Consider the following 66517-nt stretch of genomic DNA (forward strand, 5'->3'; position numbering starts at 1 on the left):
TAATTACTGTAACACTAGCAGTTGAGTCAGAATCTTGTTCACAAGATCAACTTCGATCAAGACCCGAGCAAAATGTCCATATGACCGTTGCAAGGTTGCTTTGTCCAAGGTTGGCGTTCCCACTACAGATGCAATTGCAAGAATGATTCTTGAGCTCCAATATTCTTGAGACAGCTCCAAGATTCTCAACCAGACTTGAGCAAGAGAGTTTCTATGACTCTGGATTAAAATCTGGCTTCTAAAGAGAAAGCCTTAGCAATCCTGGATCCAAGTTCCATGATCCAGTCACAAGAACCGTCCCAAGATCATTGCAGTTATGAAATTCTATTTCAAAATAGTCCCTGCCGAGAGGGATATGATCCTACTATTTGGTGCCACAAAACTGAAAGTTTAGTTTTCAAATTTGTTACCTTGAGCGGCTTTTGTCCTTTAGCCAAAAGGACTCTCCCGTGAAGATGCTTTGAGCACCTTGCTAGACCTTCTTGGTACGCATCTTCAGGGATCTTGATGGCAAGAGAGTCCCCCTTCCAACAAGGCCGAGGAAGAGAGGAGAAGCTTGGAACCACCGAAGAAGACACTACAACAAAATTTCTATACAGTAACATACATTCTATAGTGACACTATAGATGTCACTAAAAATTATTTTTACCTACACAATAACTACAATATATGTTGGTATATTATTAAAAAATGTGGGTATAGAGTATAGTAACACACAAAATGTTGTTAAATCTCATTCAAAATCAACACTAAAATTGTGTGTAACTATATGTCAAATAGACATATACCTACATATATTGTATTTATAATGACACTTTTTGTATGTCACTATAACATTTCTTGTAGTAAGAGGTGACCACATTAGCGAAAGATGGTTTCAAAGGAGGCTTGGAAGGCCTTAAAGGTGACGGAGTTCCAAGGCAAGGCCAAGGACATGAGAACATGTCCACCATGCCTAAGCATGGATGTACTAACCTCCTTTAGTCTTGGAGAGTTCTTGGAAAATTCTTGAAGGTAGAGTAAAAGTGAATTTTGTACAAGTAGATATCTTTTTCTGAGCATTGTTTTTGCTTTATATATACAACTTTCTATATATGTAAAATAAAACTATAAAAGGATTTACTAAAACTCTCATTTAATTTTAATATTTTTATAATATAATTAGGAGATAAATTTTTTTCTTAATGAGTTCATCCACTTTATTCTTGATTAAAGACGATAAGTGTCAAACTACTAGTATTAATAACTTTAGTTTAATTTTAATTATAAATCTCCCATGTATATGTATTATGTATTTAATAGCTTTTTCCATTAAGTTAAAGATTTAAAAAAATATCCAATAATTTATTTTAAATGTTAATCATTTATTAAAATTATTTTATTTCAACTAATATTTCATGTTAAAATAAATTTTATAAGAAATAAAAAGGGAAAATAAAAATGGGTTATGTGTATTTGAAGTTGTGATTAATTATGGGTGAATCATGCTAAGTGTATGAGCAACAAATAGGACCCCTTAATGGCCACTACTCATGAGAAATGAAATGAAATAAGATTGAGCAACAAATAAGATTGAGATTTAAGATTCTTGAGAATATGAGAACCACACACAAGGAACTTGATATGTACACTTGAGAAATGAAATGCTTAAGATAAGTTGAATGAACTCATTGTAACAAAATAATTCAATGAAAATCTTGAGGACACTTGATGTGTCATGTGTACTTTTGAGATAATTGTGGATCATTGAGGCTTTGTGAGCATTTTGCATATGATACATGAATCATAAGCATATTAAACTAAGTTTTCACAGCACATGATGTGAATTTTATATGAGAGAGATCACAAAGACCATAGGATTTTAACCTTAAAAATTTAGTTAGTTTAAAATCTTCTAATGGCTCATGTTGATCTCATATGGACAGAATACACTTGCAAGACTTTGATTACCTGATGAGCCACTAATGGATCTCACCCTAGTGGGGAGGGAGTGTTAAACGTCCATGGTGTGGTGTTTCATGGACTATATCATGCTCTTCTAAACTACTCTAGAAAAATAACATTGGATAGCATGGAAGATAATCTTACTAAGTGAATTTATAATTGTTATCTTTTATTTCTTTATATGTTTTGTGTATGTGTTGTCTAACTTTTGTTCATATATCCATCAGGAGAATGAGTAAGAGATGTGGTACTTATGTTTTATGCATGTTATTTTCTTTTATTTGTGTTTGGACTAAATGTCATTTGAAGGTGAAAAATAATTAGATGTTGATATTGGAGGGAAGACTTTGGCTTTAATTTGATGTTATTTCTTGGTAGGTACCTTACTTTGAAAGGACGTGGAATAAAAATTTGGGTTTTTATTTCTGTTATGACTGGATTTATTATATATCATTTTTATTATAGTTATCTTGATTTTTGAAACATTTGTGTTGTTTACCTTTTACGAAATTCTTGAAAAAAATTACGTTGTTTTTCTTTTAATTATGCAATAATTATGAAGATAAAAACTCGAGAATTACTTAAAATCAATTATATATAATTTTTTTTTACAAAAAATCATCTCTGACCTTTAGACTAATTATAAGTATTGATTTGTTATTAAGTATTATACTGTGAGGAAATACCTTATTTACTTTAAAATTATCACCTTAACTAAATTTTTTTTTTTAAGAAATGTTACATTATAAAAAAAAATGTCATTATAAATACAAAATATGTAAGTATAAACCTATTTAACATATAATTATACACAATTTTAATATTAATTTTAAAAAATTTAATAACATGTATTGTGTGTCAGTATAATATATATTTACAACTTTTAACAATATATCAACATATATTTATAATATAAGTAAAATTAATTTGTAATAACAAATATTGTAACATTATAAAGTATGTGTCACTGTATAATATTTTTTTTAATGAATTTAAGCTCTTTTAGTTATATAAAACAACAATAGATATGGTGATTCTTTAATAATTAATATCACATTTTTCACTTACAAAAGCACGATAAAAGATGATGAACACCTCTCCAAAACATACTATCGCATTAATATAAACGTATAACCAATTGCAACATTCAAACCAATCACAAATAATTATAGACTGGAATCTAACATATCTTTAGTTCTCCTTATTCTTTCAACCGCGTAGCACAGCAGCCACTTCATGGGCGATAATTGTGACAACAAGGACGTGCAGGTATAGGTTTATTAAGTAGCCTTCTACTTTGAGCTTTTTCAGATCCTATATATATAGTAACACAATTAAAAGTTTATTTTAAGAAAAATATACTTGTACAACAAATTTTACACTCAAGATAGAAAGAGACAACTTAACAAATAAAGATAGAAAAATGTAACCAAGTATGAAATACAGAAAGATACAAATAAAAAAAATCATGTATAAATTGATATTACATATATTATATTATTATTTTAATTTTTCACCCTAATTAAAAAAGTAGACTTAACATCATGGATACTAAATCAATTAACTTGTAACTGATTTTAGAACATTTTTTTTATTAAATCAAAAACTTTCTAAGTCGTTGTGAGTAGAGTTGTCAAAGTGAATTCAAATCCGTGAGTCAACTGGATCCACTACGGGTTTGAATTGGGTTAAGTCAAAAAAATTGACCCATTTTAATTATAAAGAAAATTTGATTAAACTTACTTACAATCTGATTCACCATGAGGCAATCCGTGGTGAGCCGAGTTAGCTCACGGGTTAACTTATCTAATATACTTTTTATTTTTTATGTTTTCAAATGTTAATTTATGTGATTTTATATCTATACAATTGACTAAATTTTTTATATACTAATTGTGAATTATGATAATTAGTGTCAAATATTGTTTGTCAATATTTTATGTAACAATTTTAATTTTATAAATTGATTAAGTTAGTTGTTGATGATATCTATTTTTTTTTTTACATTTTATTTATCATATTTGCTAACATGGTTATAATTTTAAAATATAAGATTATAATATATTTTTTAATAAATAATATTTTTTTTAATTTAAGTGAGCTAACTCACTTAACCTTCATGGTGAGTCGAATCAAGTTAATTTTTTTAAAACTCACTTAAAGGTAAGCCGTGTGAGGTTGACCCATTTATTATTCAACCTATAATGAGTCGGATTAGGTTGAATTGGATTACTTACTTTGACAGAATTGATTTTAAAAAAAAAATACTTTAAAAATCGTGATGTTCCCCATGCCGTTACTGTTGGAACCTCTTCGAGTACAAGACGAGGTACGAGGGTTGCGCGTTGGATTCATGAGTCATTTGAATCTGACGCGTTATTAATGCATAGATCCATCATATATTATTTATAAAATTCAACTTATACGTAAAATTCCATGCATGGTCAAACTTGAAGTGATCGAATAATAATGTATAAACCCAACTTACAATGCAAACAAAATTCTAATAATTAAGATTTAATAGTAAACACAATTATAAGTTTGATACCATGGCATCAAAAACTAGAGAAAAAAGAGGTTATTAAATGAAAACACAAGATTAATTTTTTATTTAACATATATAATTGTTTTTGGAAAGGCAACGGTTTTCATACAAAAGGCAAATGGATTATACATACATGAAGGGAAAAGAGGGTAAGATTTCACTTACTTGCTAGAAACCCAGAAGCACCATCTAGGTTCAGTGCTGTTGCCCGAGCACATAAGAAACCTAACACACAAAGAAAGAAAACAACCCAAATAAACGAGATTCTATGAGAAGAAGCCATTAGTTTGGTGCATATCACAACAATTTCGTAAGTTGTTTTCTTCACTCATTCCTCTGTTTTCCTCTGTTTCTCTCCAGTTCTGTATGATCTGGGTGCTACCCCATTTGGTGTTTCTTAATTTTGCCGAGAAAAGGTTTGAAATTTGGGCTAATGGGGGGTTCTTGTGATCTGGGTGTTGCTCCTTTTCGTTGGATCTGTGGTCAGTGGTGATTATGGGGATATTTTTGTTTTGGTGATTAAGTTGTGTCTTGATCCACGTGATCGTTTCACCTGAAGCTTGTGAAACAATCAGATCTGTGCTGGATTTGTGATTCTGAAGCTAGGGTAATTGGTTCTGTGAGGTAGAAAGTGAAAAGGAAAAAGAGCGAGGTGACCCAGAAGCGGAAGAAAGTGGAAAAGGAAACAGATCATAGTGAAGGGGTGGATCTCAGGAAATGGAGTAGAAATGGAGAGTGAGAGTTTGGGTGATTTCCGGTAATGGAAAAATGGTAAGTAGTAATAGTGTAATTCTGCATGCAACACATAAACTGTTCGACAAAATGCCCCTGCGTAATTCTACATGAGCTTTGTCATTTGGGATCCGGATCTGTTGCATTATTACTGATCTGGTTGCTAAAAAGTGTTTTCGGGAAGTGTCAAGAGAAATGCGTAATTAGCTACTGAGAAGAGGAGGAAGTGCACGCAAGGTGTTTGACAAAAGATACTAAGGTCGTCAGCCTGCATTCAAATCCACAGGTGTGTCTGGTAAGTTAAGTCTTACCTCCCTTTTCATCTTCATAACAAGGCTTCAAAAAGGAGGAATGGAGGGTGGACAAGGAAAGTTGGGAGGACACCTAAATAAGATTCTGAATAATTCTACGTCGTTTTTCTTCACCAATGTGGTGGATAATCAGGAGATATCAGTACTGTGGAAAATTTTTCAAAAATGGGGAACGGTAGTAGATGTGTTTATCCCAACAAAACGTGATAAGCAGGGACGGAGGTTTGGTTTTGTACGATTTTCTGACGTCCGTGATGTGGTGGGCTTAGAAAAGAGTCTGAACTCTATTGTTATAGGAACACGGAGGCTAAAGGTCAACCTCTCTCGTCACTCACGGAGGAAGACAAACCAAGGTCATGTTGATAAGCGGGAGCAAAGTACAAGGAAACCTGTGCTTGGGAGAGCAAAGCTCATTCATGGAGCATCGTATGCGGATAAATTGAAAGGAACGAAGAGGTTTGACACTAAGGAGTTGAAGGACAATATTGGTGAACAGGGTTTGGGGGGAAAACAGTGGGTGCGTAAAAAGGAACCGTGGGGTCATCTTCATTTCAAGGTTGATGGTCAGGTAATTGAGGAATGTCAGCGATCTTTGGTGGGTAGACGTCATCGCAATATCCAGTTGAAGACGATTCGTCAAGAATTACTACAAGAGGGTTTCCTAGATATCAAGGTGACAACGATGGGTGATGATATGGTACTGGTGGAATCGGATGCGGATGTTCAACTTCAGGATACGGTGTTTATGTATAAAAAGCTTTGGGAAAGGTGGTTTTATGAGGTAGTGGAATGGCATCCAAGGATGGTTTGTGTACGGCGAGAGACATGGGTACGTTGTTATGGCATCCCCCTTCACGCATGGTCGAATGAATTTTTTATTAAAATGGTTTCATCGATGGGGGATTTCATTCAAGTTGATGAAGATACACGGGAAAGAAGGCGTCTTGATTATGCGCGAATCCTAATCAGTACGACGTATAAGGCGCTGATCAATGACGAGACACGAGTGTTGGTGAATGACTTATGCTTTTCGGTGCGTATCGTTGAGGAACATGGGGGACAATTTATGACAAAAGGATGGATTAGTGATGATAGCACCTCAGAGGATGTCTCCAGTAATCAATCACTTGATTTGGAAGATGTGGAAAATTTCTCTTCTGATGAGGATAGAGGGATGGAGGAGGGTCAACTGGAGTCAATGATTAAAGAAAACAGGAGTGGTGAGGCTACATCGAGGATTGGCAACGATGATAGTGGTGGGAATTGTATTGAGAGGGTAGAGCAAACAGTGAAAGAAGTATCAGAATCCTCTATGGAAGCTACTATAAATAAAGATTTAGTAATGGAAAGTTTTAATGCAATTGAAGGGGTGACATTAGATGAGGATGATGAATTGATTAGCAATATGAGTAGGAGGGTGAGTAAAAAGAATGAAGTGCTTAATATAGGGGGTGATGTGATGGGAGATGAGGGAGAGGTGCGAACAGAGGTGGAAATAGAGGTAAATACAGCTACAGTTGAGGTGACTACAACTACCGTTCATCCAGTTGAAGAGGAGAGGTGTATTGAGACAAGGGAAGGGGGGATGTCAATTAACACCCTTCAAGCCAAAACTAATGAGCCAACTGTAAGGAATAATATGAGAAGTGTACTAAAAATAGCAAGAAAGAAAAAGAATAAAAAAAGGGCCTCTCAAGTTTCGTCGTCAATGTCTGGAGATTTTCTGTCTGAAAAGATTGTTGAAGATGGGGTGACATCTAAAGTGGCCTCGTCGAATGAGTCTAAAGGCGTCAACTCAGGGGCAGACCTAGAACGGCGTAATGATGAAGCCATGGCTGATCATATTCTTTCTATCTGTAAGAGTATTGGAATGGAGGTGCGTGGGAATGAAGATGAGGTGCGACAAAAACTTATTTCACTAGAGTTCAGGGATCGTATGGTGGCGATTGCTAAAAGGGGTTCCTCGGTTATGCAATGAAAATTGGTACATTTAATTGTCGTGGTTTAGGGGGTGATGTAAAAAGGCGTCGTATATCTGAGCTAATACGAGCTGAGGAACTTGATTTTATTGCCATACAGGAGTCTAAATTACAGAGGTGTGATCGTGCTGTTTGTGCTCAGCTATGGGGATCTTCAGAGTTTGAGTGGCTTGCTTCTCATTCACAAGGTAGGAGTGGCGGTCTACTTTCTATTTGGAACTCTAATCGAGGTAAATTGGTGTTTACGTTTTCTGGTTCTAGTTTCCATGGAGTTTGCTTGCAATGGGGAGACAATGCAAATAGGTGTGTTGTGGTGAATGTTTATTCTCCTTGTCAGTTGGTGGATAAGAGGCGGTTGTGGGAAGCGATTATCATGTCTAAACGTGGTTTTGGGAGTTGTTTATGGTGTATAGTTGGGGATTTTAACACGGTGAGAAGACAAGATGAGAGAAAAGGGGTGAACGATGAATACGGTGTACGGGATATGGAGGAATTCAACTCGTTTATAAGAGATATGGAGTTAATTGATATACCACTAGTTGGGAAGAGATATACTTGGTTTAAAGGTGATGGGTCTATGATGAGTAGGTTGGATAGGGTGTTGGTCTCAGAAAGTTGGAGTGCTCACTGGGGTGCTGGATTTGTGGAGGTCATCCCACGTGATGTATCTGATCATTGTCCATTGATTTTGAAACATAAGGTACTAAACTGGGGACCTAAACCGTTTCGTTTTAATAATTGTTGGCTTTCACATAGTGGTATTGAGGATGTGGTCAAGTCTGCATGGGAGAAACAGGTCTCAGGTACATGGGCTGCCCAGAGGTTAAAAGGAAAGCTCCTGAATGTTAAAAATACACTAAAGAAGTGGAATGTCGAAGTCTTTGGTAATGTGGATTCTAAGATAAAAAGTCTGACCAATGAATTAAAGGAGCTGGATGCGAAGAATGAAGATTACTTTCTTACAAACTCAGAAAGGATTAGGCAAAAGGAGCTATTGGATGGTATTTGGTGTACTCGGAGGAATAAACTAAGCTTGTTAGCTCAAAAGGCGAGAGTTCAATGGGGTAAATATGGTGATTTAAATTCCAAATACTTTCATGCTTGCATCAAGGGAAGGCAGCGACGTAACCAGATTATTGCTTTGAAGATAGGCGACCGAATGGTAGAGGAGGTTTATGACATGAAAGAGGGTGTGAGGTCTTATTTTGATGAGCATTTCAAAGCAAGGAGTTGGCTTAGACCACGATTGTCACTTGATGGTTCTCCTGTGTTGTCCAATGCACAAAATGAAAGGTTAGTTGGTGTCTTTACGGAGGAAGAAGTGTGGTGTTTGATTAGGGAGAGCGATGGTGATAAAAGCCCTGGGCCTGATGGGTTTAATTTTGCTTTCTTGAAGAGATTTTGGCCCCTTATCAAAGTGGAGGTGATGGATTTGCTTGCTGAGTTTCATACTTACTTCAAGATTCCAAAGCCTCTTTTGTCTTACTTTGTGGCTTTGGTCCCTAAGGTTCCCTGCCCTCAAGGTATGACTGATTTTCGTCCTATTTCGTTGCTTGGGTGTCTGTATAAAATTATTTCTAAGGTTTTGGCAAATAGATTGCGTGGTATTCTTCCATCAATTATCTCAGAGAATCAGTCTGCATTCATTACTGGTAGACATATGTTGGATAGTGTTTTAGTGGCGAATGAAGCTATTGATTATGCTCAGAAATATAAGAAGTCGATTTTTGTTATGAAGATTGATTATGAAAAGGCATATGACTCTGTGGAGTGGGATTACTTGTTGTATATGCTCAGAGGGTTTGGTTTTGATGAGAGATGGGTACGGTGGATGGAAGGTTGTGTATGTGGGGGTAGCTTATCAGCACTCGTAAATGGGAGTCCCACGGTCGAAGTAACTATTGGTAGGGGATTAAAGCAGGGAGATCCATTAGCACCATCTTTGTTCCTAATTGCTGTAGAAGGCCTCAGATTGTTGATGACCAGGGCCTTAGACATGAATCTATTTAAGGGATTACAATTGGGTGGAGAAGGTCCATTAATCTCTCTTTTGCAGTTTGCTGATGATACTCTGATAATTGGAGAAGCTACTATGCAGAATTTGTGGTGCTTAAAGGCCATATTGCGATGTTTTGAGTTAATATCTGGTATGAGAATTAATTTCCACAAGAGTAGCGTCGTTGGTATTCACTCCGGGGAAGATTTTACTGAGTTGGCGGCTTCTTTTTTGCATTGTAAGTTGGGTCAACTACCGTTTAAGCATTTGGGATTACCTCTTGGTGCAAACCCTAGGAAGTTGGCTACTTGGAGACCTATATTGGATGGCTTACGTAAACGACTATCCTCTTGGAAGCATAGGTATTTGTCAATTGGAGGGAGGGTAACCTTAATTAATGCAGTTCTGAACGCAATGCCCATCCATTTTTTGTCATTTTTTAAAGCTCCGAACTCGGTGATTAAGGAAATTGTGGCCATCCAACGTGACTTCTTATGGAGAGGTGTCAAAGATGGATCAAAGATACCTTGGGTAAAATGGGAAACGGTATGTAAGTCAAAAGATAAGGGTGGACTAGGAATCAAGGATGTCAGATTGTTCAATTGGGCACTATTGGGGAAGTGGGTGTGGAGGTGTATGATCTCTCCAAGAACGATATGGGCTAAGGTTCTTCAAGGTAGGTATGGGTGCATTGAGTCCTTTCCTAAGACTCCAAATGTGGATAAGAGGGATTCTTGGTGGTGGAAGGATATAGTTTGGGTGATCCAACAAGGAAATTATTGGTTGGATGAAAAGATTGAACGTTGTATTGGTGATGGGTCTTCAACCAGATTTTGGGAGGATAAGTGGATAGGTGGTTTACGTTTGTTGGATGTCTTTCCTCGTTTGTACTCCTTTGCTTTTGATCCGTTGTCAATGGTGGGTCATAATGGTAATTGGGAGGGATCTACATGGCTGTGGCAGGTTAAATGGAGAAGAGAACCTTTTGTCCATGAAGAAGGAAGTGTGAATACATTAATAGAAATGCTCCAGGAAATTCAAATTTTCTCTTCTAAACAAGATCAATGGAGATGGATTTGTGATAAAGATGGTGTATTCTCAGTGAAAAGTGCGTACTCTTGGCTGCAACACTCGATGGGTGGAGAACTTTCATATTCTTCAGATTTTATTCTAGTCACAAAAAGTCTTTGGAAATGCAAGGCTCCGATCAAGTGCTTGGTGTTCTGTTGGCAGGTATTCATGAATGCATTCCCTTGCAAATCATTGTTACAAGTTCGTGGTGTGGAGGTGGAAAATAACCTTTGCTCTCTTTGCTCTTTATTTATAGAAGACCCTATTCATCTCTTTCTAATGTGCCCAATGGCTTTTAATATTTGGTTATCTGTAGCCAATTGGTTGGAGGTTGAGGTGGTCCTTCCAAATTCCCTAACTTCTCTCTATCTATATTGGACGAATCTTGGTATTTATAAAAAATCCAAGCAGTGTTTTAAAGTGGTCTGGGTGTCTGTAATTTGGTCACTATGGATTCATCGGAATGGTATAATTTTCCAGCAAGGTGTAATGGATTGCAAGGAAGTGTTGGACAATATTAAAATGCGGTCATGGAAGTGGATTAAAAGTTCTGTCCCTGGTTGTTCTTTTAGTTACTCTAATTGGTATTTTAGCCCACGTTTGTGTATTTCGTAATTTTTATTAGGTTTTGTAATCTTCTGTAATGGGTTGGAGTACCCCTTGTACTCCTTTTAATTAATTTCTTTTGCTTATCAAAAAAAAAAAAAATATCACAAAGTATTGAACATATCCTAATTTATAGCCCAAACATTTCAAGTGTTTGGTAATGATTTTCCAGTCGTAAAGTCAGTTGAGGGGAAAGTGCATGGCATCTTCTACGAGCATGCTTCCGCGTAAACTGTGTTTGGAGATGCCGTGAAGGACGCGGTAATATTATACAATGATTTTATATAATATTACTATTACTATTTTAATTTCTCGTGTCAACACGTTAATTATTTTTTTTTATTACGCTTTTTGCTTTTTGGTTTTGGTTTTGTTTTGTTTCTCTTTCTATCTCACTCTTTCTTATACAACTTTTTGTACCAAAAAATTATGTGCAATTCCCACCATATTCTAAAGGCAGAGAAAAAACTCATGTGTGAAAGTTTTGTAGGAAAATTTATTTTTCAGATGCTTAACATAATATTATACTTGATGTAAGAAAAAAACGGAAATTGATCTTATTTTTTATAGACTTGAACTTGCACTATATTACACCACAATTATTATTAGTGATAATTATTTAATAATAATAAATTATTTATTTTTATTTTATTATTTAAAAAATATTAATTGTTAATAAATAATAGTCACTAAAGATATATTTATAAGAGTAGTTATTGAAAATATTTAGTAAAAAGGTAAGAATAAGTTTTAATTCATTTTATTAGAAAAAAAACTTAAGTTTCACATTGACTAAAAATGAGATAATTAAAGAGTATATAAGTGGACGACAATCCTTACCTTATTACAAATGAATTAAAATCATAACCCACTATTTTAAGATGATATTAGAGTATCCTTGATCCACTCTAAAAAGGGTCACTCATCGCTGATGCACAAATTAAGTTCAATAGTGTTGAGCATGAGAGAGTGTAGCGGAAAAAATCATAGTCTCACATTGACTTAAAATTATGATGGAGAAAGGTAGGAGGAGTGAATGTAGTTCTTCTCCTTAGCTTCTCCTAGGCACGGATCTTCTTCAAAGGAGCTTGGAACCGAATGGAATGGAGACTAGAGTGAAGGAGGATTCTCGGATGGAGTAAGGCTTAAGCCTAGGATGGAAGCATCCAAGTTTAAGGTTCAAGGGAAAGCTCACTTCAAAGAGGAAGAAAACCTAGTAGGGTTCCTAAAAGTGGAAGCTCTCTCTCACGGTGACTCTTGAAGAAATTTGGCAGAAAATGTGCTCTCAAATTTCATATGCCAAAAGTGAGTACATTAAGGAGAAGCATCACCTAAATAGGCTTCCGGAAATGCACACTTTGAGCGCCTAATTCAAAGCCTACATGTGGCGCCCAAAATTTGAATTCAAATTTGAAATTTGAATTCAAATTTTGGCTCCCATGTGCTTGGCCAAAAATTTAGGTTCCAAGGTACATCTAGGTTTGATTTGAGAGTCATTTAGGGTTAATTTGAGTGGCACATGTTCAGTCACCCTTGGTGTTAAACATGTGACTCCATTGTAAGTTAAATGACTTCCAAATTAAACCTAATTTTAGTCTAAATGGCCTATTTAAGTAATCCTTGTATAATCCTATTCTAATAGCCTAAATACAATGGTCAATCAAATACAATGGAAAGGAAAAATTACAAGAATGAAAATGAGCCCAATATTGGGTACCAAAAGCCCAAAAATCCATGAAGTCCAAAACTAGGCCCAATGAGCCTATGGCCTAAAATGCTATCCTAAATGGTCCAAAATACAAGACCAAAATATATGATAACTATACTAATAAAAACATAAGAAGAATGGTCATATCAAGATAGGCCCATGAGAAGCTTGACTTGGGCCTTCCAAGCCCATCGGGCCCATTGGGCTTTGACTGGCCCAAACCTCCATGCCTAGCCCACTCCTCTTGGATCTTTTAGGTTGTCACCTCTTGCCTTCCTAAGCATGATTCCATCATCCCCTCCCTCTTGAAAAGGATTTGTCCTCAAATCTCGAGGATGTATGGAATAAGAATTATCACCTAGATACACAACATGCCAAGTATAAGAGGTAAAATTTTCATGATAAGAAAATGGATTATGGATCCTAAGAGGAGTCCTCCTATCTAGCCTAAGAAAGAAAAATAAACTATCAAAATTAGACTCCCTAAAAGTAGAAATAGGATCCTCTTCTAAGTATAACCTAGAATGAAATCCTAAAAATGTAATGACACTATGGTTAAGACAATGAAAAAAATGATTCTTGAAAACTACAACATCTTGCCTAAAGTACCCTAAATGGTAACCTAGGCTTTTCCTAAAATATAAAGAAAAGACTACTAGAAAATGCCCTAAACAATTTTGGATTTGATTGCTTGTTAGATACTGATAATCAAATTAAGTTCAAAAGAGTAAGAACTTTCCATAAGAGTAAACATAGAATATAGATTATTACAAGTTGTATCCACCAAACAATGTAAATCAAAAATTGGGTGCTTAATTAAGATCACAGAAATACTTTTTCTTCCTTGTACACCTCCAAGGAAGTAGTATAAGGAGTAAAACTAGGAATAGTCCACTCCTTCTTCACTATATCTTGAAGTTGAAATTCATTTTTCTTTAAAATATTTTGTTCTAGAATCTCTACTTCATGACTAGTGGTAGCATAAGGGTAAGAGTTAAGGTCTTTATGTAAGAAGAGAGTATTTGGAAAATGGTTTTCAATGATAGAAAAACTCTCTTCACTCATAAGTCCTTTAGAGGAGATATTTTCCTCCTTACTCTTCCCTAAGATACATGCCTTTTTTATTTCTTTTTTTCTTGTTTTTCTCAATTTTATTTTTGCTAAAAGTTTTTCTTCCTTTTGTCTAATAATGTGAATTTCTTCCTCTAAGATTGCAAGTCGTGCTTTTCTTTCAAGTTTTTCTTTTTCTCTCGTTAACACTTCTTGCTTTGTCCAAAGTGTTAGTGATTTAAGCTCTTGATTAGGATGTGAAAAACTTTTTGGGGAGCTTAGGTCACTACCACTTGAGGAATGTTTTCTCATAATTAAACAAAAAGAGTTTTCAAAAAATAATTTTTCAAAAATTCCTAAAGAAAAGTTGGCTAAAGATTACTAGCTTAACGTGGTTCTAAACAACACTAAGCCTTTGGAACTTAGAAATTCTTTCCCTTAAACGTCCACAAGCAAGCATATAGCAAACTTGACAATTAAACACATTGAATTTAAAAGCTTAAAAACAAGAGAAAATGTTAAGCAAACTAGTTAAGTTTCAAAAAAATTTAAAATGCAATGCAAAAAGAAAATATTTTTGGTCTTTTCTAGGAATAAGACTAGCACTTGGAAGTCTAAGTATACAAGTTGCACTATCAAGGGAGGTGAGCTACTAAGAGCCACTTAATAACCAAGCCTTTTCAAGTGGAAATCACTAAACTTCCTTATAGTAATCTCAATTCCACAAAACTTTTCACAAATGTTTATTGATTTATGATTTTCACAAGTGTTTTTGAATGCTTACTAAACGTGAACAATTAAATGCTACACAATACTAGTCGAATCAAGGCAGCAAAGTAAACAAATTAAAGAGCAAACAACTTAAAGGAAGCAAGGATAAGTAACTAGACGGTTTGCCCTAAGTGGAAGCTTGAAACATATGAAATTTCCAAGCCACTTCCACTAGTACTACACGTGAGTGAGCTACCAAGGGTTAGATATACCTGACCAGCTTCTTAATACTCCCTCCAAGCTTTACAAATTGATTTAAAATACAAGAGAATTGGCAAAAATTTAAACTACACTAGAAAACAAATAATGGCGGCTTTTGTGAGCAAATTAGTGACGGATTTGTTGTCCAATTTTTCTAACACTTGTGTAGGTGTTCCAATCCGCCACTAACCCTTGAATTAAGTTGCTCCTGGACCCTGCACAATGAACACAACAAAGTGGTTAATGTAGGCTGCTCACAAAGTTAAAGGAATGATCACTCTTGTGAAGGTAGTTTAGGAAAGTTTTGGTCACTAAATTAGGTCAAATTTTGAAGTCTTTTGTGTCCAATTCTTTCCTACTTTTTGTTGAGTCAATGTTTGATCCTTAAGCAAGGATTTGAGGCCACTTCCAGCACAGAATGTTTATTCAAAGAAAACAAGACAAGCAACAAAAGCACAATTTATAAAGCTTATACCAAAAAGTGAAGAGTATAGTGTTTATGACAAGACTCAAAGATATTCAACAAAGAAAGCTGAAAAATAAGACTTCAATGAAAGCTAGCACTCAGTTAAGAAGGCTCCTAGATAGGCACTAGAGTAGATTAACAACACAAAAAATTTTTGGAAGCAATTGAACAAGAACAAACAAAATAGTAGTCTAAAGAAAATATGGAATCAAGTGAATTTTCTTGTTTTTGCTCTTCTCGGCTTTTACTCTTAAAAATGCTTTATATATATATATATATATATATATATATATTTTATTCTTTCTTTTTCTGAATTCAAATTAAGATTCCAGAGAAGACATTTGCCTCTTGTTTTCAAATTTTTCACAATTCCATTATATAGAAACCGAGACTACAATTTTGTCAAATTTCAAGTGAAAAATGGTGGAACTAGTGCACTAGTTTTTAGGTTTTGAATTGGATTCTTTTGTTCACTTTTCTTTTAACTATTTTGAAACAATATGCTCTGTATTTTCCTCTGTTTTTCAGCCTCTACACTTTTAAAATTTGAATCCAAAGAAATAGTGCACTAGAAGTAGGATGAATCACTTGAAATTTTAAGCAACACAAAATTGTTTCAAGAATTTTTAATAGAAAGTGATTTGAAAACTTAAGTACACAACGGAAACCTAACTTCTAAGAAATTTGCTAGAACTAATAGCAAATTGTGAACTCAATAAGGTAATATAAAAAGCACATATAGGTAGGCAACAAGAGTAAGCAAACCGAGACCACAATATAGACAATGAACTCAAAAGAAAATTAGGTTAAACATGTTATTCAAGGAATTTGCAACATATAAGGACTAAACACAAACTACTAAGACAAAACAAGGATTCAAAACAAAAAATCTAATGCAAATGTATGAGGTCCAATCACGGACACATGCAAGGAATGGAGAGACTCAAAGAAAAGAAAAAATAAGCACAAGAAAATAGGTCCTAAACATTGATTGTGGAAGAAAATCAAAATACAATCAACAATGGATCTATCACTAGTAGAAAATAAGTATATTACGTCACCCCTTTTACGTCGGAAATACGAAAATCCGACGTAAAAAAAATGCGGTGGCATTTTTGTAATTTTTGCGAACTTTTTTACGTCGCACCTGGTAAGGTCCGACGTAAAAAGTCCAATCTACGTCGCACCTGGGAAGGTCTGACGTAAAAAGTCCAATTTACGTCGCACCCTACCAGGTCCGACGTAAAAAAGACGCAAATTTGAATAAGAGAGCGCGAGGCACACCGCGCGCATTCACTTTTCATCACTTTTCATTTTTTTCTCTGTAAACCCTCTCCCTCTTCGTTGTGTAAATCCCTCCGCCTCCTACTCCTTCGGTCCTTCCTTCCTTATAATTTTTCTATCATTCAGTCTCCGTTCATACGACAAAAACAAGCAGTTTGCGTTCATACGACTAAATGTGTATTTTCCTTCCTTATAATTTTTCGAGGTACCATCTTCAAGTTTGTGTTTTTCTGTTTCTGGGCTTTTCTATGAGGTTCTATGACGTAAATGATGTTTTTTTCATCTGTTTGTTTCAAGTTTTTGAAGCTGGAGATGGAGAAGGAAGTGACCAAGTCTACCTGAGAACGCGCTCCTGGGTCTCTCAAGCAGAATGGCCCGTTCTGCTTGCAGAACGGCCCGTACTCCATGGAGAACGGGCCGTTGTTCAAACAGAAAGGGCCGTTCTCCAAGAAGTACGGCCTGTTCTGCTTGGAGAACGGCCCGTTCTCCAAGCAGAACGGGCCGTTCTGCTGCACTTGTTTTCTTTTTTTTTTTTTAAATTTTTTATGACTTTTTACGTCGGACCTTCACATGTCCGACGTAAATTTGCGTCGGTTTTCGTGCCCCGACGTAAATTTACGTCTCCCGCTTCTACGTCGAACATTTTTCTGACGTAAAAACCCCTAAACTAACCGACGTAAAATGTGTATTATGTACTAGTGTATGGAACAAAAATTGTCAAAAACAAATAGATCCGAAATGAAACTCAACAAAACACACAAGAACACAAAGACATCAACAACATACGGACCAAAAAAATTTAGAACACTTATCTCCTTGAAGAACCTTGCTCTTGATTCCAAAAATGATGGAGAAAGGTAGGAGGAGTGAATGTACTTCTTCTCCTTAGCTTCTCCTAGGCACGGATCTTCTTCAAAAGAGCTTGGAACCGAATGGAATGGAGACTAGAGTGAAGGAGGATTCTCGGATGGAGTAAGGCTTAAGCCTAGGATGGAAGCATCCAAGTTTAAGGTTCAAGGGAAAGCTCACTTCAAAGAGGAGGAAAACCTAGTAGGGTTCCTAAAAGTGGAAGCTCTCTCTCACGGTGACTCTTGAAGAAATTTGGCAGAAAATGTGCTCTCAAATTTCATATGTCAAAAGTGAGTACATTAAGGAGAAGCATCACCTAAATAGGCTTCCGGAAATGCACACTTTGGGCGCCTAATTCAAAGCCTACATGTGGCACCCAAAATTTGAATTCAAATTTGAAATTTGAATTCAAATTTTGGCTCCCATGTGCTTGGCCGAAAATTTAGGTTCCAAGGTACATCTAGGTTTGATTTGAGAGTCATTTAGGGTTAATTTGAGTGGCACATGTTCAGCCACCCTTGGTGTTAAACATGTGACTCAAATGTAACTTAAATGACTTCCAAATTAAACCTAATTTTAGTCTAAATGGCCTATTTAAGTAATCCTTGTATAATCCTATTCTAATGGCCTAAATACACTGGCCAATCAAATACAATGGAAAGGAAAAATTACAAGAATGAAAATGAGCCCAATATTGGGTACCAAAAGCCTAAAAACCCATGAAGCCCAAAACTAGGCCCAATGAGCCTATGGCCTAAAATGCTATCCTAAATGGTCCAAAATACAAGACCAAAATATATGATAACTATACTAATAAAAACATAAGAAGAATGGTCATATCAAGATAGGTCCATGAGAAGCTGGACTTGGGCCTTCCAAGCCCATCGGGCCCATTGGGTTTTGACTGGCCGAAACCTTCATGCCTAGCCCACTCCTCTTAGATCTTTTAGGTTGTCACCTCTAGCCTTCCTAAGCATGATTCCATCAAATTAGGAAATTAAATAGTATATAATTTAAGGATATAAAAGTTTGGAATCCTTTCTTACCAAGTCCAATGGTGTTAGGTGTGAGAGAGTGTTTATTAGAAAAAAACTTAACTTCCACATCCCTACACATAAGATAATTAAAGAGATAATTAAAGAGGATATGAATGAATGATATAAAGTTATGAATTTTTTTTAAAACTTTTAGTGACTATCAAATACATTAAACATTTAAAAACTAATATTAGTGGTAATTATAAATATTAGTAAAAAAATGTCACAAAAATTCATTTTCTTTCAAATATTATAAAATTTTTTATCAGTATGATAAATATTTTATTGACATTATATACAATAATTAATGTAAAAATATTAGGAAAATATTTTGTAACTATTTTATCGTTATTAAAAATAACAGTAAATGTCAGTAAAAATCCTTATTGTTGTCGTAGATATTCACTTAATCCTATCACTCGATAAAATTACATGTTCGATTTTAAGCAGAGTTTATGAAGATTTAATAAAGCTGTGTAAACACGTTGAAAGAGATATGATGAAGACAAGTGAATCTAAAGCTAATCAAGTAGTCGACAACTTATGTGCTCTGGTCCTCAAAAAAGCTAATCAAGTCGATCTTTTTAAGCTAACTTTTTTCATATAAAAAATTGTTATATGGATATGATTAGAGATTGTAATGCGGAGTGATGTTAAAGTTGCACTATTAGAAAAGTTTCATTTTCTTGCAAATTTTTTTACAAAAAATTATTCGTAAAATTTTTTTACGAATTTTCTTGCAAAAAAATATTCGTAGAAATTTTTTGCGAATTTTCCTGAAAAAAAATATTCGCAAAATTTTTTTGTGAATTTATTTGCGAAAAATAATTTACAGATATTTCTTACAAATTTTCTTATAATTTTAATAATCATTGAAAAAAAATTTCATAGTAAAAATTTGCAGAAAATATTGTAAAAATTTTATTTTGTTTCTTGTAGATTTTCTTGCAAAAATAAATTCGCAAGTAATGTTTACTAAATAGTAGAAAAATTTTGCAGGTAACTTTTCCTGCGGATTTTCCTGCAAATTTTAATCTGCAGGAAAAATAAAAAAAATATATTTAAATTTATAAGTTTAATATTTTAAAAAAACTTCAAGTCCCACATCGATTGAAAATAAAGCAATTAAAGAGTATATAAGTTGGGGCAACACTTACCTTACAAGTTGATTTATATGGTTGAGTGTTAGACTTATAATCTACCATCTTAGAATTTAAAAGATTATATATCACATGTTGGAGGCATGGAAACAAATGCTTCGGATGAATTCATTGTGAGCATTTGAAAGTTAAATTATTGATAGAATTTATAGTAATTTCTTTATTTTTTTTCGTAAAAAATATTCCTACAAAATTTCTTGCGAAAAAATTCCCAGGAAACTTTCTTGCGAATTTTTTTTGCAAGAAACTTTCCTGTAATTTTTTTTGCAGGAAACTTTCCTGCAAATTTTTTCGCAAGAAATTTCGCAGGAAAATTTCCTGCAAATTTTAAAATTCGCAAAAAAATATTATCCACGAAGGTATTACCCGCAGATAAAATTTCGCAGGAAAATTTGCAGGAACAACGTTTCCTGCGAATTTTCCATAAAAATTTGCAGGAAAAGTCGCATATAATAAGAGAAATTCTAGTAGTGTTGGGATGATATCTGCAATAATTGATGTTCGAATCTTGTTATTAACTAATTAAAAGTAAAAAGAAAAAAAATGGTTATGGATAATGGATTTGATGGTGCACATAAAAAATTACCTATATTAAGAAATAAAAAGGGTTTGAATTATTGTGTTCTTTAAAAATATTTTTTTTTATAATGAAAATCTATCATTCAAAAGATAACCTCACAAGTGTTCAAAAACTTAATTTTCTTATATATGAAACTCTTCTAAACAGTTCAGTTTGAATAACAATTTATGCAGCAATATATAAGGCAATAAAGTAAATGCATCTAGTAAGGAGACAGAGTTAGAAAGATTGCACACTAAGTTTTATGTTGGTTCATCCCAAACTAGGCTATATCTAGTCCTCACAGAACCATGTGAGATTTTCCACTAACACAGCCACATATTCTTCAACATCAACAACTTGCTAATACTAATTCTTCACTGATCGAGGCCGTATTCGGTCAAATAAAAACAAGTAAATTCATTACTAAGAAGCTTTCCTAGGTTGTCTCCCAAGGACCATTCGTTTCTGTCAAAGGTTCAAACACGTAGTGGGGGGTTGGACAGAATTGAGCAAAGTTAATAATGCAAATTAAAACAGTGATTAAAATAGATTGACTTCTTATTAAGATTGCAACTCTCTTATCCTTGGTTCACTAGAGATTTCTTTATCAACAACTTAATCCTTATTCCATCCGAGTTAACCAACTAAGCGAAGATTAACCTAAGACTTCCCTACACGAATTGATGACATCCTTACTAGCATTGGTGGAGAGATGATGACCAATGTGAAGGAAGCCTTGACTCCTTGGATCAAGTTCTTCAAGATTGACGTCTTTGATGGAGGAAAGGATGAAAATGGAGGTTGGATATAAGGTGTTTGATGGAATGCTTGAGAGGTACTCTAGGGTTTGACTCACTCCAAGGTAGATGAAGGCCACTCCTAGGGTTTTTACTCAACGTGGAGATAGGTAGGGTTCTTGGCCGAAAATGACCAAGAGAGACTAAGGAAAATATAAAGGCACAAAAGGTTCACTCTATATTAATTTCCAAAGTATTTACAAGGAGGCTAGCCTAGGGTATTTATAGAAGGGATGATGCATTTAGGGTTACATTTGATAGTGCATGATGGCCAAGTAATGCAATCCAAATTCACTTCAAATGAAACCTAAATTAACCCTAGATTCTACTTGGTGGCCAAGGATGGAATCATTGGGTTTGATTAAGCTACATCTAGGTGCATGATAAGACCATGCAACCTAGGTGCCCTCCACTTGGGCCTAAGCCTTGCCAAGTCCAAAAATAAATCCAATTCCACCAAAAAACATGTCTAGCCCTAGTTTCCAACCTTAATAAAATACCCTATCTATAAAATAAAATCCTATAATCTAAGAAATCCCATAATACAAGGGTAAAATGGGAAATACAAGTAAAAATAAATCCTATGACTAAGACACCCCAAAATACAAGGGTAAAATAGGAAATAAAAGAAAAATAAATCCTATGTCTAGGGTACCCAAAATACAAGGGTAAAATAGGAAATTAAAGACGAGCAAAAATAGAAATAAATCTTATACTAATAAAAACTTAGAAGCTAAGGCCCAAAAGTAGTCCCACTCCTCTTATAGTTTTCAAAACTAACTCATTCCTCTTGCCTCCTTCAATATATCACCTCTTGGTCTTCTTGGCCTTAGTGTGATTCCATCACGAATTAAGCAAACGTATACAACATTGAACCTCTCCACAAGATTAAGCAAATTGTGGCATTAAACGCAAGAAACCCAGATTCATTAAGCATGAACAGATGTTGAAAATGCATTACTACAGAAATTCAATGAAGAAGAAGAAAGCAGGACAGAGATGCATAATACGAATAAAATCTCAAACAGAGATTACAATCCGCCCAAGGAGCCAACCCCAAGGGTTTAGCTTTCCATTAAAATGAAAATGCAGAAACAACAAGGTAGAAGAAAAGGAAATGAAGAATCTATATTAACCTCAATATGAACATGCAAATTTCTGTCAAACAGAGCAACAAACGTAAAAGAAGAAGAAGGAACCAGAAAATAAAGAAAAAACTAAAAGAAAAACATGAAAACTGAGTCTGAATGTGTGTGGTGGTTGGGTGGCTGCATGGGCAGCCTCACCTAGATACCTAAACCCTAGAAAATGTAGATGGGCCCCCTTCCTATGTGTCTAGCCTGAAATTACAAAAAATGATAATACAAAAATAGTAAATAAGTTGCTGATGTGGCACTGATGTGGTGATTTGGTGTTGTCATGGTGCTGACGTGGCACTTATCTCTTAAGTCCAAAAATAATATCCAAGCCCAAAAATGCTTCACAATTAACTTGAAAATAATTAATAGACAAAAATTAGGCCAAGTGAATTAGAATTAATTAAAATTTGAATTACTGGCCCAATGAAGCCCAAACAGTAGAACTATACAATTAATAAGAAATTAAGTCCAAATCAAACATTAAAATAAGTACAAAAAGATAAATAAATAAGGGAAAATAATGACCCATCATTCACCATACAACCACTTGTTGTTAGTGCTGGGCTAAAAAAAACACACTTGTTGTTAGTGATTTCCACTCAGTCACCTGTTGAGATTTCTTCCTCAACAACCTATTGAGATACCCAACCTGACAGTTATCTACTATAAGATCTTACAACTAGCTAGTTGACTTCTTTCCTTTTTTCTTACACCTCTATAACTTAGATTTGGGTAAGAAAGACTTTTATAGAGAATGGGTTTGTGTATCCTATCACTCTACTATGGTTACAACAAATTCTCTTAACTAGAGCTTCCGCTAAGGAAGATTGAAGTTAGCGAAAAAACACACAGAAGGGGGGTTGAATGTGTGTGTGAACGAAGGAATTTTAAAACCGTTTTCGCAGAGAGACTCTTTTTCGTCTAGTAAAAATATTATGTTGAACACTTTAAAAACTGTGCAAGGTTGGCTCAACAAAAGTGTTTTGCGTCTGAGAGTTTATCGTCTGAAAAAAAGATTGTTTCTTAAAATAATAAGTTAAGCTAGTATATTTTCCATTTAAAGATAGTTGTAGTGAGAAATGAGTAGTGGATGAAAATTTTAGTACGATACATCAGTTAAATAAAAATTGTGTCTGAAAAATAGATAAAAAGTGCAAAGAGTTTTATACTAGTTTGCTCGACCTGAGCTACGTCCAGTCTCCTTCAACTGAAGGGTTCCACTAATCATAATAGATTACAAGTATTATCAACCACTCTTGGTTCGCCAACTTCACTCGTCAGTGCTAGTATTCTTAAACCACTTCTGGTTCCCCAAGTATTATCAACCACTCCTGGTTCGCCAACTTCACTCGTTAGCGCTAGTATTCTTAAACCACTTCTGGTTCACTAAGTTTTATTTCAACTAGCCTCTCCAAGCTTTACAACAGATAGATGTTTTGAGTGTATGTATAACTCTCACAGAGAGGATAGGATGATTTCTACACTCGCTAAGGTATGCAACCTTAGTTTTACAGAGATATGTGTTTTGAGTGTGTGTATTACTCTCACAAAGACGATAAGATAGTTTCAACACTTACTAAGATAGGCTATCTTAGATTTACACAAATATACAAGACTGTACAGGAAGAGATGTAAGTTTTCTTTCACGTTCGCTTTTTCTTATTGCTTGTTTCTTCTCTTCTCTTCACTTGTTAGGTCTTGATATTTATAGCCTCGTGATAAATCTTCCCGTTGTTTGAATTTTGAACATGTTCGTTGGAGTAGAGCTTCCCGTTGACATAGATAGTAGTTCGTTCATGGCCATATAGATCTTTCATTTCACTACAAGAAAATTGTGAATTAGAGAGGGAAAGATCCCTCGCAAATCCCTCGCAAATCCCTCGCTAAATAGAATCGCGAGGGACTAGCGAGGGATTTGCGAGGGATCATTCCCTCGCTAAATTCAACTCGCTAATTAGCGACGGATGCATATCCCTCGCAATTCCCTCGCTACATTCCTTCGCTTTTCCCTCGCCACCAGCTTCGCTAGTCCGTCGCAAATTTGTGCCGCTAATTCTTCGCTGTCGCCTCGCAAATGTAGAACCTAAATTCCCTCGCTAATTGTATTTAATATTCCCTCGCAAATCCCTCGCTAAACCCTCGCAAATATGTCCCTCGCAAATTAAAAAATGAAGAGATAACAAATAAGATAAAATATATATAAGTAAAATAAAAAGAAAAAAATATGAGGAATTTCAAATTCTTACTTTTTTGGGAGAATTTGAAATCATACTATTTCAAGAAATTTTACAAATACTTGAATTTCAAATTCTATTTGCAACCAAATCTCTTATTTGGCGAGGGATTTGCGAGGGATTTGCGAGGGCGTAAGTTCCTCGCTAAATAAGCGCTAGCTTTAGCGCCGGATTTGCGAGGAGATGAAGGTTGGTCGCAAATTGATCCTATTTAGCGAGGGATATAAATCCAAGCTATTTCCTCGCTAATTAGCGAGGGATTAGAGAGGAACTGTATTCCTCTCCAATCCCTCGCTAATTAGCGAGGAAATAGCTTGGATTTATATCCCTCGCTAAATTCCCTCGCTAATCCGCGAAATTCTTGTAGTGTTTAATGCATTTGATCTTGTATTAAATGTTTGCTTACTGAATCTGTGTTACGTGAAGTCTTTTTTGTAGTTTGCTCACTTTTATTTCTGACTTCAATCATAACCTAGGTATTTTTGTTCTCTATCATTTAGTGTAGCTACAGAGGCGTTGTCTTTTTCTAAAAAGTAGGTGTACTTTCTCTGACACACGCTTGCTTTGACTTGTGGATTCGCGCTTGTCTATCATTCTTCTTTCTTCTCACAAATTTGATGTCTTCGTGTGTTCTTCTATGAGTGTAGAAGATATTTGATATTTCTTTGTTGTGAATAGTGGACTTCAAACGCTTTTCAGTATTCTTCATTTGCGTTTGGTAATTTGAGTCTCCGTCCAAGAGGTAGACTTTGAATTTTCTTCTGTCTGGTCAGTTATGAAGATAAAAGTCTTTAATTCCGTCTGGAACGTTTCTTCGTCTTGTGTTATCCATCATCTGATACTTTGTTGACCTTTGACTACTAGTATGCCTTGTCTTGTATTTGTTGTATTTTTGTCTAGATTTTGTGAAATTAGACATGCAACACATAGAAGGGGGTTGAATATATGTGTGTCAAATGGATTTTAAAAACTTTTCTCAAGAAAACTTTCTTCCTTCCTGTAAAATGATGTTAGTAAATGTTAAATAAAAACTACCCAGGTATGGTTTAACAGAATGATTCTTTGTCTGGAAATTTCATCGTCTACTTAAAGAAAATGCTTCTTAACCACAAGCCGTCCTTTATGATAATAAATTAAACATGTGTGGTTTTCTTCTGAAAATAGTTGTAATAAATGATAAACGATGTAAAAAGTTTTCAGTAGGTTAAATCAACTATGTGAAAGTGCGTCTAAAGCTTAATAAAATAGTGCGAGTATTTTTATACTAGTTCACTCAAACTGAGCTACGTCTAGTCTCCTTCAAATGAAGGGTTTCACTAGACAAACAATTAAGTACAAAAGTATTGTTGACCACTTCTGGCCCATTGACTTCACTCATCAACGCTAGTATATTCTTATTAGCCTCTTCAGGCTAGCAATGAGTATTATGGACCACCCAGGTCAGAACCACTCCTGGTCCAAGTATTCTGGACCTCTTCAGCTGCTGAGTGTTCTAGACCATCCTGGTCACGACCACTCCTGGTCACTAGTATTCTCAACCACTCCTAGTTGGCTAGCTTCACTCACCAGCTCTATTATTCTTCAACCACTTCTGGTTCCCCAAGTATTCTCGACCACTCCTGGCCCATCATCTTCACTCACCAATGCTAGTATTTTCTTATCAGCCACTTCTGGCTAGTAGTGAGTATTCTCGACCACTTCTTGGTTCGTCAGCTTCACTCGTCGACACTAGTATATTCTTATCAGCCACTTCTAGCTAGTAGTGAATATTCTTTGACTAGCCTCTCCAGGCTTTACAAGTATTCTTTCCCTAGCCTCTTCAGGCTTTACAATATTAACTAGGCAGGTTTGGTTTGAGTGTATGAGTTACTCTCTTAAAGAGGATACATAGGTTTCTACATTCACTAAGGTATGCAACCTCAGTCTTTACAATGATTAAGTGTCTGGTTTACTCTCATGGAGAGGATACATAAGTTGGCACACTCACTAAGGTTTTGTTCCTAAGATAAACATGTTTGGAACTCCTTAGTTTACAGAGATGAATACACTATGGTATATTTGACTCTATATGTTCTATCTCTGGTTCTGTTGCATCATGGGCTGAATATCACTCTTTTTCTCGCTTGAACCAATTCGGGCCAAACAACCAACCTTTTAAGGTTTGATGATGAGTTCTATATATAGTCTTGTGAAATCTGCCTGTTTCAAGTGTCCGTTGAAGCATATATAGTCGTTCACGACTAATTTGATCTTCTCATTTAATGCTCAGATTCTTACATTAAATGTTGCTTCTTGTGATAGACCTTGCGTGAAATATTTCTTGTCTTGGTAGAAGAAGTGTCTAAATTTAGCAGAGACTTAGGAACCTTTTTGATCTTTTCAGGTCACACAGCTGTGGAATTTTGTCCTTGTTTGAAAAAGTATTGTATTTTTTCTGACACATGCATGCTTTTAGTTCTGTGCTTAATTTTCTCCTTTCTTATTTTCTTCTCACAATTACGATGTCTTCATGTGTTCTCCTGTGAGTGTGGACGATATTCAAATTGTCCTTCAAAACTTGATTCCTCAGGTGGTTGTGTGACAACTTTCGTCTACGCCTGGTAGTCTATATGTAGCTCAAGCCTTGACCTTTGTCTGAGCATTTGTCATTAATGCATTGACTTTTCCTTTTATCTGATCAACTTGTATATGGTCAGACTTTCATTTTCTTCTGAAATGCTTATCAGTCTATATTGTTCTTCGTTTGATTATTTAGTTGACTTTCTTTTTAATCTTTGACCAACCTTCATTTGCGTCTTTATGGTGCATTTTAGGTTGTGCTTGACACATTTTTTCCTTGTTCTTGATTTGGCCTTGTTGGATGCTTGTGTTAGCCTTTCGTCTGTCGTCTTGTATCATCTGATGCATATGCTTGTTCTTCATTTTACCTATACTTATGTTCTTCTGATACACTAACACACTTGTTAGAGATAACCATGTGCATTATATTTGTCACACTCAAAACCTTTCTGGGAATTGCTTCGTCTGACCTAACAATCTCCCCCTTTTTGATGATGACAAATATAATTGATCAAATTGTTTCAGATAAAATTAAATCTTCTAAATCAAAGCAAATCATACTTTAGGGCAAGTTCTCATATTATCAATGTATTACAACTCTCCACATTAGTATATGTTCTCCCCCTTACTTGATTATTCCTTAGTCGTTTTTGATTTATTTATCATATTTGATGATAAATATTTGATTTATTTACCATATTTATTATATTCACTAGTACACAAAAGGTCTTTTATGTCGCATATTTTGAGCCTTTTACGTCGGAAAATATTCTGATGTTAATACGAGAGACGTAAATTTATGTCGCCTCTGAAACGCGACGTAAATTTACGTCGGATATTATCCCAGACCGACGTAAGAAGGGACAAAAAACATGCCACAATTTTACGTCGGACATGGCTTTGTCCGACGTAAATTTACGTCGGCCATTGCAAGGCCCGGCGTAAATTTACGTCGGACAAATCTGTCATAAATTATGGGGTTTTTTTTTTTAAACGTTTATAAATTTTTGATATACCCAACACCTACATATATATAGTCTAGAATACCAAATCTAAACCAGGCAGTCCAGAATAGAAATTCAAATATTTCAAAATTGAATGACAAAAATAAAATAATATATAAATCTTAAAAAACATAAATTATGATAATGTAAATCCTATTATCCTAAAAAAGCTATAAAACATATGTTTGTCAATGCTATCTAACTAACTAAACTAACTAACTATCAAACTATAAACATAATATCTAACTAACTAAACTTAGAAATCTAACTATTATATACTTTGAAGAAAAAAAGTTGCCCATTGTTCTCTTATCTTGAGCATCTCATCTTCGGGCAATGGAGATGGATCTTGAAAGACCTGAAACATTAATTTAAGTGTCATTAATATGCAATGTTAATTATCCTAAAGGTAAATATACTTAAATAAATTTTGATATGAATTACCTGCGCCCAAGAATCAATAATACCAGCAGAAACTATGGCTCTCATCCAATACATGATGTAATAGCCACATTCAAACGAGTCTTGTTGCTTATTACACTAAAATGAGAAACAAATAACTATTATTTCCAAAGTCAATAAATTTAAATATTATTGACTATATGAATTAATTTGCTAACCTTAGGGTATATGAAATGCAATGACTTTGATGATCTGGCTCTTCCACTTAAAATATTAGCTCCAGACACGATTCTAATTAATTGAAATAAAAATAAATGTTAGCCAATGTATATAATTACAGTTTTAAAACATAATGAAAAAATTTAGTTACCCTTGTAATTGGCATTTAATTTCGTGGCTTGGTTTTCGATGTAATGAACAAAATCACACCACGGTGTATTCCTTAGGAATGATTACCATTAACTGCCAATGGGACCTACATTGTATGACAAACAAATTTGTTATAAAATTACCATGATTAAAAAACCAATTAAAAAACTAACTCGTCAATGTATGAAGCCATGTATATATGTCTTCTTGAGTCACTGATCGAAGCCGTATCCGGTCAAATAAATACAAGTAAATGTAGTACTAGGAAGTGACTCCTAGGTCGTTCTCTCAAGGAATAATGCATTTAAGCCATAGGATTCAAGCAACGGAAATTAAAATAGAGGGGGGGTTTTGATTGAAAAAGAAACAAATAAATGGTAACCAAACGGTAACAAACAATAAACTAAAAAGTTAGATTCCTTAACTAGATAGCTTGACCTCTTATCCTCAATTAATCTAAACATGCAAGTTACTGAGTTAAATCACATTCGAGCTCCTAATTAACCAACTAAGCGAAGATTAATTAAGAATTAAACAAAGTAAGTTGCAGTTAAGCACTTACACAACCCACTTCAATTCTCTATTTGTAAATCTCATCACAATTCACATAATCTCGTTAACTAAGCGAAAACCCAATTATATGACTTGTGAAATTAATAATGATTCGTCAATTAACTAAGCGAAAATCTAAGAACCATTCATTAAGAACTCAAATAGAGATTATGGAATGTAATTCAACTCAAAAACAACATTAAAACACCATTAACCTCAAAGAGAAGTTGCTATCCACATTAAGAAATCCAACCAAAGCTACTTAGCTACTCATAGCACTAGCTAGTAAATTAAACCCTAAGCTAATCAACATCGAGACCATAAATTCGAAATTAAACTCTCATGGGAAGCAGCAAAATAGCAATAGAAACAACCACAAAGCATGAATACAAGCTAGAATCACAATAAACTTGAACTAAAGCAAGAAGCAACAACTAAAGAGATATTGAACTTGAAATTGTAAATTGAAAGAAGGGAAAGTGAATAACAACTGAAATTAGAGATTACATTTCTAACCCATGGAGAGATTCGCATCAAAGGAGTCCAAAGAAGTGTTGAAAATGAAGGAAAAAGAAAGAAGAAGAAGAAAGAAGAGACCCTAAACTAAACCTAAGAAAAAAAACTAAAAACAGAAGAGAAGGTGGAAGCAATGGGAGCAAGCCCCCGTGAGTGTGCCTCTAGCCCCTGTCTTCTGCTCTCTTTTAGGGTTTCTTAAATTACCCTTTTGCCCTTCTAGAAGGCTTGGGTCAAATTGGGCCCAAACTGATTTGAACATTGCAAAACAAGGCCCAAAACGTTTCCAGATTCCGTGGGTCATTTTCGGGCTCCATTTTGACCATCTTAGGCTTCGAATTAGGAGATGCACATTAGTGAGACATTTGTAGCTTTTTCTCTTAGCTTTCCAACGCCACTAAGATTGCTCAATTCGGAGTCCTGTAGCTCCAGATATGGCCAAAACACCGAGCAAAGGTCAAACTATCCAGAAACAGAAATTTGATTAGTTTTGCAATTAAGCCCATAATTCAAATGACAATTAGCAAACATGATAAAACCACGAAATTAACCCTAAATGTGAGAAGTAATCAATGCCATAATGATATGAATTGAAGCACTAAATTACGGCTCATCAAATACCCCCATACTTAGCCTTTTGCACTCCCGGGCAAAATCAAATCACGAAACAACCCAACAAGAGAAACATAAGGAAGAGAAGATTTTGTTAACCAGCACGAATCCAAGGAAAATGTAAGGAACAAATAACTTGTACACTTTCAGTCAAAGCAACCAAATATCCATGAACATCATTGAAATACCTCAAAACATGATAAGCACATCAATCAGTTCAAGAGGTGAATCAAAAGCAACCAAACCTCACAGGATCACTCAAGTGTATCTCTCAAGTGTATAGTGTATAAGGTAAATGAAATTCCGCTCAATGCACTCAAGAAAGCAAGCAACACACAAGACTTGGCAAGCCTCTACAATCAAACACTCGAAAACATATACATATTCAGATCAAAAGGACTTTTCAGGGTTGTAATGGGGCCAAGGATAAGGGAGGATAAAATATGGATGAGAAGCTGAAAGCTAAAGAGAATAGAGGAGCAATGGGGAACAAGTGAAAATACAATAAAAACACACCCAAAACCCCTAATTCTAATCCTCTTCTTGACTCCACCAAACACTTTTATTTACTATTTTTTTTTCTTTTCTTATCTTGTCTCTTTTTTTTTTCATTTTTTTTTTCGAATTTGATAATGATTGTTTTTTCTATTTTTCTATTTTTTTTTTTTGCAAGAGACAAGATATTAAACATATTTACACAATAAAAAGTACAAGGAGCCAATAAAATCAACTAGCCAATTCACATGAATCCAATGAGCACACACGCCCCCACACTTGTTCCCAAAACAATTCCAAAGCTCCAAAATTCCCTAAGGTTAAGGTAATCATGGTTTTTCACTTAAGGCTAATGATGAGCTTCAAAACAAAGAAAAGGGATAAACATAGGCTCAAAGGGGCTATCAAGGGATTAAATCAAGGTAAGCTTATTTGGCTAGAGGATCAAGAACAAAATTGCCTTTATCACTTCCATACATGCATATCAATCAAGAATCATCAAAAAGAGTCAAGCCAAGGCACATGTGCAAGCAGTCAAGAGGCATAAAATTCCCAAGAAAGAATCATGAAGGCTCCAATCCTCACACAGGGTATATACGTCACTTTCAAAACAACCTCTCAAACCTCAAGATAAACTCAACATGCCAAGAAATACAAGAATTCAGTCCATGAAATATTCGGAAACTCAAAACCAAGAGTGAAACAAGTATTTATTACCTATACAGATCCAGGAATTCACAAGGAAAACCAAAAACGTAAAAAATAACAAAAGACCAAAAGACGTAAAAAATAACAAAAGACCAAAAGCAAAAGGTCTCCCCCCCACACTTAAACTACACATTGTCCCAATGTGACACAAACATATCAATCCAAATAATCCAGAATCAAACATATGCAGTGACACTAAAGGAAGGAGAGAAAAAGAAGACTCCCTAAACCATGGAGGATGCCAAGACACTGCAGAGATGGCATTGGGAATAACATCAGGTGAAAGATGGGAATGGGAGTGGAGCGGCGGGTGAGAAATCTCCAACATCCGATCATCAAAGGGTGGTGGATAATGATCCTTCCTCAATGGAGGTGGTGGCACAAAATAAGAACCTGCAAAAAGAAAGTGTGCTTGTGCAGAACGCACCTCACTAAATGGGTTAGATGTATCAATTAAAACAGAACCGCCCTCAATATCCATGGATACAGCTATATCTAAAGAATGTGGATGCAAAGCATTTTCAATTTCAACACAGATAGCGCATCTCATGGAATCAGAACAAACATGATGAGTGTCCATCAAAGATGGAAAATCAATATCAAGTGCAAAATTAGATATACACTCATCTTCAACGAAATCAAGGAATTCAAGAAAATCAATGTAATCAGGATGAGAAAGTAATTCGGCTCGGAAAACAGAATGATCCTCAAATGGACATTTCGAATCAAGAATATTGAACCGAACTACTATGTCACCAACTTCCATAGAACGTGTACCAGCATGGACATCAATCTTAGTTCAAGCTGTTTTCAAGAATGGTCTGCCTAAAATAATTGGAACGGAAGAACCACGGGAGAATCCCTCTTCCATATCCAATATACAAAAGTCAGCAGGAATGCAGCAGAATGCAGAATTTGTGCAGCAGAAATTTGTGCAGAATTTGTGCAGCAGAAATTTGTGCAGAATTTGTGCAGCAGAATGCAGAATTTGTGCAGCAGAATTTTGTGCAGAATTTGTGCAGCAGAAATTGAGAATTTGTGCAACAAAAATTTGTGCAGAATTTGTGCAGCAGAATGCAGAATTTATGCAGCAGAATTTTGTGCAGAATTTGTGCAGCAGAATTTGAGAATTTGTGCAGCAGAAATTTGTGCAGAATTTGTGCACCAGAATGCAGAATTTGTGCAGCAGAATTTGTTGTTCTTTAAATGCATAACCAGATTTTAAATGCAGATGGGAATAATGCAGAACAGAATGTGAATTATTCAAATGGATCCTCCTCTGACTGTAGTCCGGTTCAGAATTCACACACTGCACTAAATCAGATTATGCAATGCAACACTCTAGACCAAACCAGAGTGCATTAATTGATTGCACAATGCTCAACAATGCAAAAAGCTACACCAAAACTAAGACTAGAACCTGAACACAAACAGAATTTCATGTGCAAAACAGAATAATGGGTCTACAACTGATGCAGAACAGAAATTAGAACCAAATTTTTCTTGTTATTTTAACATAACTTGAAACTAACTAAATGCAAAAACCAGCACAAAAACTAGAAACTAACTACATGCAGAACAATAACTAAATGCAAAAATAAACACAATTAAATATAAAGGATTATGAAATAGAATTTGAATTTGAATGCAGGACCAGCACAACAATGACCAACAACAAAACGAATCTCCGATGCACAAGTGATATGTAACTCACACAACAGCAAGTTATTCAAATGAAAACAAGTGTTAATGCTAGGTCCATGTTACTGTTAAGTGCTACTCATCGCCATAACATGATTCAAACTAACACATAACACAACACTAAAATTATTCAGATTTTTTTTTTTTTTCATTTTTTTACATCACTCCAAACTGAAATAAAACACAACTGAACACATAAACATACTGAGAATTTATTCCACTCAACGCACACACACAAACTAGAATCCTAAGACAAAAAACCATTATTCCCCGGCAACGGCGCCAAATTTGATCGAAGCCGTATGCGGTCAAATAAATACAAGTAAATGTAGTACTAGGAAGTGACTCCTAGGTCGTTCTCTCAAGGAATAATGCATTTAAGCCATAGGATTCAAGCAACGGAAATTAAAATAGAGGGGGGGTTTTGATTGAAAAAGAAACAAATAAATGGTAACCAAACGGTAACAAACAATAAACTAAAAAGTTGGATTCCTTAACTAGATAGCTTGACCTCTTATCCTCAATTAATCTAAACATGCAAGTTACTGAGTTAAATCACATTCGAGCTCCTAATTAACCAACTAAGTGAAGATTAATTAAGAATTAAACAAAGTAAGTTGCAGTTAAGCACTTACACAACCCACTTCAATTCTCTATTTGTAAATCTCATCACAATTCACATAATCTCGTTAACTAAGCGAAAACCCAATTATATGACTTGTGAAATTAATAATGATTCGTCAATTAACTAAGCGAAAATCTAAGAACCATTCATTAAGAACTCAAATAGAGATTATGGAATGTAATTCAACTCAAAAACAACATTAAAACACCATTAACCTCAACGAGAAGTTGCTATCCACATTAAGAAATCCAACCAAAGCTACTTAGCTACTCATAGCACTAGCTAGTAAATTAAACCCTAAGCTAATCAACATCGAGACCATAAATTCGAAATTAAACTCTCATGGGAAGCAGCAAAATAGCAATAGAAACAACCACAAAGCATGAATACAAGCTAGAATCACAATAAACTTGAACTAAAGCAAGAAGCAACAACTAAAGAGATATTGAACTTGAAATTGTAAATTGAAAGAAGGGAAAGTGAATAACAACTGAAATTAGAGATTACATTTCTAACCCATGGAGAGATTCGCATCAAAGGAGTCCAAAGAAGTGTTGAAAATGAAGGAAAAAGAAAGAAGAAGAAGAAAGAAGAGACCCTAAACTAAACCTAAGAAAAAAAACTAAAAACGGAAGAGAAGGTGGAAGCAATGGGAGCAAGCCCCCGTGAGTGTGCCTCTAGCCCCTGTCTTCTGCTCTCTTTTAGGGTTTCTTAAATTACCCTTTTGCCCTTCTAGAAGGCTTGGGTCAAATTGGGCCCAAACTGATTTGAACATTGCAAAACAAGGCCCAAAACGTTTCCAGATTCCGTGGGTCATTTTCGGGCTCCATTTTGACCATCTTAGGCTTCGAATTAGGAGATGCACATTAGTGAGACATTTGTAGCTTTTTCTCTTAGCTTTCCAACGCCACTAAGATTGCTCAATTCGGAGTCCTTTAGCTCCAGATATGGCCAAAACACCGAGCAAAGGTCAAACTATCCAGAAACAGAAATTTGATTAGTTTTGCAATTAAGCCCATAATTCAAATGACAATTAGCAAACATGATAAAACCACGAAATTAACCCTAAATGTGAGAAGTAATCAATGCCATAATGATATGAATTGAAGCACTAAATTACGGCTCATCAGTCACTCATCCATGTTTGCATATATTGCTGGATCTGGACCTGAGTGTTTCCTGATTTTTGGATGGATTGAGGCTCAATAAATCCATATACTTCTGCTTGTGCTTGCTCCACACTCAATTTGTCCATGTACCTAACACAAATAATTATTATAAGTTAAATGTAATTATTGTAAATTTAGACTCATAAAAGAAAATATGACTTACATGGCCCACAACTGTATGATAGAAATATTTAACATGGAGTTTCTCCCAACAATCTCTAATGCATCAGGCATAGATATGTATAGTGGAACATCAACACTATCAATTCCAAAAACTCTAATGTCCCACTGCAATTGAATTGGCTTCTTCTTTAATCGTGGTAATATGATTAGAAGCTTAGATATGGGATCATCCTCAGCTGCTGCGATATTAGCATCATCAACATGAGGTTCTCCCATGACCTCCTTACCACGATTGATAAAATCCTAAAGAAATAATCACAATTAGTTAAACAATAATAGAATTATAAGAATATAAAAGAGCAATAATATAATTACCTTTACCCGTGCTGAAAGCGGCATGACCAAACGTTTTGGCCAAGCTAAGAATGTGCCGGTTGCCTGCCCCACTAGTTGAACCTCTGTATTGGGCAAAGGCACTGGAGCAGCAACATCTTGAACTTGGTCAACCACAACCCATGTCCAGTCTGGCTGTAGAGGGACACCATGGATGGTTGAGCCACCCTCAAATACTCGGCCAATAGCCACTAACCGTGGGGGGTCATCCTTAACATATAACTCACACTGGTTTGGTACATCAGTGTGAGTCTGATCTGGTGAGGGATCTGGAGCAGCACAACTCCCTTTAGTGCTGACTCGAACACCATCATGAGCAACTGCAGTCTGTTGCTGAGAACGAGCCAAAAGTTCAAACTTCTGTTCAAACTCTTTTTGAATATTCTTCAATTTCTCTTCAAACTGCATCTCCAATCTCTGCTCCATTCTCTGCAGAACCTCTTGACTGCAAGAGTCAATAGTGCTCCTCGATGATCGGGCACCAAAGAAATCTCGGTGGCTCTAAGAACCACCAACACCACGCACACGGCCTCCGTGCTCTAGCCTTCCTATGGCCGTTATGAGGATATCATCCCGACCATGGGAAACAAATGAGCCCTGGGTGCTCTGCTCAACTAAACCCTCCTGCAACATATTAACAATAAGTATACCCTAAACTACACTTATGAATTAAATGAGTTGAAATGAAGAGTTTTAGTTTGTATATTTTTACTTACTATTTTATTAGCAACGACCCATGCAGACTCAGAAGTCATTTGCCCATCTGATTTTGTCCGGGCTGCTATCCACATCTCATGGCGGGGAGGTGACTCCACACGGTCAGCAGACTCAACCCCTGCTGCCTCTACCCTAGCCTTCTTCATTTCCTTTTTTTTTTTCTTCATATCCCCCTCTTGACAATAGATGGGGTGCATCATTCTTGGCCTGTCGCTCTTGCGCAGCTATTCTTTTAGCCTACAATAATACAAAAAAGAAAATGAGATTAATTAAAATATACCTTAAGTATTTGTGTCAATGTAAGAGTTATCAATAACTAACCTGCCACGAAGGGTCCAATCGAGTGGCACGAAATGGCATCCACTCTTCATCAGTGATCTGGTACTTTAGACAGGGAGTCTCATTTTGTCGCTCTCCAAATACATACTCCCGTGTCAAGAAAGTGATGGAAAACTTGTTGGAGACCCGGATTGATGTTGAGTTTCCTTCAAGCTCCTCCCTAGATCTTGAACTCCTTGATTCTTCCTATGCTTGGTTAAGGTCTCCTATGGAGGAGGAGGCCTTAAGACCACCACGGTTGGTGGAGAAACTCTCCCAAGAGGCGCCACTCCTTGTTGAAGAGATAAGCCCCTTCAATTCTCACCACACTCTTCTATGAAGGGATAAGAGAATTGGATGAACTCAAAGAGGTTTAGGGACTTTTGGAAGAGAGAAATCTGAACTCTATTCAGAATATACAATCTCAATTACATCAAAAGTGTTTTACAAAGAGGGAAAAACGAAAATATAGGAGTAGGAAGCTTGGAGAGTAAGCTAGTCTTAACCATGGTTCACTAGGAACCATGGTAAGGTCTAGCTAACCACCCATGGTCTAGAGGCTTGGAGTGCAAGCTACTCACTTAGCTTGCTTGGTAAGCAAGCTAAGGAGAAGCTTGTGCTTCAAGCTTCCAAGCTTGAGAAGAACCAAGCAATTTGGCCAAGTGTGAACACAAGTGTGAACACATCTAGGTGGGCGGCCTTTTGGACTTATTTTACTCCAATCACGTTTGAAAATGGTTAATTTGGTTTAGTTAGGTTCATTCAATGTGAATGGAACCTAGCTAAATCAAATCTATGAAAAATTAGGAGTAAAATGAGTCCAATATGTAAATTTTAGCCTAGGACCACCTTTGGCTAAATTGCTAGGAGCACTCTCTAGCTTACTAAGGACACTCTCTATTTTGCTATTGCCACTCCTACTAGAAAACTAAAAAGGAATGTATTTCTAGGTTAGGTTAAATGGAGTCAAAGTGTCCAAGTAACCTACCCTAGAATCCATGAACAAAAGCTACTAGAAAAGAAAACAAAGTGCCTTACAAATACAAAGGCAAAAATGCACCTATACAAGTATCTACTATATACAATGTACAAGAAATCAAACTATACAATGTATTTACAATAGAGACTATGAGACTAACAAGAGGAATCATACTCAATACTCATATTTGTAGACCCCTGAAATTGTCCGGGTCGGAAATAAAGCTTGAAGACTCTCGAAGACTGAAGGAAGATCAGCCAGAAGGACTCCCGGAAGGCCCTAGGAGGGTTCTCTGTAGGTCTAGAGGTCTTAGAATAGCTCAAAATAAGGAAGTGGAGGGAATGAAGCCCAATACGGCCGTACTGAACTTAATACGGCCGTATTGAAGCTTCAATACGGCCGCAGTGAACTCAATACGGCGTATTGAAGTTTCTGAAACTTCAATACGGCCGTACTGAAACCAATACGGGCGTATTGAAATTTCTGAATTTCAATACGGCCGTATTGAACTCAATACGACCGTATTGAAGTTCAAAAATTTCAATACGGCCGTATTGCTCCTGTAGGCCGTATTGCGCCTATTCCCTATAAATATGACGTCAATTGGACGTCATTCCACACTTTCACACTGAGTTTTGACTCCCTCCTTGAGTATTCTGGGGTTTTTGAGCAGTGTTCTGCCCTAGAAATCTCTCTGGGAGTCGATCCGACAAAGTTCTGGAATTCCGAGCATTTAGCTTGGAGATTCGAACCTAGTCGAAGGGAAATCCTCCGGATTTCCATAGTCAAAAGTTTTTAGGAAGGAGCGAGCGAGTTTGTAGAGCGAGGGAACGCCAAAAAGCTTCCCAGTTTTACTCAATATATAAAAGCACGCTTCAAGAGGTTTCTTCTTAAATCCTTCCTTTTACTGCTTTCTGTGTGCATATTTAAACTGTCATCATGTAGATAGTTAATTTATAATTGCTTAGAATAAATAGAGGTAATTTAGTAATTTTACACTGTTATTTTAGAAATAATCTGTCATAGGGAACCCGAAAGGGGCGTTGTGGGGTGCTAACACCTTCCCCACGCGTAACCGACTCCCTTACCCAACTCTGGTTGTAATGGCCAAAGTTGATTTATAAAATCAATTGCCTTATCCCTTTTTCCAATGTTTTGAGTAAAACATTGGTGGCGACTCCACGAACCCTCCTTTTGCGAAAACCACTAATCCATGGAGGGTCCCGCTTGGGATTAATATGGATTGGTGAGCTTTTTAATAAAATTGCTCGTTTGACGAGGTCTCAGTTTGAGAATAAGTCATTCTAGCAATCCACATTTTTAAACAAATAAACGAGTCCAACCATCCTTCGCGAATGCCGAAAGCCCGTTTCGGGCCGGTGGCGTCCGGGTCGGAAATAAAGCTTGAAGACTCTCGAAGACTGAAGGAAGATCAGCCAGAAGGACTCCCAGAAGGCCCTAGGAGGGTTCTCTCTAGGTCTAGAGGTCTTAGAATAGCTCAAAATAAGGAAGTGGAGGGAATGAAGCCCAATACGGCCGTACTGAACTTAATACGGCCGTATTGAAGCTTCAATACGGCCGCAGTGAACTCAATACGGCGTATTGAAGTTTCTGAAACTTCAATACGGCCGTACTGAAACCAATACGGGCGTATTGAAATTTCTGAATTTCAATACGGCCGTATTGAACTCAATACGACCGTATTGAAGTTCAAAAATTTCAATACGGCCGTATTGCTCCTGTAGGCCGTATTGCGCCTATTCCCTATAAATATGACGTCAATTGGACGTCATTCCACACTTTCACACTGAGTTTTGACTCCCTCCTTGAGTATTCTGGGGTTTTTGAGCAGTGTTCTGCCCTAGAAATCTCTCTGGGAGTCGATCCGACAAAGTTCTGGAATTCCGAGCATTTAGCTTGGAGATTCGAACCTAGTCGAAGGGAAATCCTCCGGATTTCCATAGTCAAAAGTTTTTAGGAAGGAGCGAGCGAGTTTGTAGAGCGAGGGAACGCCAAAAAGCTTCCCAGTTTTACTCAATATATAAAAGCACGCTTCAAGAGGTTTCTTCTTAAATCCTTCCTTTTACTGCTTTCTGTGTGCATATTTAAACTGTCATCATGTAGATAGTTAATTTATAATTGCTTAGAATAAATAGAGGTAATTTAGTAATTTTACACTGTTATTTTAGAAATAATCTGTCATAGGGAACCCGAAAGGGGCGTTGTGGGGTGCTAACACCTTCCCCACGCGTAACCGACTCCCTTACCCAACTCTGGTTGTAATGGCCAAAGTTGATTTATAAAATCAATTGCCTTATCCCTTTTTCCAATGTTTTGAGTAAAACATTGGTGGCGACTCCACGAACCCTCCTTTTGCGAAAACCACTAATCCATGGAGGGTCCCGCTTGGGATTAATATGGATTGGTGAGCTTTTTAATAAAATTGCTCGTTTGACGAGGTCTCAGTTTGAGAATAAGTCATTCTAGCAATCCACATTTTTAAACAAATAAACGAGTCCAACCATCCTTCGCGAATGCCGAAAGCCCGTTTCGGGCCGGTGGCGACAGATGGCGACTCCACTGGGGAAGCCTCGAGAGTCAGTCCCATTTAGTGACAGATTATTTTTAATAAATAATAGTTAAAATTACTTCATTACCCCTTGCTTGTGTGATAACATGCTTTATATATTTGGCTTTAAATAACTGTTGTTTGTTTAAATTTCCGCAATTGTTTGAAATAAAAATTGCACACAAACCTTTGCACACAACAGTTCCCTCTATACCCGGGGGCATGAGTGGTAATCCATAGGGAGTGGATGTTAGTACGGCCGGTTGATGGGTTTATAGGAGCCTATGAGACCGTTGTCGGAAAACATCACTCAAGGTGATAACCATGAACTTGAGTCCGACGGTGCGTTGGAGCTTTCCATCGACCTACGACGAGAGGAATTGGGTCCCTATAATGGGGGCACCTTGGGGGCCTTTGACCAAGTGAGAACAGTTAGATCCTCCTTGAATATGCACTTTTCTGCAGGAGACCCCTACCTCGTGATTCGCTCGTGACTGTTCGTGGATGAGTGAATTGTTTGTGCATTGTTTATGTGAAATTGTTTGAGCATACATTGCATTTCTTTAAACATACAACATTCCTATCCTTTTAAAAAATAATAATAAATAGGAATAAGGATCTTCTAAGTACATGGTGTTAACGTCTACCTTCATTACATTCATATAGGTAGTTTCCCTTTTCACCCAAAAATACAAAAAGATACAAAATATCAAAAAATAATGATATTTACCCAAACCAAGCAATATCATGCATCATGTTAGGAAAATCCCAAAAAACATGATAATGCTTAGTTAAATAAACACTATGCATGCATATTCATCTCCATCATCTCATATCATGCATTTTATTGTAGATCATGGAGGGATCTAGGGGAGTGCAAGGGCAATTGAAGAAAGTGGACTTCTTATTATACCGTGCCGAGAGGTTGGATCACCTCTGTACCTTGATGCCACGAGAGGCTCGTTTGGAGTTCGAAAAATCCTATGGACGAGTTCTCGACTTGATGAAGATTTGTGTGGATCCATCTTTTCTGAGAGCATTGGTCCACTTTTGGAGTCTCGATCTACATTGTTTCGAGTTCCCCCAGTTTGACCTAGTTCCTACTCTCGAGGAGTACGAGCTCATGCTACGATGGCCCAAATCAGCTGGGGTCTATATCTTTCATGATAACCATGTGGCCGTGGAGAGAGTTGCCACTCAGGTCAAATTACCATCACGATCAGCTGCCTTAGTGGGGAACGGCAGTATTAAAGGTTGGAAGCTTGCTATGATTGAAGACCACCTTTCTTCCTTGGCTGGTGAGGGAGATTGGTTAGCTTTCAACAAGACTCTAGCGTTAGCTGTATTTGGGATGATCCTTTTCCCCTTTTACGCTAACACAGTGGACCATGCTGCAATGGACGCTTTCTTCGCTTGGGACGTACACATGAAGAGTCCCGTGCCTGCCATTCTTGCCGACACCTTGCTCTCTGTGCATTTGTCTCAACAGAAGCAAGGAAAAACCATTCGATGCTGCACCTCCTTGTTGTATGTGTGGGGCATCACACACTTTTATGCCTTTAGTCATATGGGGACTTTGCCCGATCCGTTGAGAAGTTTTTCGAAGATCCCCGTACGCCGCCGATATGCTTCCGAGTGGAAGGAGGAGATGGAACAGTGGAGTATTGAACACTTCACGTGGGTTTGCCCTTGGTTCCGTCCAAGCAATGTATTGATGAGATGCGGCAGTTATCCAAGCATACCATTAATGGGCCTCAGAGGTTGCATAGCCTACTCACCAAGATTGGTTATGAGGCAACTAATGAGGACTCAGATCATTCCTACTATAGAGGAGCTTGGAGGGTTGTGTTTCTCTTTCGATTATGAGCATCAGAAGGACATGCACGCTGTCATGAGAGCGTGGGAGAGACCAACCTATGAGGGAGATCTCGAACTTGGAAAGCCTCGGGTATCCGTCTCCATTGATTATGAGGAATGGAGGAGCAAGAGGGGGGTGCCTCAACCATCCACTTCTTGTGCAACCACAGCAACAAGGAAGGCATTGCAAGAACAAGTCGACGCCTTGACCAAAAAGCTAGAAATTATGGGAGCTCAAATGAGAGTTCTTGAAGAGAAAAATGAGGAATCCAGTTTTACTATTGATGGTCTTCAAAGGCAATGCAAGAAGAAAGACCACGAGATAGAGCGGCTCAAGGACGAGTGTGCTAACCTCAATGAGGAGACTACTCAGGTATCCAAAATGCCAAAAGTTGAACCGAGTAGTCAACTCCAAGAAGTCAACGCAAAGATAGCACACCTGGAAGCCGAACATGCAAGGCAGGCACAGTTGATCAAGAACATGCAAGAAGATCTGCTCTTGACTCGATCCGACGCACAACAATGGCGGGAAGTTGCTCAACAACAAACCGCAAACCTTTCCGATTTCCGCAAAAAGGAAAGGGAGGGACTAGCACAAATAGCTAGACTCCGAGAAGAGAAGGATCGAGCCGAAGACGAGCTTAACGAGTTGCAGGCCATGATCAACTATTACACTCAAAAGGCGAAGGATGCTCAGAAAAGTAGTGATGATATGAGCCAAGCCGTCCATATGCAAGTTGAAGCAATAGCACGCCATGTGGAGGAAGCCGAAGACGAATGGAGAAGAAAAATGAACCCGCCTGTGGGTTTTTATCGGCTTTTCTTATATTGTAAAAAATTGCTTCAAAGCATTGTATGATAAGTTGTACACTTTCTATGATCAATGAAATCAAGTGTTGTGATTTATGAAATCTCTCAATTGCCTTTGCATTTCATAGTCATTCATTTGCATTTATCTCTCCCGATAATTTAATAATAAATGTTAATAAAAAGAAAGAAATAATCGATGCGTATGTTCAGAATGGATCGCACGCCATTGGTCATTAAATGCAAACCAACAACTGCGCAAAGCGAACACACGACGACGCCGTTGTTGGTAATCAAAACAGACGAAAGGGAAGGTCCGACGCCGTTAAGGATTGTCGCTCCAAGGCCTTTCCCCTACAAAACAAATAAGGCTGTGCCATGGATATACGACATCCGTTCTTCTGCCGACAGCGATATCTCCAACATCGCTGGACTTGGGGGCATGACTAGGAGTGGCAGGATCTACACTCCCGAAGATCTGCACGATAAAGCTCCCAAGAATAGAGGAAAAGAAAAGGAGAAAACCGAGGAAGATAGAGAATCCGAGGAGGAGACTGATGAGTTGTTAAAATTCATCAAACAAAGCGAGTACTCCATTGTGGATCAACTTCACAAGACACCAGCAAAGATCACTTTGTTGTCGTTGATCCTAAGCTCCGAACCGCATCGGCAAGCTCTGTTGAAGGTCTTGAACGAGGCATATGTGTCGCATACCATCTCCCAAGACAAGTTTGAGGGAATTGTTAGCCACATCACGGCTAATGATCACCTCACTTTCACCGATGAAGAAATCCCCGCCGAGGGACCTAATCACAACAAGCCCTTGCACATCTCTGTAAAGTGCAAGGAGTATCACATCGCAAAAGTCTTGGTGGATAACGGATCTTCCTTGAATGTGATGCCCAAAAGAACTCTTGATCAAGTGGCAATCAAGGGAGTCCAAATGCGCCCGAGCAACATGATCGTTCGAGCTTTCGACGGTTCTAAAAGAGAAGTGGTGGGAGAAGTCAATCTTCCAATCCAAATTGGACCCACCATCTTCAACGTCGAATTCCAAGTGATGGATATTACTCCTACATACAGTTGTCTCCTAGGCCGACCTTGGATTCATGATGCGAAAGCTGTACCCTCTACGCTCCACCAAAAAGTCAAATTCATTGTGGGTGACAAACTGGTGACCGTGCATGCTGAAGACGACATACTCATCAGTAAGCCATCCAACATACCTTATGTGGATGCAGCAGAGGAAGCTTTGGAAACCGCCTTCCAAGCATTGGAAATCGCCAATGTTGAAACGTTTCCCCGAGAAATGAAGAAGGTAGCCCATATGCTCACAAAGAACGGATACTTGCCAGGACAAGGATTAGGCAAGAACTCCCAAGGAATCCCGGAGCTACCCATTATCAAGGACAATCCGGGGAAACAAGGGTTAGGATACAACCCTGTTAAAGATCAAAGGACGAAGAGGAATCAAGATCCTTCTCGACGTTCTTTAAGCCAGATCTTTAGGAAGGCTGGTTCACAAACGTCAAGGCCAGCTGTCGTCATCAAGTGTCCTTTTCCTTCTAATAGGGATGTGTAAATTCAGTGACTATTAGAGATCACTCCTCGGGGACAGCCCGACCCCCGAGCCTCTATAGGGCACATGTTTCCATCATGATTATAATAAAATCATTCTTCATTAATTCTTTATTGCTTCTTTTCTTGCTTGCAATAAAATTCTAAACCACGTCATTTAACCCTGTTTGAATAAACATAAGTGAGGTTAAAATCGTCTTAATAATCAATAAACCCGCATCATTTTTATGTGGAAATGTGCATGATAGCTTGGAGCACCTTTTCTTGGCCTCAATAAGTGCCATCATGGATAAAGAAATCCTAAAAAATAATAAGCTCGGCAGGAAACCCAAAAAGGGGACTGCGCAAAAATAAGAGCAAAAGACCCGCTAGGAATCCCACAAAAGGGTGACCTAGGCAAAAATTAGGGTTACAAAGTAATGAACAAAAACAAAAGCCCGCTAAGACATCACAAATGGGTGTTTTAGGCAAAAGTTAGGGCCGTCAAAAAAGGGAACAAAATAAATCCATGATGGTATCATCAATTGAATTCAGCAAGGAGCTCAAGAAAAGCTATCCAAGTTGTCAAAGCACAATCATTAATAACGAAGATGTGCTTAACTTCATAAGTGTTTAATTGAACAAGCCTAAACACTTAAGCCTACCATTGGCCCGCCATTCTTACAAAATCCATTTTTCAAAAATAAAACAATCCCCTCTAAAACACAAACTTTTGAAAAATATATCTTTTCCTTCTTTTCTCTCTTGTCCCAACGATTTTTGAATAATCTAGTGGAAACATGGAGATATAGTGGTCAATAGGAGGGTTGACACATCTTCTAAAGGAAGGGAAGGATTATTTGGTTGATGACGCCAAATCCCAAAATCAAATACGCATCATTCCTCGGTTACAGAAATCGGCAGAGCACAGCTCGTCTAGAGGAATGGCAAAAATCCAAACAGAAGAACGCATCGATTAATTCTTTTGGAAAAATGAATCAAATAGAATTAGGTGCATCATATACTGCATACATGCATACAGATGATAGGTGTACTGGAAGATCACTTATTCTCTGTTTAAAATAAAAAAAAAAAAAAAAAAAAAAATGAAAATCAATGCGCCCGTATTGAGTTTAATACGGGCGTATCAAGGTAAACGTTGAAGCAACGTTTCGTATTCAATACGGCGTATTAAACACAATACGGGCGTATTGACGCTCAATACGGGCCGTATTGATTGCCACATTTGTGCAATAATGGTAAAGCCAATACGGCCGTATTATATTCAATACGGCCGTACTGGCGAAAACTTTTCTATAAATAAGCCTTCCCCCCTCTCATTTTTGCATACCAATCTTCATTCCCCGCATATTTTGTTTGTGAGTGCACCCTAGATAGCTTCTCAGAAATGGCAGAGTCATCCCGAAAAAGACAGAGAGCCCCAGCTCGACGTGAGATGACAGACCGACACAGGCAACGGCTGGAGCTCATAGAGACGTTCAACTTCGAGCCGTCAAGGGTGCTTGACTTTGACCTTCTCCGAGCAGTGGGCTTGGAGGATGACGTCAGGGGTTACTTCGGCAGCATAGGATGGGGATTTCTCCTTGATCCCCCTTCTCAGCTGTACTTGACAGCCACGAAGGAGTTCCTGGCCTCCGTCGGTATTACTGAGTCGACGAACAGTTATGGGGAAGATGTCTGCTCGGTTGATTTCTGGATGAATCAGGGGTACCGCTCCTTGACTTTGGACGAGTTCAATGTCCATGCGGGATTTTTCAGCCGCACTGATCAGCTGGAATTTCGTGATGCCATATGCGAGTGGCCAGATCAGTGGACTCCGGTTGACATGTGGAGATTGCTCACTGGCCGAGAGGATTACCATTCAGGGGTAAAGGGCTCCCGGCTTCCGACCGCTCTTCGGATCTGCCACAAGATCCTTACCAGTACTATCCACGGCAGGTCCAAGAGCCCCAAGTCGATTACTCGTCCGGACCTGCTGGCATTATATTGCATGGCCACCGGACGGAAGGCCAATCCGGGATATTTCTTCCTCGAGCATGTGAAGAAGCTGGGGGCACGAGAGGGAGGAGAATCTAGACAGGGGTATATCTTGGTCGCCCCACTCCTTTCACAGCTGGCGGAGACATGGGGATGCCCCGATGGCGAAGAGCCAAGGGCGCTGGCGCCAAAGCTGATCGGTGCTACCACTTTGATTAGCATGAGGATCATTACTAGATCAGCTGGAGGGTTTGTACGAGTAGATGGCCCCGATGCCTATGCCGACGTCCTCAATGACCTCGACTTTGAGGGCGATGGCAGCCCACAGCCAGAGACCGGCACTTCGCAGTCGGATAGGGCCTACTTTGATGCCCGCTTTGATGCTTTACAGCAAAGCATCGATACTCGATTCGATGCTTTTCAGCATAGCATCGGCACATGGCAGCAGAGTACAGATGCTCGACTAGATACCTTGGTGCAGGGGTTCGACAACCTCTCCGTCTGGATGCATCACCGCTTCCCGGACCCGCCACAGGACCCGCCAGCAGAGGAGTGAAGACTGGCTTCTGTTTTATTGCTTTTTCATGTACTAATTTGGATGGGCTTAGCCCCATTTCTCAAATTTTTCTTGTACAAATTCACTTTTAGTAATGAAATTTGCCACTTTTGAATTCAAAATTCTCTAGCAATTTAAATTCTGTACAGCAAAAGCCAAAAACATAGAAAAGGCAAAATATAGAAAAAACCGAAAATAAAAAAAGCAAGGATACAGAAAATCCAACAAACAGTTTGTACAGAATAACTAAGCCTGGAGAGGCTTACCAAAATACTCCTCATCCTCCATATCAAAGAATAATTGAGCCTGGAGAGGCTCGCAGAAATAATACTCCCCAGAGGGAACCTCAACTCATACCCTTGGATTCAAAATCCCCAGCAAGAGTTATCAAGCAAGATCGTCAAAATCCCCAATGGAAGTACGATCTCCCAAGCAGAATATCCAAGTCAAAGGACTTAAACTTCCTCAGTGAAGATAGCTCTCCAACTCAAGTGTCGAGTGAGGCTAAGCCTGTAGAGGCTTCCTAAATAATACTCTGGGATACATAAGATCCCCAAATCCCCAGTCGCCTACTCAAGTGGCATCCCTGCAAAAGGAGAAAAATAAAAAAAAATCAATAATCATTCCCCAAGTGGAATCTGGCTCTCAGCCAATCATTGAACGTCAAGCTGATATGCCTAACAGAAGAGGCTAATCAAAATCAACGACAAAATCCCCCAGTGGATAACAGCCTACACAGAGGCAGCAAAATCAGAAAACCAAAAGAGACACCCGAACAAGGATAACCGGGATACTCCACCAACGTCGAAAGGACGTCAGCCAATCATAAGGCACCGCTCACATCAGAAAGAGCATCTTTGTGTCTGCACCCCAAAGGAATCAGAAATTCCCCAGTGGGCACCAACTACGCAATGGAAAGTTGGGACACAAGAACCTATGAGTAACTGCACATCCCCTAGACGGATCCCTGCGTTATTCAGCCCCTAGTGGCACAAAATCAGAAACAACCGTCGAAGCAGCATCGTGGACTGTGGAGACAAAATCATCACAAATCCCTGGAAAGGAGATATTCACGCTACCCCGTCGTCACAAACACGGAGGTATGCAGCTTCCGGCTCGGGCAATGAGCGAAGCTATCTCTGGAAAGGGGGTACTCACCGTTCACCGTTGTCACAAAGGTACTTAGCTTCCGGCTCGAACAAAGAGTGAAGCTAAGCCTGGAGAGACGGTACTTACAGCTTCCAGCTTGGGCAACAAGCAAAGCAAAGCCTGGAGAGGCAAAACTCACACTGCTCACCGTCGTCACAAAGGTGCTTAGTTTCCGGCTCAAACAAAGAGCGAGACTAAGCCTGGAGAGGCGAAATTCACACTGCTATCATTGTCACAAGGGTACTTAGCTTCCGGCTCGAACAAAGAGTGAAGCTAAGCCTGAAGAGGCGGTACTCACAGCTTACAGCTTGGGCAGCAAGCAAAGCAAAACCTGGAGAGGCTACTCGACAATTTTCCACCGGAAGACGCTACAAGTCAGAAGGTCGGCGCATCACCCGGACAATTGGGTCAACTCCTTTACTTGTCAGCCGGTACACCAAAAGGCCGTCCGACTAAGTAAAGGGGGGGCAGCTGTAGACCCCTGAAATTGTCCGGGTCGGAAATAAAGCTTGAAGACTCTCGAAGACTGAAGGAAGATCAGCCAGAAGGACTCCCGGAAGGCCCTAGGAGGGTTCTCTGTAGGTCTAGAGGTCTTAGAATAGCTCAAAATAAGGAAGTGGAGGGAATGAAGCCCAATACGGCCGTACTGAACTTAATACGGCCGTATTGAAGCTTCAATACGGCCGCAGTGAACTCAATACGGCGTATTGAAGTTTCTGAAACTTCAATACGGCCGTACTGAAACCAATACGAGCGTATTGAAATTTCTGAATTTCAATACGGCCGTATTGAACTCAATACGACCGTATTGAAGTTCAAAAATTTCAATACGGCCGTATTGCTCCTGTAGGCCGTATTGCGCCTATTCCCTATAAATATGACGTCAATTGGACGTCATTCCACACTTTCACACTGAGTTTTGACTCCCTCCTTGAGTATTCTGGGGTTTTTGAGCAGTGTTCTGCCCTAGAAATCTCTCTGGGAGTCGATCCGACAAAGTTCTGGAATTCCGAGCATTTAGCTTGGAGATTCGAACCTAGTCGAAGGGAAATCCTCCGGATTTCCATAGTCAAAAGTTTTTAGGAAGGAGCGAGCGAGTTTGTAGAGCGAGGGAACGCCAAAAAGCTTCCCAGTTTTACTCAATATATAAAAGCACGCTTCAAGAGGTTTCTTCTTAAATCCTTCCTTTTACTGCTTTCTGTGTGCATATTTAAACTGTCATCATGTAGATAGTTAATTTATAATTGCTTAGAATAAATAGAGGTAATTTAGTAATTTTACACTGTTATTTTAGAAATAATCTGTCATAGGGAACCCGAAAGGGGCGTTGTGGGGTGCTAACACCTTCCCCACGCGTAACCGACTCCCTTACCCAACTCTGGTTGTAATGGCCAAAGTTGATTTATAAAATCAATTGCCTTATCCCTTTTTCCAATGTTTTGAGTAAAACATTGGTGGCGACTCCACGAACCCTCCTTTTGCGAAAACCACTAATCCATGGAGGGTCCCGCTTGGGATTAATATGGATTGGTGAGCTTTTTAATAAAATTGCTCGTTTGACGAGGTCTCAGTTTGAGAATAAGTCATTCTAGCAATCCACATTTTTAAACAAATAAACGAGTCCAACCATCCTTCGCGAATGCCGAAAGCCCGTTTCGGGCCGGTGGCGACAATATTGAGCATAGGTCTAAGAAGCACCTCCTCTCTAGAAGCCTCCTCTAGCCTCCTAACCATGGACCTAGTTAAAGGCCCAATGGTCTTCAAGTGTGAGCATCCTTGGATCACCCTTCACCCTTCTTGGTCTTACCTCTTCCAAAGGGATCCTTGGGGATTAGATTTCTATCATACCCTCCCCCTTCGAAAGGATTTGTCCTCAAATCCAGTGGTCCTTCCACAAAGATAACATCACCTACAATGAAAATAAGAAACAAAGTATTAGGGATGACATATTCATATAACATATGTGGAAAGTGCACCCTATGAGGAATTCTTTCTATAATCCTAGCAAGGGTCCTTAGACTAGGAAGGATGAGTTCTCTAAGCATAAGAATAGGATCCTCACTATAGTGTATTCTAAGTATAGAACTAAATCCTAAAAATGTGATAGTGCTAAAACTATAATAAACTAATGAAGTAGTCCTATATACTAAGATATCTTGCCTAAAGTAGCCTATGTAGTAACCTAGGCTTCTACAAGAAAACAAAGTGAATATAATAAGGAAACTACCTAGACAACCCTTGATCATATTATATGTTAGATACATCATGGAAGAGGGTGTAAAGAGTTTAGAAAAGTCATAGAATCTAATTTGGTCTTGAAGGGAAGTAGTAAAATTAAGTTCAAAGAAGTTTGAACTTCCCTTAAGATCAAAAGTAGAAAATAAGACACCATGAGATGTATCTAATAAACAATATAAACCAAAGGTTGGGTGCTTTATTAGAACAACTAAAGTAGGAGAAGTCCTAAATAGACAATGGCCGTCTACTTTGGGCACCACCAAAGTAGTAGCATAAGAAGTAGAACTAGGTGATGTCCACTTCTTCTTCATAAGACTAAGAACTTGAGATCCATTATTTTCAAAAATATTTAGGTGGTGGATCTTAAGCTCTATGGTTGTGGCAGCAGTAGAAAAAGAGCTAAAATCTTTATGAAGAAGAAAAGTCTTTTTACAATTATTTTGAATTAAAAAGTGACTTTCCTTTTGCATAAGATTTTTGGAGGAGACACTATCCTCCTTACTCTTTTCCAAGAGTAGTGTCCTTTTAGTTTTAAGAAGGTGAAGAGGTTGTTCAACTAGAAGACATTTCTTGATAGAATGTTTTATTAAAAATTGACTTCTAGGAACAACTTCCTTGGAGGAGACACTACCCTCCAACTCTAGAACCTTCTTTTTCTCCTCTTTTCTTTTTTTTGATTTCATAAATACTTGATCTTCCAACACTTGTGAAGGTGAAAGAGGAGTCAAGGTGTGTTTCTTGCCTAGGTGGACTAGGCAAATTTTGTTTGTAACACCATCATGAATGGCCTTCCTATCATGTTGCCAAGGCCTTCCAAGTAAAATGTGGCTTGCATCCATTGGAATTATATCACATAAAATTTCATCTTTATATTTTCCAATGGAGAAAGGAACATTTACTTGATCCTTAACTTCTATAGGTCCATCCTCATTAAGCCATTGAAGTTTATAAGATTTAGGATGGGCTATAGTAGTTAGGTTAAGCTTATCAACCAACCTTTGGCTTACAAAGTTATTACAAGATCCACTATCAACAATGAGAGAACAAGTTTTCTTGAAAATTTTGCATCTAGAATGGAAAAGGTTCTCTCTTTGTGATTGATCATTGGGTTGGTTGGTAAGTAACCTTTGAGCAATGAATAGGTCACCTTCACATGGTGCTTCCTCACTAGAACTAAGACTAACATCTTCTTCACTTGAGGATGATGAAGAAGATGAAGTGCTTTCCTCACTTAGGATCTCATTGCCCTTAATGATCATGGTCTTTTTTGTTGGGCATTGGGAAGCTATGTGTCCCCTCCCTAAGCACTTAAAGCACTTAATGGAACTAGTTCTAGGCTCATCGGAAGGTTTTTGTTTTTGTTTTTCAATTTCTAGTGGTCTATCCTTTGAATAAGAGGAGTGACCCTCCTTCTTGAAGTCCTTCTTAGGGTAGGGAGTAGTTTCTTTCCTAAAGCTAGGCTTTCTTCTAAGTTGTTGCTCTACCCTCACACAAAGTTGAACTAGTTCATTAAGGTCTCTATAGGGTAGTAGTTCAACCTTGTCCCTAATTTCTAGATTAAGACCACTTTGGAACCTAGCAATGGTGGTTCTCTCTTCTTCCCTAATTCCAGCCCTTAGCATAAGCAACTCCATTTTTTGCCTATATTCCTCCACAATAAGGTTCCTTTGTTGGAGTCTTTGGAGCTTGTCCATTAACTCCCTCTCAAAATAAGGAGGAATGTGCCTTCTCCTTAAGGCACTCCTAAGTTCATTCCAATATCTAATGGAGGGCTCTCTCATAATTTGTTTTTCTCTCATTAGGGAAGTCCACCAATGCATGGCACTCCCTTGAAAACTAAGGGTAGCCATGGGAACCTTTCTCTCTTCACTCACATTGTGGCAAGTGAAGAGTTGTTCAACCTTCATCTCCCAATCCAAATAATCATCAACATTATCTTTTCCATGGAAGGGAGGAAGGTCAAACCTAGGTTCTCTAGAGGTTATTTCATACCTAGGCCTATGATGCCTAGGGGGTCTTTGATAGTAGCCATCATCATGGTGACTACTATGGAACCCTTCACTTGTGGATGAGTGAGTGTGTGAATGGTGACTATTGGACCTAGATGATCCTTCTTCATGTTTAGGCCTATGGGACCTAGAAGGCCCCTCACCATCATGTCTTTTGGGCCTAGAATGCCCATGTCCCTCATTGGCATGGGGTTTGCTAGTCTCACCCCCCACCACAAGTTTACTTAACAACTCTCTAATAGTCTCATTATTTTTTTCATTTTCTAAGTCTTTTTTCCTAATATACTCCCTAAGTTTTCTAAGTTCATCTTTAGTGCTTTTATGACTCTTAGGAGAATGATGACCATGCACACTACTCTCATGAGAATGATCACTCATTTTTGCAAGAGAAAAGGTTTTCACAAATCTTTAAAGAATTTTGTAAAGTGAGTGATAAAAATTTTCACAAAGAGATTTTCTTTTTGGTGTAATACTAGGTACTTGGAGGTCTAAGTATACAAGTTGCACTATCAAGGGAGGTGTGCTACAAGGAGCCACTTAATAACCAAGCCTTTTCAAGTGGAAATTACTAAACCCCCTTATACTTTTCTTACAAAACAAATTTTTCACACAAGCAAGCAAAGTAGATGTGTGTGTGTGCACGAAACCCCTAGTAGGCAAGGAAGCCTTCTAAAACGAACTTAGAAGCTAAACAAGTAAAAAGGAAAGCAAGTAAAGCATATACTAGTCGTAGGGTCCTAATGTGGAAGTCCAAGTGGCACTTGAAGCTTTTTGGGACACTTCCACAAGTCTAAACGAAGTATGAAAGCAATAAAGCTAGGCGTGTCCTAATGGAGGCCCAAATGGCACTTAAAGCCTTTGGGGACCCTTCCACATGTACTAACCGAGTCTAATAGTCTTTATTTAGAACTATTTAGGAAGTGGTGGAACTTAAACAATGTCCCAAACAACCACTCCTAAATGTAGGTTTGTATACAATAACAAATTTAAACAAAACTAACCCAAGGTAGGGTTAATGAGTTACAAGACAAGGAAACTAAACCAAATTAAAATCTTCTTGAAGAATTTCCTCCAAGGGTAGTTAGGACAGGTCTGGAACAGCCTTGAAGTCAAGAGAAAATTTCCCAAGTTGGTCTCCACCAAGCCTTCACCAAGCCCTCCAAATCCGTCACTAATTTCCTCAAAATCCGTCACTAATTTGTCTCCAAATTCGTCTCTAATTGTAACCTAAAAATCAAAATAATTCTTGGCTGCAAAAACAACAAACAAGTGAGCCTATCCAAGGTGTTTCACTCAGGTTAGGTGTACCTCAATCTCCTTCAAGTATAGACTCCTTTGAGATTATCCAATATGTCTCAATTATTCCTTCCTTCCAAGTGTGATGGCTTGAAAAAGGATTATGTCTCACCAAGGCTTAACAACCATACAAGAAAGAGTAGAGGCCAAGGAATGAAAACTGAAAAGCACAATTTAGAAAGGCTACACTCTAATAGGAATTTGATATGACAAAACAAAAGAGATCCAAGAAGACACAAAGCAACAATTAAGGCAAATTTTAAAAAGCTAGCACACAAAAGATTATACCTAGGAATGGTACTAGAATGGATTACAAAAACCAAAATAAAATTTGTGCTAATGTTTTGAAGGTTTTGAAGTCTTTTTCCAACCACTGGACAGCAAGCTAACCTCACACAAATTCACACAAAAATTCAAGGCCAAGTGCTACAAAATTTGTTTTGTTTTCACTTTGATTTTTCTAGGTTTTCTCTTTTGTTTTCTTTTCTTTTTCTTTTCTTTTTGTCTCTTTTCTTTCTTTCTTTTCTTTCAATACAGAGTGTAAGCACTTCAAACAGAGGCCAAACAATTAATAAAGAGGTTTTCCAAGTGGTGGAGAAAAGAAGAACAAGAAGAGTAGAAGTGTAAGTGTACTAGTCAAAAATTTCAACACAAATTGTTACTAGTTTTAGTACTAGTTTGTTCACTTCTTTTGTACACTTTAATTTTCGTTTTCAATACACTTCTACCTCTGTTTTATTTTTCAAAACAAGCACAAGACACACAAGGAATTGCTGGTCACAAATTGCTAAGAAACTATTAGCAAAAGAAGTTCACAAAAATTGACTCTAGAACATGTTAGGTCTAATAACATGCATTGGAATCTTTATGAGCACACTAAGATTAATTTAATGTTCAACCAGCAATGACACAATATAGGAACAGAGATTAACACATTAAGATTCAAAAAGAAAAAGGCACAACAAGGATTTATTGACAAGAAAAACAACTACACATGACTCTAAGACAAAACTAGTAGATTAAGAAATGTAAAAAGCTTGTATTCTTGTTTCTTTTTGGAGTTTCTTTTTTAGTCCGAATTTATAAGAGTGGAAAGGAAGATAAAAGAAATACTAAAACAATTAAAAAGACATACAAAGAATACCTAAAGGCACATACAAAGATTGATTCACAAGAAATTATAAAATGAATCAAGAAAAGCAAGACAAAGTGAGTGTGTTCTATAGATTTATAGATGTGACTGTCGCCACCGGCCCAAACGGGCCTCGGCGGTCGCGAAGACGGTCGAGCTCGCTTTTATTTTAGTTTTGAAAATGTATTGGATTATTAGAACGACTTATTCTCAAACTGAGACCTTGTCGATCTTATCCAATTTATTTATTAAAAGTCTCACCAATCCATGTTAATCCCAAGCGAGACCCTCCATGGATTAGTGGTTTTCGTAGTAGAAGGGTTCGTGGAGTCGCCACCAATGTTTTACTCAAAACATTGGAAAAAGAGATAAGGCAATTGATTTTATAAATCAACTTTGGCCATTACAACCAGAGTTGGGTAAGGGAGTCGGTTACGCGTGGGGAAGGTGTTAGCACCCCACAGCGCCCCTTTCGGGTTCCCTATGACAGATTATTTCTAAAATAACAGTGTAAAATTACTAGATTACCCCTATTTATTCTAAACAATTATAAATTAACTATCTACATGATGACAGTTTAAATATGCACACAGAAAGCAGTAAAAGGAAGGACTTTAAGAAGAAACCTTTGAAGCGTGCCTTTATATATTTCGTAAAACTGGGAAGCTTTTTGGCGTTCCCTCGCTCTACAAGCTCGCTCGCTCCCTCCTAAAAACTTTTGACTACGGAAATCTGGAGGATTTCCCTTCGACTAGGTTCGATCCTCAAGCAAAATGGCTCGGGGGTCAAGAACTTCGTCGGACCAACTCTCCGAGTGATTTCTAGGGCAGAACACTGCTCAAAAACCCCAGAATACTCAAGGAGAGGGTTAAAACTCTGTGAAAAAGTGTGGAATGACGTCCAATTGACGTCATATTTATAGGGAATAGGCGCAATACGGCCTACAGAAGCAATACGGCCGTATTGAAATTTTTGAACTTCAATACGGTCGTATTGAGTTCAATACGGCCGTATTGAAATTCAGAAATTTCAATGCGCCCGTATTGAGTTCACTGCGGCTGTATTGAAGCTTCAATACGGCCGTATTGATTTCAGTACGGCCGTATTGAAGTTTCAGAAACTTCAATACGCCGTATTGAGTTCACTGCGGCCGTATTGAAGCTTCAATACGGCCGTATTAAGTTCAGTACGGCCGTATTGGGCTTCATTCCCTCCACTTCCTTATTTTGAGCTATTCTAAGACCTCTAGACCTACAGAGAACCCTCCTAGGGCCTTCCAGGAGTCCTTCTGGCTGATCTTCCTTCAGTCTTCGAGAGTCTTCAAGCTTTATTTCCGACCCGGACAATTTTAGGGGTCTACAGCTGCCCCCCCTTTACTTAGTCGGACGGCCTTTTGGTGTACCGGCTGACAAGTAAAGGAGTTGACCCAATTGTCCGGGTGATGCGCCGACCTTCTGACTTGTAGCGTCTTCCGGTGGAAAATTGTTGAGTAACCTCTCCAGGTTGTTGTATACCTCGGCGCTCCTGACAACCTCGGTAGCTAAGTTTACCCTCTCCAGGTCCTGCCTCTTAACATTCAGCAGTGTGAGTTTACCCTCTCCAGGTCCTGCCTCTTAACATTCAGCAGTGTGAGTTTACCCTCTCCAGGTCCTGCCTCTTAACATTCAGCAGTGTGAGTTTACCCTCTCCAGGTCCTGCCTTTTAACATTCAGCAGTGTGAGTTTACCCTCTCCAGGTCCTGCCTCTTAACATTCAGCAGTGTGAGTTTACCCTCTCCAGGTCCTGCCTCTTAACATTCAGCAGTGTGAGTTTACCCTCTCCAGGTCCTGCCTCTTAACATTCAGCAGTGTGAGTTTACCCTCTCCAGGTCCTGCCTCTTAACATTCAGCAGTGTGAGTTTACCCTCTCCAGGTCCTGCCTCTTAACATTCAGCAGTGTGAGTTTACCCTCTCCAGGTCCTGCCTCTTAACATTCAGCAGTTGAGTTTACCCTCTCCAGGTCCTGCCTCTTAACATTCAGCAGTTGAGTATTGCCTCTCCAGGCCTGCTTCCGTGTCTTCTGATCACTTCGGCAATGATTTGATATGATTTTTGTCTCCACAGTCCACGATGCTGCTTCGACGGTTTTTCTGATTTTGTGCCGCTGAGGGCTGGATAACGCAGGGATCCGTCTAGGGGATGTGCAGTCATTCATAGGTTCTTGTGCCCCAACTTGCATTGCATTGTTGGTACCCATGGGGAATTTTTGACTCCTTGGGGTGTAGACACAGATGCTCTCTCTCTGAGTTGAGCGATGCCTTATGTTTGGCTGACGTCCTTTTGACGTGGGTGGAGTATCCCGGTTATCTTTATTCGGGTATCTCTTTTGGGTTTTCTGATTTTTGTCGCCTCTGTGTAGGCTGTTATCCGCTGGGGATTCTGTCGTTGATTTTGATTAGCCTCTTCTGTTAGGCGTATCAGCTTGACGTTCAATGATTGGCTAAAAAGCCAAATTCCGCTTGGGGAATTGTTATTGATTTTTTCTTCTTTTTTTTTTTTTTTTTTTTTTTTTTTGGGTTTTCCTTTTTGAAGGAGTGCCTCTTGTGTAGGCGACTGGGGATTTGAAGTTCAGTGTTCGGCTGAGTGCCAGATTCCGTTTGGGGAATACTTATTGATATTTTTGATTTTTCTCTTTTTGCAGGGATGCCTCTGAGTAGGCGATTGGGGAATGAGGGATCTTATGTATCCCAGAGTATTATTTAGGAAGCCTCTGCAGGCTTAGCCTCACTCAACACTTGAGTTGGAGAGCTATCTTCACTGAGGAAGTTTAAGTCCTTTGACTTGGATATTCTGCTTGGGAGATCGTACTTCCATTGGGAATTTTGTCGATCTTGCTTTGATAGCTCTCGCTGGGGATTTGTTCCGTGAGCTTGAGTTGAGGTTTCTCTGGGGAGTATTATTTCTGCGAGCCTCTCCAGGCTCAGTTATTCTGAAAGATGTGAAATCTTTGTCTTTTTGTCGACTTTTGACTTTTTCTGTATGTTTGCCTTTTTTTGTCATTTTTTTGGCTTTTTCTGTATTTTTGCCTTTTTTGTCATTTTTTGGCTTTTTCTGTATTTTTGCCTTTTCTGTTGTTTTTCGGCTTTTTCTGTACAGAAATGTCTCAGTTATTATGAGAGAGTATTATTTCGGCGAGCCTCTCCAGGCTCAATTATTTTGAGAGAGTATTATTTCGGCGAGCCTCTCCAGGCTCAGTTATTCTGTGGGAGTATTGTTTCGGCAAGCCTCTCCAGGCTCAGTTATTCTGTACGAGGCGATTGATTTTCTAAATCTTTTGCCTTTTTTGTCGTTTTGCGGCTTTTTTCTGTTGACCGCTGCCATACACAAGCAATTTTCTATTTTTTTATTTTATGCAATTGCCTCATGATAAGGTCTTTGAATGTGCAACTAATGTGTGTGTGATGCACAAATGCAATACAATTTTTTTATTTTTTTTCATTTATTTAGAAAAGTGAGTGGCTCTCCCTATCCTCCTCTTCTTGGAGGAATTTCTGTCGTCGACGTGAGGGAATATTTTTGTGAGCCTTTTATGCAGGAGATTACGGATTTTATAGGAACCCCTCCAATTTTCTTTATTTGACCGTTTATTAAGAGAGTTTCGTACAATTTTTGAAACATCAATTTAGAGGCATAATCACATGGTCAAGAGAGAAAAGAAACAAATGGATATTTTATTGATATTCACAAGTGTTTTTTTTTTTTACAGAAAGATATACAGAAGGAAATTTCTGAAGAATGGCTGGCCAGGGTAGGCTATATACATTGGGCTTAACAATTATATCTGTAATTGTTGCTCTTTACGTTCCCCTAATTGCTTCGGCCTAAGCCAGGAGTGTAGATGCTGCAAGACGCTTGCTTCTAGAAGATAATCACTTGAACCGCCTTTCGGTTTTCGATTTAAGCGATCGTTGCTTGCTTTGCTTTTATATCTTATTCTTTTGCCCCTAACTTTTGCCTAGGACGTATCCTAGCGGGGATAATTTTGCCTTTGTTTTGCCTAGTACCCTTGTACTGGCGGGCTTTTATTTCTCCCTAATTTTTGCCTAGGACGCCCTTTTCGGGTTTTCATCCTAGCGGGCTTATGCAAGCAATGTCTTCAAGCATAATACTTCTTTACCACGTCAGTGTTGACTGGGTATCGAAGTTCTTCTCCATTCGTGTCTGTGAGGATTAATGCTCCTGCTGAGAAGACTCGTTTTATCACTTATGGTCCTCCGTGATTTGGGGCACACTTTCCGATTTTGTCCTTTTGAGTTGGTAGTAATTTCTTCATTACCAACTCTTCCTCATGGTGGACTCGAGGGTGGACTTTCTTGTCAAGAGCCTTTTTGATCTTCCTTTGATAGGCTTGACCATGGCATATGGCGTTCAGCCGTTTCTCTTGGATAAGGTTCAACCGGTCGTATCGGCTTTGAACCCTTTCTGCCTCGGAAAGTTTTGCTTCCATGATCACCCTTATATAAGGTTTTTCGACTTCGACGGGTAGAACTGCCTCCTGAAGTCCTATAACCATGAAGAGCAAAGGGTAATATCTCGTGTCAGTCTTTAAATGAGACAACCATCTTTTGCACTATTTTCTTGATGTTCTTTTTGGTTGCCTCGACTGCCCCATTCATCTTTGGCCGATATGGGGAAGAGTTGCGGTGTTGGATCTTGAACTCTTGGCACAGTTCTTCCACCATTTTATTATTCAGATTAGATCCATTTTCAGTGATGATTTATTTCTCCATGCTTCCACTAGATTATTCTAAAATCTTTTGGGACAAGAGAGAAGAGAAAGGAAAGATATTTTTGTTCTAAAGTTTGTGTTTTAGAGGGGATTTATTTTTCAAAAATAGTTTTTGTAAGAATGGATGGCCAAGGTAGGCTTATGTGTTTAGGCTTGTTTGATTAAACACTTATGAAGTTAAAAAGTCGTGTTGTGATTCGACAACTTGGATAGCTTCCTTTGAACCTTTCTTGAATTCGGCTCGTGGTACCATCATGGATTTCTTTTGTTTTTTGATTGTCCTTATTTTTGCCTAAAACACCCTTTCGTGGTATTTTAGCGGACTTTTGTTTTTGTTCATTATTTTGTAACCCTAATTTTTGCCTAGGTCACCCCTTCGTGGGATTCCTAGCGGGTTCTTTGCTCTTATTTTTGCGCAGTCCCCTTTTTGGGTTTCCTGCCGAGCTTCTTTTATTTTGAAGGATTTATTTTTATCCATGATGGCACTTGTCAAGGCCAAGGGAAGGTGCTCCAAGTCGTCACACACACCTCCACATGAAAATGATGTGGGTTTATTATTATTAAGATGATTTTAACCTCATTCATGTTTATTCAAACAGGGTTAAAAATGATGTGGTTTAGAATTTTATTATAAGCAAGAAAAGAAGCAATGAAGAATGATTTTATTATAATCATAGTGGAAACATGTGTCCTTATTTCATCACTGATATGGGTCCCAATATTGACCTCTTTTATTTCTCGGCCCTGCCCCAAATTCACGGTCTCCAATTTCTCTTGACACGGTTGGAGTAGACGAGTTTCTTGATCTAGCAGTCTTTGCAGATCCGGAGAGATGGTCTCCTCATCACTCTCCAACTCAACCCATTCACTTTTGGATCCCGGTCAGAGCGAACAATTACAGACATAATTATTTTATTGGTTCTGTTTAGGTTTAGAATTTATTAATGTTAATGGGGAAAGAGAGAAAAGAACAAAAAAGAGAGTAATGTGAAAAATGCCTCTTTATTGATATTTTAAAAAAACTGTAAAACCCTTATTTACATGAAAAGGTTCTCATGATCTCGGGTACTGATCATGAGTCCCTAAAAGAAAAGAAAAATATGAAGGGGCCCTATCGCGGCTTGCCATTCTCTACTCCTGCTTTGGTAGAGGATTCTTGCTCACGTCGGGCGCTGTCGAATCGAAGGTGACCCACCCAGCATCAATAAGGTCTTGGACCTTATATTTGAGAACTTTACAGTCCTCCGTTGAATGCCCCGATGCCCCCGAATGGTATAGACAATTGTCTTGTGGTTTGTACCAATCGGGGTATGGTGGATCAAATTTCCTCGGTGGAACATAAGCTAGAAGTTGCGCCTCCACTAGCTTCGGCAGGAGGTCGCTATATGTGGTCGGAAGTTTATCAAACTTCCTCACAGGCTTGTATTGCGACTTTCCCGACTTCGAAGTGGAAGAAGATGGAGAAATGGTTACAGCGTTGACTCCTCCCTCTTTCTTCTTCCCGAAGGTCTTCTTAGCTTCGAATGATTGGGAAGGCTTAGCCAGCTTCCCACTTTTAAGTCCTTGTTCCACTCTCTCCCCGATAGTGATGATGTCCGAGAAGAGTGTCGTTGTGTTCCCTATCATTTTATCGTAATAGGGACCAGTCAACGAGTTGATGAATATGGACACCGTCTCCTTATCTGACAGCGGGGGCTCTATCTGTGCCGCCAACTCCCTCCAACGTTGGGCGTACGCCTTGAAAGATTCATCATTATTCTTGCTCAAGGCTTGAAGATCTGACCTATCGGGTGTTAGGTCGATGTTGTATTTGTAGCGCTTGAGAAAGGCGTCGGCCAACTGCCTCCACGTGCACACTTGATTTCCATCCAGCTGCATATACCAATTGAGTGCAGTTTCGGCTAAGCTCTCTTGAAAGCAGTGGATCAAGAGCTTTTCATTTGTGGCATATGCAGCCATCTTGCGACAGTACATGGTGAGATGACTTTTGGGGCAAGTCGATCCCACGTACTTTGGGAAATCCGGCACTTTAAATTTAGGAGGGAATTGAATGTCCCTCACTAAGCACATGTCAGCGGCATCTTTGATGTCAAAATCATGCCCCTCCATAGCCCTCAACCGATCCTCTAGGGCGTGGAATTGTTCTTTTGAAACCTCGGGCTCTTTAATCATAATTCCAGCCCCAAGGGGTACAGCGTGTGGAGGATCTTTTTCATGCTCTTCCTCCTCTCCCTCATGATGGGACTCATGATCACTGTGATGAGATCCATGGATGTTGTGATGACGCATGAGTTCCATCATTTGCGCCATTTGGTCTTTAAGTTGTGAAAGCTCGGTTGTGAGCTTTTTATTTTGCTCCTCCAATGCTTCCATTTTCTTGATTTTCTGCGCGCGTGTGAGGACAGAGAGATGACCAGCCACTTTCTAAAATGAATGTTTTATTCTAATTAGTTTATTCATGAATACGCTCTTGACATGAGCTTGATAACCCTCCATTTTTAAGGCGCTGCCTTTTTAAAACAGAGTGTTACCACCCTCCTTGACTTATGATCTCTCCTCAACGGAGAAACTCGATAATTATGGGTCTCTTTTACTCATGTCAAGAGGTATTGGTGAACCTAGAATGCATGATTTATGAGGATGCATGATATCTTTATTGGTAATGATGCACATGTTCCTCACTTTTATTATATTTTCACACATGGTCTTTCCTCTTATGTCATGGTTTTTTCATGCATGGGGATTATTCTTTAGACCTTATCACGAGGTTATTTATTAATGCACAAACAATTTCACATAAGCATTTACACAAACAATTCACTCATCCACGAACAGTCACGAGCGAATCACGAGGTAGGGGTCTCCTGCAGAAAAGTGCATATTCAAGGAGGATCTAACTGTTCTCACTTGGTCAAAGGCCCCCAAGGTGCCCCCATTATAGGGACCCAATTCCTCTCGTCGTAAGTCGATGGAAAGCTCCAACGCACTGTCGGACTCAAGTTCATGGTTATCACCTTGAGTGATGTTTTTCCGACAACGGTCTCATAGGCTCCTATAGACCCATTCAACCGGCCGTACTAACATCCACTCCCTATGGTTAATCACTCATGCCCCCGGGTATAGAGGGAACTGTTGTGTGCAAAGGTTTGTGTGCAATTTTTATTTCAAACAATTGCGGAAATTTAAACAAACAACAGTTATTTAAAGCCAAATATATAAAGCATGTTATCATACAAGCAAGGGGTAATGAAGTAATTTTAACTATTATTTGTTAAAAATAATCTGTCACTAAATGGGACTGACTCTCGAAGCTTCCCCAGTGGAGTCGCCATCTGTCGCCACCGGCCCAAACGGGCCTCAGCGGTCGCGAAGACGGTCGAGCTCGCTTTTATTTTAGTTTTGAAAATGTATTGGATTATTAGAACGACTTATTCTCAAACTGAGACCTTGTCGATCTTATCCAATTTATTTATTAAAAGTCTCACCAATCCATGTTAATCCCAAGCGGGACCCTCCATGGATTAGTAGTTTTCGTAGTAGAAGGGTTCGTGGAGTCGCCACCAATGTTTTACTCAAAACATTGGAAAAAGAGATAAGGCAATTGATTTTATAAATCAACTTTGGCCATTACAACCAGAGTTGGGTAAGGGAGTCGGTTACGCGTGGGGAAGGTGTTAGCACCCCACAGCGCCCCTTTCGGGTTCCCTATGACAGATTATTTCTAAAATAACAGTGTAAAATTACTAGATTACCCCTATTTATTCTAAACAATTATAAATTAACTATCTACATGATGACAGTTTAAATATGCACACAGAAAGCAGTAAAAGGAAGGACTTTAAGAAGAAACCTTTGAAGCGTGCCTTTATATATTTCGTAAAACTGGGAAGCTTTTTGGCGTTCCCTCGCTCTACAAGCTCGCTCGCTCCCTCCTAAAAACTTTTGACTACGGAAATCTGGAGGATTTCCCTTCGACTAGGTTCGATCCTCAAGCAAAATGGCTCGGGGGTCAAGAACTTCGTTGGACCAACTCTCCGAGTGATTTCTAGGGCAGAACACTGCTCAAAAACCCCAGAATACTCAAGGAGAGGGTTAAAACTCTGTGAAAAAGTGTGGAATGACGTCCAATTGACGTCATATTTATAGGGAATAGGCGCAATACGGCCTACAGAAGCAATACGGCCGTATTGAAATTTTTGAACTTCAATACGGTCGTATTGAGTTCAATACGGCCGTATTGAAATTCAGAAATTTCAATGCGCCCGTATTGAGTTCACTGCGGCTGTATTGAAGCTTCAATACGGCCGTATTGATTTCAGTACGGCCGTATTGAAGTTTCAGAAACTTCAATACGCCGTATTGAGTTCACTGCGGCCGTATTGAAGCTTCAATACGGCCGTATTAAGTTCAGTACGGCCGTATTGGGCTTCATTCCCTCCACTTCCTTATTTTGAGCTATTCTAAGACCTCTAGACCTACAGAGAACCCTCCTAGGGCCTTCCAGGAGTCCTTCTGGCTGATCTTCCTTCAGTCTTCGAGAGTCTTCAAGCTTTATTTCCGACCCGGACAATTTTAGGGGTCTACAGTGACACAAGAACCACTCAAGGCACATAAACACAAGACACAAAAAGGAAATACATGGAGGAACAGTATAGACACATATTAATATGGTTTGAACCAAACAAAACAAGAAAAAAAAGCTTAGAAACGAATTTACCAAGGAGACCTAGCTCTTGATACCAAATGATGGAAAAACTTGTTGGAGAAACCGGATTGATGTTGATTCCCCTTCAAGCTTCTCCCTAGATCTTTGGCTCCTTGATTCTTCCTAGGCTTGGATAAGGTCTCCAAGGGAGGAGGAGACCTTAGACCACCACGGTTGGTGGAGAAACTCTCCCAAGAGGCGCCACTCCTTGTTGAAGAGATAAGCCCCTTCAATTCTCACCACACTCTTCTATGAAGGGATAAGAGAATTGGATGAACTCAAAGAGGTTTAGGGACTTTTGGAAGAGAGAAATCTGAACTCTATTCAGAATATACAATCTCAATTACATCAAAAGTGTTTTACAAAGAGGGAAAAACGAAAATATAGGAGTAGGAAGCTTGGAGAGTAAGCTAGTCTTAACCATGGTTCACTAGGAACCATGGTAAGGTCTAGCTAACCACCCATGGTCTAGAGGCTTGGAGTGCAAGCTACTCACTTAGCTTGCTTGGTAAGCAAGCTAAGGAGAAGCTTGTGCTTCAAGCTTCCAAGCTTGAGAAGAACCAAGCAATTTGGCCAAGTGTGAACACATCTAGGTGGGCGGCCTTTTGGACTTATTTTACTCCAATCACGTTTGAAAATGGTTAATTTGGTTTAGTTAGGTTCATTCAATGTGAATGGAACCTAGCTAAATCAAATCTATGAAAAATTAGGAGTAAAATGAGTCCAATATGTAAATTTTAGCCTAGGACCACCTTTGGCTAAATTGCTAGGAGCACTCTCTAGCTTACTAAGGACACTCTCTATTTTGCTATTGCCACTCCTACTAGAAAACTAAAAAGGAATGTATTTCTAGGTTAGGTTAAATGGAGTCAAAGTGTCCAAGTAACCTACCCTAGAATCCATGAACAAAAGCTACTAGAAAAGAAAACAAAGTGCCTTACAAATACAAAGGCAAAAATGCACCTATACAAGTATCTACTATATACAATGTACAAGAAATCAAACTATACAATGTATTTACAATAGAGACTATGAGACTAACAAGAGGAATCATACTCAATACTCATATTGAGCATAGGTCTAAGAAGCACCTCCTCTCTAGAAGCCTCCTCTAGCCTCCTAACCATGGACCTAGTTAAAGGCCCAATGGTCTTCAAGTGTGAGCATCCTTGGATCACCCTTCACCCTTCTTGGTCTTACCTCTTCCAAAGGGATCCTTGGGGATTAGATTTCCATCAGAAAGTCTTGAAGTCTCTCCACTTGGTGGCAAGGGCAAATAACATCTTCCTCCTCATGACCTCAGTGTTGGGAATGTCAAAATTTTGCTATGAAAATAACAACAAATAATAAATAATGTATTTAAGTTATATAATATTGAAGGGATGTGAAAGTATATACCTGAATATCCTTCCACATGAGGTTCTTATCAACCTCCTGAACGTCATCCCATGATGGAATGATAATAGAAACATGTCGTCGAGCTAGGACTCCCAAATAGCTCTTAAACTTGGCAACATTTGGGCCTAATAGATATAAAACAATGCAAAGGTATGATCAGATCCCTTCTCTATTTATCTACAAGTAGGCCTGACATCATGTTTAGCTTGGTTAACATTGGTTAATATTTTGGCTTGCTTTTTTACCTTTGGATAATTTTGTAAATATATTCTTTTTGATGTTGCCAAAGGGGGAAAGATAGATAAGACTGCAAAGGAAAGGAAAATTTTTGAAGGAAAATTTTTGTCTAACATTACTTTGGACTAAGTTTAACTAAAATATATTTTATCTACACTTGAGTTTTGACAAAAATATTCTTGATGCTCAACTTGGCACTTATGTTTTATAATATAAACATTGATCTCTACAATCTTTTTCAAAAGATAAGTACAACTCCTTTTGTAAAAATAAATATAACATCAATCAATGCTTTAATAAGGGGGAGTTTACGGAGGAGCGATCGGAATAAACTGTTCTATTTTCCTTCCCTTTACAGTTAATTGTCATCATCAAAAAGGGGGAGAATGTGGAAGAAAATATGCACAAATGTTTTGATGAAGCCAAAGTTATTATAAAGTATTGAAGAAGATTCAAGGTTGAGCTAAAGCAAGTTGATGCAAGAACAAGATCTCAAGTGTTACATAGATAAGTCTTGTCAACTTAGCTAAAAATGTAAAAGAATCTTTTAGAATTGCAAG

The 66517-nt window shown here is 38.2% G+C and overlaps 1 protein-coding gene across 1 annotated transcript; it reads right to left on the reverse strand.

Moving 5' to 3' along the window:
• Nucleotides 1–29813: 29813 nt before the first annotated feature.
• Nucleotides 29814–38076, reverse strand: LOC145955750 (uncharacterized). The gene is made up of 2 exons (XM_083070881.1): nucleotides 34491–38076; nucleotides 29814–30304 (listed from the first exon to the last, which is right to left on the reverse strand). The coding sequence occupies exon 1, from the start codon at nucleotides 36092–36094 to the stop codon at nucleotides 35597–35599; it is 498 nt and encodes a 165-aa protein (XP_082927007.1). The 5' UTR covers nucleotides 36095–38076; the 3' UTR covers nucleotides 29814–30304; nucleotides 34491–35596.
• Nucleotides 38077–66517: the final 28441 nt, after the last annotated feature.

Source organism: Cajanus cajan, chromosome 3, assembly GCF_000230855.2.
Source record: "Cajanus cajan strain Asha chromosome 3, NIPB_CcT2T_4, whole genome shotgun sequence".
In the NCBI taxonomy this organism is placed as follows: Eukaryota; Viridiplantae; Streptophyta; class Magnoliopsida; order Fabales; family Fabaceae; genus Cajanus; species Cajanus cajan.

What these genes read in the sequence shown, in the direction of transcription:
- LOC145955750 (XM_083070881.1), bottom strand. Translation starts at nt 36,094, where the DNA reads ATGGAGCAGAGATTGGAGATGCAGTTTGAAGAGAAATTGAAGAATATT.